At 42.5% G+C, this 60,948-nt stretch overlaps 4 protein-coding genes across 13 annotated transcripts; 2 read left to right on the top strand and 2 right to left on the bottom strand.

Annotated features, from left to right (window-relative positions):
* Positions 1-534: 534 nt before the first annotated feature.
* ankhd1 (ankyrin repeat and KH domain containing 1) lies at positions 535-33,827 on the bottom strand. Of its 8 annotated transcripts, none has more exons than XM_033632669.2 (39): positions 33,387-33,827; positions 30,308-30,461; positions 20,200-20,356; positions 19,833-19,980; positions 19,487-19,634; positions 19,172-19,405; positions 18,632-18,726; positions 17,695-17,850; positions 16,930-17,011; positions 16,467-16,658; positions 16,250-16,359; positions 15,912-15,999; positions 15,172-15,299; positions 14,918-15,061; positions 14,701-14,803; positions 14,293-14,555; positions 13,843-14,130; positions 13,310-13,733; positions 13,063-13,202; positions 12,837-12,948; positions 12,056-12,201; positions 11,815-11,957; positions 11,092-11,305; positions 10,804-10,979; positions 10,267-10,429; positions 10,081-10,176; positions 9,852-9,968; positions 8,912-9,080; positions 8,608-8,804; positions 8,101-8,456; positions 7,038-7,190; positions 6,659-6,808; positions 3,686-5,252; positions 3,357-3,546; positions 2,914-3,030; positions 2,464-2,715; positions 1,578-1,762; positions 1,319-1,486; positions 535-1,173 (listed from the first exon to the last, which is right to left on the bottom strand). In XM_033632669.2, the coding sequence occupies exons 1-39, from the start codon at positions 33,663-33,665 to the stop codon at positions 1,114-1,116; spliced, it is 8,064 nt and encodes a 2,687-aa protein (XP_033488560.1). In that variant the 5' UTR covers positions 33,666-33,827; the 3' UTR covers positions 535-1,113. The 8 variants fall into 8 exon arrangements, with proteins under 8 accessions (XP_033488560.1, XP_033488557.1, XP_078025382.1 ...); XM_033632666.2 differs by having other exon boundaries at positions 19,833-19,995; positions 33,387-33,805; XM_078169256.1 differs by having other exon boundaries at positions 17,695-17,858; positions 18,634-18,726; positions 19,833-19,995; positions 33,387-33,805.
* Positions 33,828-36,326: 2,499 nt separating this feature from the next.
* hnrnph1 (heterogeneous nuclear ribonucleoprotein H1) lies at positions 36,327-42,257 on the top strand. Of its 2 annotated transcripts, none has more exons than XM_033632853.2 (11): positions 36,327-36,449; positions 37,645-37,741; positions 37,831-37,986; positions 38,076-38,219; positions 39,163-39,301; positions 40,046-40,224; positions 40,399-40,511; positions 40,646-40,781; positions 40,864-40,947; positions 41,135-41,227; positions 41,452-42,257. In XM_033632853.2, exons 2-11 carry the CDS (start codon positions 37,660-37,662, stop codon positions 41,547-41,549), a joined length of 1,224 nt encoding a protein of 407 aa, XP_033488744.1. In that variant the 5' UTR covers positions 36,327-36,449; positions 37,645-37,659; the 3' UTR covers positions 41,550-42,257. The 2 variants fall into 2 exon arrangements, with proteins under 2 accessions (XP_033488744.1, XP_033488745.1); XM_033632854.2 differs by having other exon boundaries at positions 41,448-41,582.
* A 3-nt stretch (positions 42,258-42,260) lies between these two features.
* Positions 42,261-50,917, bottom strand: rufy1 (RUN and FYVE domain containing 1). The gene is made up of 17 exons (XM_033632852.2): positions 50,536-50,917; positions 48,977-49,156; positions 48,743-48,860; positions 48,540-48,641; positions 48,303-48,426; positions 48,129-48,190; positions 47,839-47,974; positions 47,554-47,655; positions 46,665-46,781; positions 46,213-46,380; positions 46,029-46,126; positions 45,828-45,947; positions 45,126-45,255; positions 44,570-44,664; positions 44,428-44,476; positions 44,244-44,321; positions 42,261-44,155 (listed from the first exon to the last, which is right to left on the bottom strand). Exons 1-17 carry the CDS (start codon positions 50,864-50,866, stop codon positions 44,012-44,014), a joined length of 2,154 nt encoding a protein of 717 aa, XP_033488743.1. The 5' UTR covers positions 50,867-50,917; the 3' UTR covers positions 42,261-44,011.
* A 3,952-nt stretch (positions 50,918-54,869) lies between these two features.
* On the top strand, positions 54,870-58,368 carry hbegfa (heparin-binding EGF-like growth factor a). Of its 2 annotated transcripts, XM_033632466.2 has the most exons (6): positions 54,870-55,144; positions 55,896-56,138; positions 56,242-56,440; positions 56,538-56,693; positions 56,823-56,909; positions 57,020-58,368. In XM_033632466.2, exons 1-5 carry the CDS (start codon positions 55,102-55,104, stop codon positions 56,893-56,895), a joined length of 714 nt encoding a protein of 237 aa, XP_033488357.2. In that variant the 5' UTR covers positions 54,870-55,101; the 3' UTR covers positions 56,896-56,909; positions 57,020-58,368. The 2 variants fall into 2 exon arrangements, with proteins under 2 accessions (XP_033488357.2, XP_033488358.2); XM_033632467.2 differs by lacking the exon at positions 56,823-56,909 and having other exon boundaries at positions 57,020-57,289.
* The last annotated feature ends 2,580 nt before the right edge of the window (positions 58,369-60,948 follow it).

The raw sequence follows: 60,948 nt of genomic DNA, 5'->3' as shown, positions 1-60,948 counted from the left end.
CATCATGTTTGAGTGTCACTGGTCATGACAGTGAAGTAGTGTCAAAAATATAAATTCTGAATATTTTAAAGTTTTAATACTCATTTTCTGTTGTATTGATACACTCGCTCTCTCTTTCTCTCTCCCTTTCTGCTATTCTGTGCTAATAACCAAGAAAAGAGAAGTCGTCGTGGTATTGAAAATTTCTTAAATATGGATATTTTTCAAGGTATGATATTGGAGTTAGAAATTATTGAAGTGAAGCCCATCTAGATGTCTCTATTCTCAGCTAAAAAAAAATAAAAAAAACTAAACTTACATATCTCAGTGAAATACATAGTTATCAAAGAGAAATCTGACTGATCTTCAAGGCCAATTTGCAACCATAAAGATCAATCTCCAGACTGCACAAAGACTCCAGCTGTGAAGTGGACTGTGAAAAGGATGCCCAAAAAGGAGCCAAAACTGACTATCTCATTAGATGAAACGTGTACCAAGTCTTGATGTTAAGAGTCAAAACATGAAAGAACAGTAGAGATCACAAAACAGCACACATACTTTTCAATCTTTTTATTGAATATTAAGGTAAATATTTCACATTAATACAGGCTACATAAAGTAGAGCCACTATACGACATGAAATTTACTCTCATTTTAACCCTTTTTAGTATGTAAACAATTATACATGTATTTACCACTCTAAAAGGTTCTGATTTCTCTTTCTCTTTAGGTAATCATCATCTAGTTCTGGGCCAAGTTTAAATAGCTACTTCATGTTGAGCCCCCTGCAGCCCAAGAACGGTGTATGTGGGTTTAAGTCAAAATCGCTAAACTACGCAGAGAATGGATCCTGTTGAACAGGTGATCGCGCATGTTTGTTTGCATCATTGGGACACTGATAACAGCTCTCGCCCAATTATCCTCTTTATTTGTTTGAGATAGGCACATCAAAGAATGGCGTCGAGAGAACTTCCAATTCTTTAACCTCTGCTCTGCACTCTCAGGTCTCTACTAAAGTTAACATGTTGTACGTTTTTCTTTTTTTCGTTGTCTTATTCGGTCATATTCGTCAGTTGGTTTTTCATGTTTGCGCTGTGGGTCATGCTGTGTGCGTTTGATTGCTGTGGACGCTGTCTAGTTGACGTGGTTCAGGTGCACATTGCCCACATGAGGTGCCCAGGTACCGGGCCACACCTGCGGGAAGAGGGGACCAATAAAAGGTACGTGTTAGAACAACTGTAGCCAAATGTTATATCTGATTAATGGCAGTAATGCAAGCCTGACTGTTTAACTCCAAGCATGTGATGAGACAGCATGGCTACAATAAAAGAGAACATACCTGCTGCTGTGGGTCAGAGTTATCTGCATTGTTTGGGACCACTTTGATAATGGGGCTCCATGCGGGGTCACCAGCGTGCAATCCATTGTACATCGGTCCCCCCGGCCCCTCTGCCATGGGAGGATGAGGGGGCAGCATGGTTCCTCCATACATTGACATAGGCATCCCCTTAGCAGACAATAACATATGATTAATAAAACATGTGTTCATGAGAGGAACAGGGGTTAAAATCATCTGCAGAGCGATGGCTTTGTGTTACCTTTGGGAAGTCCATGTAACTGTTGGGCAAATGCTGAGGCTGGTGGTAGTTGTTAGCAGGGTTTGCAATGCCTGTGTCATCCTGCTCCATGGGCTGGTGCTGAGAGAAGGCCGACTGCTCCGCCTGCAGCTGAGGGTGCATCATGTGGCTGCTCATCAGGGGCTGGGACCAACCGGACATGGCCTCTGCATCAAGACACAGAAAGGGTTAACATCATTAAAGGATATCAGTTAGTACTGCACAGTAAGGCCTCCATTAGACACTATGTGTTGCAGCCTACAAAACTTTAAAAGCTGCATAAAAATAGACTGGTGGAGGGCACTTGCTCTGGCTGTTCCCAAATCATGCATTGGACACAAGGAAACAAAGACAGAGATCCTCACAAAGCGGATAAATCACAGGGAGTCTTGTGGACCAGCTGGTGGTACTTATTTTAGGATGCGTCTGGGACAGTTTGATAATCTGCTGTCAATCACTGGGCCTAATTACGGTTGGTATAATGTCAGAAAGAAGTTCAGGCTACAATTTGTTCAGACATGTCTTCCAGCTTGCCTGAGGCCATGTTGAAAGTGAGCTATTGTTAGCCTACTACAAACCATGAACTGTATGCTACCACTTGTTGTCATCGCAACCACAGAGGGCCCACCTCTTAATTCATCCAATCAGACAATGGGTAAAAAAACTCCATGCATAGAGCAGAAAAACATGAAGTGCCCTGCAATGTAAAAGCAGCGAGCAAAACACTTTACTCACTTAAATAATTAAAATATGTGGTTGTGTTTAAGTCACACTTCTGAAACTATTTTTCCATTTTCACCTGTAACTTAATTCTAACAAACAAAAAAGGAAGACAAAATACCACAACAAAATTCGCATTCGCTCTTACCCGAAGCACTGCCGACCCCGAATGACCAAATGCCTCCCTGTCCCACAGATGCCGTGTAGCTGGTGGTGAGGAGAGGCGGGTTGACGGAACCCGTCTGCCTGATCCTGGCCAGCCGCTCTGTGCCAATGGGTGGGGGAACCTTCCGGTCCTGCTGCGAGGAGCTGCCCTGCTTAGGCTGGGGAGGAGGGGGCACGGCTGAGGTGGAGAGGGCGGAGGATGACACCGTAGAGGGAGGCGGGACAGGAGATTCACCTGGTGGAGGAGGAGAGACAGTGCAGGAAGAAGTAGTTAGAAGCAGATCACGTTTAAACATCTGAAAGTATTTGAAAGTAGAAGAGAAAGAAGCCAGTAAAAATACTACTCATGAATTTAAAAAGGGTTGCCAAACTACTTTTTTTAGAAGTCCAAATAGATAATAAAGGCTGAAAGGTTTGAGTGTGAGCCTAGTACCTGATGTGGAAGCACTCCAAGGGTGAGGGGAAAAGTGCTGTCTGCTGAATGAGGGTGTGCCGTGACCGTGCAGATACACAGGGCTGCCAGAGATACTGGTGGCATAGCTGGTCAACGCTGTGGGCGCACACAATTAAAGAGAAAGCTCATTATTGAGCACAGGAGACAGCAGAATGTACCTCAAAACTTCACCTCTCTAAAAAGTACGAGGCCTTTTGTTAAGACACGTTAACTATACTAACTTTTCTGATGTGTGTATGATTTTTTTTATTCTATTTGTTAGCACATGTAGTTACTACCCCCCACTTTGATGCAGTTATTTAAATTAGGTTCCTCTTAAAAACTAATTCTTAATCTTAAAGGGATTTAATTACTGAATTTAGCCTGTTTAAATAAACATCAACACAATGATCACGTGCACACTGTGATGATGACAGTCATACCGATGGGGCTGTTGACCATCCTCTGTGAGGCAGAGCGGTAGCCAGGCGCTTTGGAGCTGTCTGGAGGAGGTGGTGGCATCATGTTCTCCATCTGGCCCATGCTCATGTAGGCTGGTGGGGCTGAGTACGACTGCTCTGGAGGTGATCGAGCCGGGAGATGGCATGCACCCCACACCTGATTGTTTCCAACCTGCAACAATTAATAATGTTGTAATTACTGAGTATGGGTGATGATATTTAAGCTAAGTTATTTAGCTATTTGAACACCGTCTTTGTCAGTCAAAATTACTACATGTGAACAGCTGAAATAAAATATTACTCCAGCTCACCTGGCTATTGTTATCAAAGATGCTGCTGAAGTTGAAGAGGCCTGCGGGGCCGAAGTTCGGGGGTATCTGCTGTGGCTTGCCTGTGTTGGCCACATGCTGCATCTGGGAACCGTTCATCATTCCCAGGTTAGCAGAGACCTGAAGGGAGCCTGGAGCCTGGGCTTGAGCTTGGGTCTGGGCTTGTGGAGGCAAATTTGTCGGCTGGGACGTCTGGTTTTGGGACTGTTTCGGAGGTTCTTGCTGAGCGTTGAAGGGCACAAACACAGACTGTTGCTGCTGTTGCGTTTGTTGCTGCTGCTGCTGCTCAGGAAGGGAGTAGTAAGGCCCTGGTGGCTGCATACGATGGGAGACTCGGGGGGCAGGGGCTGAGAAGTGGGGTACAGTGTTGTTGGGGTGTGCAACATTGTGTGAGAGGACAGGAGGAGGCGCTGAGGGGTGGTGGGAGCTGGGCTGTGGGTTAAGAAGGGGTGGTGGAGCCTCTGTGGATGGTACAGAGGAGGGAGGAGGAGGTAACTGCTGTCGAGGCTCTGGCTTCGGAGGTAAAGCCATGGCGGGGGCACTGAAACCCACGGAGTTGATGCTCTCACTGACAGAAACAGCCTGGTTCTCAACAGATAGAGAGGGCTTGTCTTTTCCAGGAGGGGCAACAGCACTAGGCTCTGTTTTCGTTGGCTGGATGGGGGGCTGTGAGATAGGTCCGACTGGCTGCTGAGGGGCGTTAGCGTTCGTTGTAGTGGAACTGTGATGTGCAGGAGAACCTGTGCCTCGTACTGCACTGCTGCCACTAGTAGACGTGGCAGCAACAGACACAGGGGTGACACCAGCAGGCTTGGGGTCTGGGGCGAAGAGCTGTTTTCTGACCGAAGAAGGAGTGGGGATGCTCGGCTGGGGATTGTATGGAGTAGGGTTAGGAGTATGAGGTGAAGCTGCAGCTGTAGATGTGTTAGGAGCACTGGTGGTGGTGGTGTTGGTGGTCGTGACTGAGGCTCCTGAGCTGGCCGTGTTGCTGTGCTCGCTATGAGTGGAGTTGGGTCTGGCCTGGCCTCCGGTGCTGTTGGTTCCTCCATTGTGCTTGGGGGAGCTGTTAGCACTGCCAGGACTGACTGGACGCACAGGGAAGGGTCCCCAGGTGCTGGCGGCGGGAGAGAAGGTGCCACCAAACTGGGCCATGGGTAGACGAGGGTGTCTGATCTGGTGCATGGTCTGAGCAGCCAGTAGAGCCAGCTGAGGGTGGGCGTACGCCAAGGGCAGAGACACAGGGAAGGGCTGTCTGACGTTTGATGACAACCCCTTCCCGATCTTTCCCGCAGCTTGAGAGGAGGGTGAAGACGAGGATGAAGAGGGCTGGAACGAGACGCCTGTGGAGGTGACCAACGAGCTCAGGGCCTTTGGCCCAGTGGTTGAACCGCTGGTGGCCCCTGTGGTACTGGGGAAGGAAGCTGAGGTCGTTTTAGAGCCTGGGGCTCTGATGTGATTCCTGGGGATCAGATCTTCAAGCTCTTTGGCTGGGTCTTGGATTAGAGCGTTGATCAGCTGTACTGCATACCTTGTAGACTCCGTCCCTCCTCTGAAACAACAAAACACACTTCATTCAGACTTTCTGTTCTTGTTTTAGAGAGTAGAACAAATCAAAAAGAATGACATAATTCAGGCTGATAAAATTGTGAGATAGTCCAGCACACAACCAAAAAAAGTTTAATGGCTTAGTCCCAGTATGGTCCCTTTTTAGGTCCTCAGTTTTTGCATAGGTTGCACTGCACAGTTTCAGCCCCGATTCAGTATATTTTGGCATTTTGATGACATTTCAGTCATTTCTGAACAATGTTGATTAGTCACACCATTTCCCATTTAAAGCAGCTGATATACAGTAGGCTATGGCTAACGTACTTATCTGAGATAACTGGAAGTTGACCGGAAATATTGATTTTAAATTAGGGTATTTCTTTAGGTTGTTGCAAAGTTACTAGTTGCCCTTATCAACTGTCAGTTAACTAATTAAGCTACGCGGTTGTTATCAGAAGTGACTGAATTCCAGCCAGCAATAGAGTCATATTTATTGATTTATATTTCCTTTTGGTGAAGGCGGTGGACAAAAATCCTTCACCTCATAACTTATGTTACAAATGGCATCGATCTATGCTAATATCAATGCTGGCTTTGACAGTCTGGTTGCCATGGTAATAGATTATGTCCAACTATAAACCACACCCCCATTCTCTGAAAAACAGGAAGCAACACTTTTTCCAATGGTCTACATCACATGTAGTTATTAAAGCCTCTGCTGGTGTGTAAAGTCCTCGGTCAAATACAGCTGCTGCATCATTGTTCTCGTGCTATCAGCCTTCTTATCTCAACTCTAGTTTCTGAGTACACAGGAAATACTCTGAGCTATGCACTAGCAACAGCAAATGTGCATGTTTACTATTTTCACCATAACAATGGCAGACCAAGATGCGGGCAACACATCCACCAGAGTCTACAAACTTAACACTTATATCTGACATACCAGTGTGAGTGAAATACAGCTGGCCTGATCAACATTTGACTGAAGGATCTGCTCTGCATGTGAAACTGAGTGATCTTCCCCATAACTGCTGTAGTGGCAGACTTTTTTGTTGTAAAATTTGCTCTAGATCTTACAGGCCTGAGAGGGCTGATCATTTTATGTATCAGATCATTTTCTGGTTTTATTTTCATCCTGCAGTACTTGTCCTCAGCAGCAATGATTTTGACATCACATTTAATGCCAAAAAGAATAAAGATGATAAAATATAAAGAAGATGAAACATTAACCTTCTGCAAACCCAGTGTTCTCATATCTTAAACAAAGTGTGGGGTTATTGCACTGTAGGACTGGCCCAGTGGGAATGAATGACATCATCCAGACGAGGATTACGTGCTTGTTGCAACTAACAGACTGTTCTACTCCAGCTGCAGTGCTGTTTACAGTCCACCAGAGGGCATTATTTTTACCTTATGGTGATCATTCTCTCCCCGTTCTTGTCCTTCTGTTTGTCTACGTCAATGTGAGCTCCTGTCACGTCCTGGATGGCTGTGATGTTGCAGCCTCCTCGGCCCATGATCCGAGACACAACAGAGGCGGGCACAGACAGCTTCTTTGATCTTCAAAAGAAGCGGTGAAATTGTATTATTTATGCGTCTATACTGGCAGATGGAAACACTGCTGATGGTAATTTACATTAACTGATACTCTCAAACCAAACTAGTTCCACGCAGAATTTTAAGAACCATCTTTCTCTTATAAACATCTGCACATTCAGTAAAACTTGGCCATGTCAATCAAAAGCACTGTGAAAGGCTGCAATGTAAAATAGATTAACAAACAACTTACCTTCTGACAACCTCCTTCCAACCTTCTTCTCTCTTCTGGCCTCTCTTGGGGCTTGTGAGACTGAGCTTACTGTTGGGTGAGGTGACGGGAAGAGCCATGGTCTTGAATGGAGAGGGCAAGGAGTTGGAGGTGGAGTCGCTCGTGTCCAGAGCTCTGTGACAAGAAGAAACAGACAAAGCTCGGGTTTGATTGGATCATAGTAACGAGGATATAACCTGCATTTTTTATGTTGGCCTACACTTGGGAAATGTTTTGAAATAAGCGACAGGTTCAAGTTAGAATGTAAGTCTAAAGGTTTAAGGGTGAATCTTTCTGTTTCTTGTGTATTCAAAACCGAACATTCATATTCTGGTCAAGATGCTTAAGTTTTAGTGTCCAAGTGTTTTTTTTCCCAAGCCCTAAAAGCGTTTTCTCATGAGACATGACTGAAGTTTCTGCTTGATGGCGCTGCTACATATAAACCCCTGAACATTCCTCTTTGTGACTGAGCCAAGCCTTTTTTGAGAATTGTGTCTTACTCATCGTTGACATTAGCTGCATTCCTCTAACCCCTTAACCAACGTACTGCTACACATTAGTTTGGATCTGAAAGTTTCACTATCACAAACTGACTGACCCACCGTCAAAGGAGTCTGGTGGCTTTGAGGAGAGCACAGATAACTGCTTCAGTTCCCCGTCGGAAAGGGCTGTCTGACGGCAAGGTGAAGCAGTGACTATGGATAAGTACCTCAAACAACCCCGCTTCAAAATATCTGAGCTAAGCCTTTCAAATATTATTATTATTATGATCAGCACTCGCTGTTCTAACCTACGTCACTGCTTTTTGCTAATGGCTGAGTGGGCGTTTCCATTTGAAAAATCACGCACAGAACGCAGCTGGACCTGCTCTTTAACAAAACTTGCTGCATATAATTCACACATAATGGTAGTATTTTAAAACTCTGCATGTTCCTCCAACATGAGCAGCTACACACACACACACACACACACACACACACACACACACACACACACACACACAAGCTGCACTTCAGATGATAAATGTGCTCCATCAGAGACTCACTTTTGCGTTGGTTTTGAGATAGAGACTGTGACCTTGTTGTCCACCTTGCTGTCACTCTGCGGCTGAGGACAGTGTCTCTTCTCCGGACCGCGCAGGAGGCCCTGGGCTGCTCCTGAGGAGGGGACTGAGGAGGAGGAGGAGGAGGAAGAGGAGGAGGAGGAGGAGGAGGCGGAGGAGGTGAGGTCAGGGAGGTAGTTGAGCTCCTGACTCTTGCCCCCGCTGCTGCTGCTCTCGCTGGCACAGTCGGTGCTATCCAAGGGGTCAGAATCGCTGTTGCCACCTGTCACTCCCCCACCCCCGCCCCGTGGCTCACCGTGGATCTTGTTCTTGTCAGCCTTGTGCTGTGCTAATGCAACCTAGTGGGAAGACACACACACACACACACATCATCATATTTTTTTTTTTTTTACAGATAAAGGTACTTTTAGTCGAGAAAAACACATCTACAAAGCACATTATGAATCAGCAAAGACAAACAATGCTATCAATAAAAGCAGCAGTGCTCACCTGCGGATCCTGTAATATGATGGGTTCATTGGGCGAGTCCTTAGTCTTGTTCTTTTTGTTCTTGCGATTGGTGCTTGGGGTAGTGGCCACACTTGCTCGCTTCTTACCAAAAGCTGTAGTGAAAGTGGTGGAGGTGGCAGATATACCAATGGTGGTGGTGGTGGTTGCACTTGGAGGCTCAATAGGAACATCTGCTTCTGAAGGAGGGGAAATGGGAAAAATTCAAACAGGATCAGTACCAACCACTTCACTATAGTACGTAGTAAGTAACTATCAACCTAGAGCGAAAGTCATATAAAGTTACCGTCAGCGGAATCCTCCTTCTGCTCCTGCATCTCAGAGAAGTCCTCCTTGGTTTTCTGCCCCTCCTCTTCCTCCTGCTTCCTCTTCTGCTCCTCCTTCTTCTTCTTGCGTTTCTCCTTGCGCTTCTCACGTTTAGCAGCCAGGGCCTGCTTCTTGCTCTCCTCTCGGGACTGTAACACACGTCGCACACAAAGTTGTATAAAAACCATGTTTGTCCTCGTTCACTGTATGCAGTGTATTCAGGATGCTTTAGGCCTCAATCAGACAGAGCGTGTTTTAGCAGCCTGGGGTGGCTTTTTGGAAGTGTTTTCAGTGAGTGTTTTGTCATGTTTTTTCAGCCCTAAACACCTCAAGATAAAACAAGACTTCAAATCAGAGTGGAAAAGCACCCACTGTCACTGGCCTTTTTTCCCCCAATTGTCCAATCAGAAGAATTCAGAGGCAGGCCTTCCAGGCTGTCAATGACAACAAGTGGTAGCGTACATGGTTTGTGTTAAGCTAAAGTTAGCTCACATTCAACGTTGCCCTGGGCAAGCTGTAAGACATATCTGAACAAATTGTAGCCTTAACTTCTTTATAACATTTCACCAACTTAAAACATGGCTTAAACCGACCATAATTCAGGCAAAGCTCCTGGACTAGCTGCAGATACTATTTTTCTCTTTCTGAGGGCCTTGTATACCCACACGGATCTCCATTTCCCTGTATTCAACACACTATTTGGGAACAGCCTCTCATGCTCAATTAGAGCCCTCTGCCTGTCCATTTTTTTTAAACCAGATTTTAAAGGTACATCTCTGTGAGTTTACTTCACAACAAAGATGTTAAGCTGAGGACAGGTGATTTGGTGGTTGCATGGCAACAACCAGCAAGCTGCAAAAAGCCCTCTGTCTGATCGGGGCCTTAACATCCCAAAGGACAGCCATGTGGTCTGACTGTACCTTCTCCAAGTCTAGCTCCTTGAGGAGAATGCTAGCATTCTTGTTGGCCTCGGCTGCCTGCTGGTCTTTGGCTTTGACGATGGTCTCCATGCACTGGTGGCACTTTTTCAACAGCTCCTGCAACGACAGGAATCAATCAGCTGGAGTTATAGCTCTGCTAACGTCTTCAACAGCTCTCTCAAATCCAATAAACGTAGCAGACTAATGACTGAAAAGGAAATCGACCTACCTTGTCAGCGATGGTGGCAATATATCTCATGCACTCAATATCTGATGGGAACTGGTTGACCTCCTTCACAAGATACTGCACCACCTTCACATGACCCTGAAATGTCAAGTAAAATGGTTAGTAACCAGAGGCTTGCCAAAGTGTTGTGTGACACACTGACATTTAGGGTTCTGGTAAACTCTGCACCTTGCGAAAAGCAGCCATGAGTGGGGTAATTTTGCGGTTGTCGGCTGCATCCACATCAGCGCTGGCATGCACCAAGAGCTGAACCACGTCAAAGTGACCGCCGTTTGCAGCCAGCCAAAGAGGGGTGTTCCCTTTCTTGTTTCGTACATCGATATGGGCACCCCTGCAAAGACAGGAAGAAGTGTTGCCTTTAGGGGTCACATAGCAGCTAAAAGGGCAAGCAGTGCAACAGGCTGAATCACAAGCTTGATTTAAATCACAAAGGGTGTCTTTATATTTCTACCTCACCAGCATTCGAAGTGTAGAACATGATGTGACAAAAGCAATCATCGCTGCATTCAAACCAACAATATGGGGCTTTATTTTACAGACAGCATTTGCCAGAACACCGTCTTACACGGCATCAAAGAACTCGAAAAATGGCAGGAAAGTTATGACCTACTGCCAAGCCTTAACAGCTAATTCACTCAAAAGAAGATTGTCTCCTGAAAGAAAACTAGAACATGGTTTTGTACACAAACTCCCCAGTGTCCTCACCTGTTGATAAGCAGCTCACAAAACTTGTAGTGGCCCTTGTCAGCAGCAATGGTGAGGGCAGTGTCTCGGGATGAGGGAACAGGGGGAGCGTTGACGTCAGCGCCTTTGTCCAGAAGCACTCGGCCTACCTCTGCATAACCTCCTGAGGCAGCCTCCATCAGAGGAGTAAGACCAGTCTGCAGGAAGTGAGAAGTTACTCAGCAAGATGGCCAGCTGCGCCATGAGCTCAGACAGTGCAAAATATATATTAAGTCTGGAAATCTAGCCAATGTGATTTGGACTCCTCACCTTAGCGCGATGCTCTACGTTGGCCTTGCGATCTAGCAGCAGACTGACGACCTCAGCCCGCCCCTGGAAGCAGGCTAGGGTCAGGGCGGTGTTTCTGTTGGTCTCAATCTGAGCGTTGATGTCCGAGCCCATGTCTAACAACAGCTTCACTGCCGGTACGTGGCCGTTCATGGCTGCCAGCATCAGAGGAGAGATTCCCAGCTTACTGCCGGTCCTGGTGAGAGAGAATCAATAAAATGTTTAGACACCTAAAACCAAAATAAAACATTGAACTGTGTATTAATGTGCACTAAAAGCATACCATGTATCACAAAGTATTTGTCTCAGTTTCAGTTCACATTACTGTTTTACTGCGACTTAGCAACATAACATGTGTTTCCACTTCTTGCAGCGCAGCATTTATCAAAGTAGCAGCTGCTACAAAGCCTCTTTTTTTGAAGTAACTGCCTCACTGTTTCCTCATTCCTCATTTATAACACAGTTAATCACCATGCTATGATTTCTGGGTGTGGCTAAAACCCAAAGGCACATTTTACAGTAATGTTGTATTGGTTTGGCACCGTGTCTCCTACGTGCAACCTCAGTCACTTTCAGGAACTAAAACAATGTTGTGACATTCAGATCAGGGAAAAGGATTATATTCTGATAATGACCCTAATATAAGTGGACATGTTTCACTTACACCAAGGGGCCAAAGTGAATAGTGAAGTTCCTGTCACTTACCTGGAGTTTATCTCAGCTCCAGCATTGAGGAGTATCTTGATGATGTTGACGTAACCCCCGGACGCGGCCAGGCTGAGAGGCGTGTAGTCGGAAACATTGCGGTGTTCCTTATTAGCTCCCCTAAGCAGCAGCAACTCGACCACCTGACAACGCAAGGGACAGTTGCCAGTTAAAGCCAGGGAAAAAAAAATTGACAGGAATGTCACCATTGTGAAGGTTAACTGAAAAACAATGTGTTTACCTCCTGGCGTCCCCCGGAGCAGGCCAGGGAGAGGGGCGTGTCTTTGGTTCTCTCTGACTGAGCCTCAATGTCACCCCCTTTGTCCAGGAGCACCTCCACCACTCCTACGTGGCCAGCAGTGGCAGCCAGGATCAGAGGAGTAAAACCTGTGGAGAACAGAGGGAATATGCAGGTTTTTTGGTTACTTAGAGAAGAATTTCACTGCTGGAAAGATGGTCTTTTCATAAAACCAGGCTGTCTATGCAGTAAAAAGATGCTAATACATTTAAAATTGGTGCTACATGACCGACAAAAACAGAGCAAAGGGCTGTGGTATTTACTTTTGCTGAAGAGGTGGAAAACCGTAAAAGAATCTTGGTTTATTTTCATTTTTGTCTAGTTTTAGAGTTTGCCTGGAGTTTGGTCGGAGTTTGAGAGAATGAGAGAGGGGAGACTCTTTCTCGATCCGCTTCTATACTCTTTGTGTCCGTGGTGGCTGGCGTAGAAAAAATGCAGAGGTACAATGTGCACTTCAAGCAATAGCCCGAGAGCCAGTGAAAATTAAGAATCAAGATATGAGAAGGGAGATCAGCAGGGAGATCTGGGCGCTGGTGGGATGGAGAAAAGTTTACTGCATTTAATTTACACATACTCCCCATCTTATTATATTAAAAAGCTAATTAAAATTGGTATCCATTTAATATATAAATTTAATTAAAATCCAATTCACACCCCCCCCCTATTGCTCATAATACCACTACAGACCTTTTCATATGCCTATTTTATTATTGTGCTTTCATACCTTTTTTGTCCCGATGCTCAATGTTGGCTCCCCGTGCGATGAGGACAGACACAAGCTCCTCGTGTCCTCCTGCACATGCGAGCGTCAGCGCTGTGTCATGGTTACTCTCCGTCTGTGGTGGAAAACAAGATCTCTTAACAGGGTTGGGAACTTTGTGCATGCATCTACTTATTTATGTTGTCACTTTGAAGATCTCAGTCTTGTCAAAGCTGGCATTGTGTCTTACATGTGCATCGATGTCAACAGAGGGGTAGAGGGGCAGGACTGAAGGGGGCGAGGCGATGTTTGCGGGCATCTGTGTGGGTGGCTGGGAAAGGGGTGTGGGTGAGGTTGTAGTGTTCAGCATGGGCACACGGCTGCTCACAGCTGCAACGGAAACAAAAGAAAATTATGAGATCATACAGATTAGGGCGCTTACATACAACGAGAGTCAGCAATAATCCAAAGCCTACTGCAAAAAGAAGTGCACCTACCCGCCATGATGTCATCCAGCGTGTCTGTGAGCGTCTGTGCAGGTGTAGCTACCATGAGCCCATCTGGGGCCTGCTGAGGTATCATTCCTGGGCCTAACCCGGCCAATTGTTGACCCTGACCCTGCTGCTGTTGGCCCAGCATCTGCTGCCCCACCAGTACCCTCTGCAGCTCTGGGCTGGTGCTTCCTGGGTAGTCTGCAGGGTTGTAATCTGGCAGGGGCTGGATAGGGACGAAGGCAGCCTGAAGAGGCGGGGGAGGAGGTTGGGGCTGGGCCTGTGGCGAAGGGGGAAGAGGAGGCTGCTGTGGCAGCTGCGGCCCATCCCTGTAGAGGATTGTGCCCACCTGAGGAAGCTTGGGGTAATCGTCCTCTTCTCCATCTGCTTCTTCATCTGAGCCCTCCTCATCGTCGTCGTCTTCCTCTTCCTGAAAATGTATAGAAAACACCTTAAGTCTTGGGTTCAATAAACGGAGGTGTTAGAGGAGTCAGAACAAACATCATAACAACACAGAAATCAAAATCAAAGAGTTTCACCTCTTCCCCCTCCTCCCCTGGCCGCTCCTCTTGCTCCCCATCTTTGTTGGCCTCTTCATCCGTGTCAGAGCTGGTGTGAACTTGGGCACCTGTTGCAGTGGGAAGCGGCCCCGGAGCAGGCGTCGTACTTCCAGGACCCGGGCCTGGGCCCTGGCTCTGTCCGGCCTCCTGCTCCTCCTTCAAACCCTTCGCCTCCATGTACTCTTTGGTGAACTGTTGCTGTGTTTTCAGCTGCAGCTGGCGCTCCACCTTCTGCAACTCCTTCAAGATTTTCTTCTTCTTCTGCACCTAAGTGGGGGGACAGCCACATCCTTGTTTGTCTTACTTCTGATATGTTGCTTTGCATGCAAAATAAGTGTGATCTGATGTAAAGGTGACATCCATCTTACTATAAGTTCTAAAAACAAGATTCAAAGTGGGATCAGATCTTTAATGGGTGATGGATTATACCTGCTCCTCTCTGCTCTTCTTCAGCTCCTCAATCTTGTCTTTGGTGAGCGGCTCCCCCTGAATGAGCTCTAGCGACTGAAGCTGCGCCTTCTCAATGGCGCTGATTCTCTGGCCCAGCTCGTTCAGCTTCCCCTCCGTCTCCTCCACAATGCACTCTAGAGGCTGGCACAAGTGGAAGGGCGGCAGAGGCTCTGCTTCAGGCCCCCGGCCGACTGAGCTGGGGACACCGGGTTGAAGGGCTGCTTGTCTCTGTTTGGAGACGCCTAGATTTGAACAAAAGAGACATGAGAACTTGAGGATTTGGATCGGCCTTAAAATTGGGGAGATAACAGTCAAATGGCTGAGTTAAGTCTGCACCTCTATTTTGTGAGTACATCTCCAGGTAACAGGACTCTAAGCGATGATTACCTTTGCTGGAGACGGGTGGGGGTGTGGTGATGTTTGATGGGGCTCGGTCGGGTTCCTGAGGGGGCACTACCATGGCGAGAGCTTGGAATGGGACACGAGGAACCTGTACCAAACGAGGACATGTTAGTGTCATGCAAAAAAAACCAAAAAAAAAACCCACTAAAAACCAAAAATAGATCTATTTCCCTGTAGAAGTATGATTTATCGCTGCATTTACCTGAGAGGCATCTTGCGAGGGGGGAGTGAGCTGGGAGAGGTCAGGGGCTGGGACAGACAGGATGTTGTTGGGGTAGTCCAACAGGTAGGACACCACATTGGTGTGGCCACCCTTAGCAGCTTCTATCAACATGGTTGAACCATCCTACAAAAGAGAAAACACATACGGTCTCAATAATGTGCGTTTATTACATACATGTGTACAAGCAAAAATATTCTAACTGGTCCAATATGTATCCAGAGTGTGTGCATTACTTTGAGTCTGTGTGTAGGATCCGCCCCATGTGCCAGCAGCAGCTCCACCACAGCCAGATGTCCTCCAGCACAGGCCAGCGACACCACTGTGTGGTCATTATTGGCAGTAGCTCTGTTCACATTAGCACCTGGACAACAAGAGAGGAAGAGTGAACACATTACCTCACTTTGTATGAGATATGAGTCTTATTATTACATTTACAAAATCAAACTCATTCAACCTCTAATCCAAATGAATTAGAGATTAAACAATTATACAAACAAGCATTCCTTCATTAGGATGAGTGAGCTTGTGAAAAATGTTTCTAAGGAAATTTTAGTGTGTAAATTCACTAATACAATTACTGTAACAAATTGTGACTCATCTATTACTGGTGTCATACAAAAGATATGCGCATCAGTGCATAATACACTCCATAAAAACTGAAGAAAAACCTGAAAATATCTGTCAAAGTGAAGCATCTTCTAGTCAAATTGTTTAAATTAATAAAACATTTTTTCGGCTTTTGATTTTATTATATAATGACGTTATATATAGAAAAGTCTTATGGAACATTTAAATACACTGAACTGGATTTAGAAAACTGCTTAAAATGTCCAAAGGCATGTTATTAACAATCTACATCTTGACTTTTCAAAAGAGAGACTCAAAAAGCATTTCATTGGATTTAGACAAAAACCAACCATTTGCAAAAAAGGACATTTATCTTGTTTGTCGGAACAGCGACTCAATAACACACCTTTGCTGATAAGAAACTGCACTGTACAGAGATGTCCCGCCCTCGCTGCCTTCATCAAGGGCGTCCGCCCCCCTTCAGACTCATGTTCCTGGAAGACAAAGGTGAAGACATGTTTGTCAGATTCTAGTTTACTCCAGAAGTTAAACAAAAGAGTCAGGATATGTTTGTCCACAAAAATGTGACTCAACAAGAAGCTGCCTCCGTAGTTCTCCAAGGTACAAGCCTTGCTTTACACAATAGACTGTGTTGATCAATTAACATTTGTATACCAAAGCTAAACCTACGTAACACAAAAGGCCAATCACAAGTGACAAAGAGGATTTAAGAGTATGGCGTACCAAGTTGGCTCCGGCCTGCAGCAGCACATCCGCCACATCAGTGTGTCCGTTTTCACACGCATACGTCAACGCCGTGTCACCTGTTGCCGTGGTAGCATGAACGTTTGCCCCTGAATGACAAAGTCAGAAATTAGGATTGTAAGCACAGCGGTACAACAAAGGCATATTCTTTGTTCTTCCAGATCTGCAGCTCCCCGCCTTGTTTCCTCCAGCTCACCTGCAGCCAGTAGGTATTTGACCAACTCCAGATGGCCCTCCTGTGCAGCCTCCATTAGAGGTGTGGAGCAGCCCAGCTCGATGTCGGCGCCCGCCTTAATGAGGAAGTCGGCTACTTCCAAGAAGCCTCCACAGCATGCTAGAGTCAAGGCTGTCTCCTGCGTCTCCTCCGTTTGGGCATTGATGTTAGCACCTGGACAAAAGAACGAGAAAAGTTAGCGATAAGTGACTGATCTGTTTTCATAAAGTGTAATAAGTTTAGTGTTGTGTTTAAGTGTAAGTTTCTTTAATAAAACAAAAGACAAAAATCATGTCATTGTCTTTTCACAGATAACACTCTCAATAATCTTATTTCTGCTGAAGAAACACTCAAATACCAAGAGATGGCTCATCAGTGTGTACTACTCACTGGAATGGCATCTGACATTAAGTTTCCATTTCCCAGATGTAGGAGCAAAGCTTACCTTGAGCCAGCAGCAGTGCTACCATCTCCTCGTGGCCTTCTCTAGCTGCCTCCATCAGAGGTGTGTAGCCTTCATCATTAACCTGGACACAAACAGATAAGAAAACATAGGGGCAAACATGACTCACTGCAAGATTACTCCGTGGGCTTGTCTTTCGTGTCTGTGTACTCTCACTGAGGATGGGAAACTGCAACTGGCAGGTTGTTTGACACTGGCTCTGTTGTCGACATCTTTACATCAAACGTGTGGTGATAGACGAGAGATCACAAAAACCTGAAGCACTGTCATTCAGCCTGGCATCTTGAGTTTAAGTCTGCCACCTCACTGCCAGCTGACTGTTTTTATTTCTTTATTAAGACTTAAATAACAACAATGAAATATGACCAAATCATTTTTACGTTTACTTACTTGCTCTAGCTTGCATTTTTTTAAGGATTACCCAAGCAGTTGGTTTCATAAATGTCATTTAAATGTCACTGCCATTTCAGAAACAAGTTCTTATCTAAACTCGCATTCCTATCTATATTCTAAGGCCGCAGCTTCTAAAGTATTCAGTACAATGTATCCCAGTAGCAGGACAGCAGTATGACTGTCAAAAAGTTGAAGGTTATTCTCCCTGGAAAAATCTCTACTGCAGTGTGTGTGCAATCAAAAACTGGTATACAGCGACATAATTCATATTTATATGACAACTGCAGCCTCTCCTGTACTTTGTGGTCTTCCAAAAACTTGTGTTGGTATTTAGGTGTCTGTCTCTTTACACACCTCCTCCAAGTTGGCTCCTCTCTCTATGAGCAAGGCTGCCAGCTCCACGTGTCCTCCACATGCTGCGAGGGTGAGGGGCGACTCAAAGGAATCCGCTGGCATGTTGACCTGTGCACCGCTGTCCAACAGCAGCCGTGCCACCTCCACATGGCCGTCCTGGGACAGCGAGACACACAGAGAATGTAGAGATAAGCACCTGAATAAATACGTGGGATCACTTTTCAATGACACCAACATACAGTCATGCTGCATGAGCCCGAGAACCTTCACTTTTAAAACAGCGTGCAATAAGTAAATTACAAAACACTTCCTGATGACTCTTCATGAATCAATAATTAGTTCCATACATCTTCTTACTGTAGTGCTACATTCACAACAGTGTAATCATTTATCAAAGGTACAAAAATGATTAACATAATCCAACTTTCCCAACATCTAGTTATTTAAGTGGCCTAGCCTACATAAAAACACACCATAAAACTCTTAACTAACACTGAGCAAGATGGCTGAAATCATAATCATGGGGCACAGGCGGTGCTTTCCATATTTACTGAAACAAGTCAACTTTTTTTCCCCACTTAGGTGCACAAGTACATGACTGTGTACTGTGCCGCGAGCTCTGTCAAAGTGCTTCCAAGTGCGGACACTAAAGATGTGCAGCTGCCGACATGCTGATTTCGACAATGCATAATCTTATAAACTCTAATTCTGACTTGGTTTTAATGTTATATCTATAATCTGACAGTCATATAAAATGTATTCTATATACGTACAAAGTGACTTTAAAAATAAGATGGTTTTTAGTGATATCAGTTATTAAATTGTAACTCAAACTGAGACTAAAATGAATGCAGTATTTGTCTGAAACAAAAATACGACAGCATTCACTGACTTTGGAGATAAAATATTTAATTAATGGTTTGGGTCAGATGCTCACCATGCACGCCTCCATCAGTGCCGTGTGCATCTCGTCTGTTTTATGCTCCTGGTCTGCTCCAGCCTCCAACAGAAAACGCACCATGTCCAAGTGACCTGCAGATGCAGAGGACAAACAAAAATCAATATTCTAAGCCTTTTATCACCAAGTATTAGCAAAGAGCATGTTAATAGCACAGAACTTAAAGGTCCAGTGTGTAGGATTCAGTGGCATCTAGCGGTAAGGTTGCAGAACTGAAATTTCTCCAATGCGCCGAGCACATAAGAGAACTATTTAGAGCCAGCGTTTGGTTTGTCTATTCTAGGCTACTGTAGAGCAACATGGCAGACTCTGTGAAATAAGCCCTTCACTTTGTGTAGATATAAACGGCTCACTCTAAGGTAACAAAAACACAATTCTTATTTTCAGGTGGTTATAAACATATGACAACATAGTTATGAATGTTATACTCCATTCCTCACAATAGATGCCCTTCAATCCTACACACTGGACATTTGAATGAGGTGACCAACAGGAAAGACACAATAATTGAGTTCTGACCTTTGTAGCAGGCAAGCGTGAGAGCACTCTCCTTGAACTCATTGGAGTGTGTGTTGATGCCAGCGCCATACTCCAAGAGTACTCTGGCCACTTCTACATGGCCCGCACTGGCCGCCTCCATTAGAGGTGTGTGTCCGTTCTCGTTGTGGTCCTCAATGTTAGCACCCTCTTTCAGCAGCACCTTCACCACATCCACGAAGCCACCGGCACATGCGTACGTCAGAGCTGTGTTGCCTGGAAAACATCGAAGAGATTCATCAGAGTGCGAAACACAGAGAGAAAGGGAAATGATAGGAAGTGAAGAGAGGTTTTTACCTGTGGAGGATTGTGCATTAACATCTGCCCCGTGGACCAGAAGCAGTTTGACGATATCGACATAACCTCCACTGGCAGCAGCCATAAGTGGCGTTATGTCCCCTTTGATGCCCCGGTCCTCCACATTGGCGTGCATGGCCAACAAAACCTGAGCACGAAACATGAAACAATGATATTAGGAAACAAGCACGGAAGCTTGTCACCAAAACAATCAACTAGAGGTACCATCATCATTTTATCTTAGCTCTGCAGGGAGGTTATTCAAGTGTACAGGCACTACGTGTTGTAAACATGTCAATCACAGTTATACTCAACCACGTCTCACTCCGACCTTGCCTTTACATACCTGTGCAAGTTCATAGTAGCCAGCCGAGCAGGCCAGGCACAGCAGGCTCTCCCCTTCCTCCGTGTGTTCGTTGACGCTTCGTCCCTCGTCGAGCAGTTTGCGCACAGCGTTGACATCCCCATCTGAGCACGCCTCTGCTAAACTACGGCTGAAAATAACCAGACTGCTACAATTACTGCCACTGTGACAGGTGAGCACACATACGCCTCACATTTACACAAACACTTCCAAAGAGCAAACTCACGATCACATGCACACAGTCTGCATGTGCAACTCAGATTTGACAGAAAAGAGAATGACAGGTGTATAATAACTGTGTACAAGACAAACTGACTAACGCCAGTGTCGGTATGGGCGAGATACATACTTGTCGGCTTGGCCGGCGTTGAGTGTGTTTTCAGCTCTCATGCGTGTCAGGGCTGCTGCAGCTTCGTCCAGGGCACAACTCACGGATGACGTCAGTCGCCGTAGCACCTCGGGGTCTGCAAAAGCTTTACCATCGGCAGTGGACAGTTTACCGATGCCTGCCGAACACCAAAAGGGCAGAGGTGCATAGGGCAAGGCAAACCACAGGGGAGCACAACCACACCAGACCAGATGAAGAAGCAAGTCCAGTCCAGCCAATCCAATCCAGGGTTAGTAGCAGCATACACAAAGAGGAAAAAGAAAAAAGAAAAAAAAAAAAAAATCACACACAGAAAACACACACAAGCATTTGTTAATATGGCTTCATATCTTTTTTTTCACTACTTTCAATACACCATCTATGATTCTTAATAACTCCAATATGTATGCCAATGACTCATAAACAATATTTGCTCGACTACTGTTGTCCAGGTAAGAGCAGATCCATGAGCAGAACTTGAATGGATACAGTGAGGGAGGTAATGTTAGTCCTATAGGCGAGTAGATATAGGTGCAGGCTGTTAATGGTTAAAGAGAAAAAGGTCTTCTCCTGTGTGAATTATAGATGGGTAAGAGGCAGTGAATGTGAGGGAAACAGAAACTGAAGACAGTGGTCCAAAAGAGAGAAAAACACAGCTGGGAGAAAAATAAAATGCCATATGAGTGAAAAATGTGTTTGTGTGTGCACGTTTGTCAGGACAGAGAAGAAAAGCCAAAGAGGGGAATGAAAAGGAAGAGTAAGCAGGAGGAGGAAAAAAACGTGTTTGCTAATGGCCTACATTGAAAGATCTCTTTCAGAAGACAGAACAAGGACCATTTCCCAACTAATGAAACTGTTCAAGTATTTGTATTGTGTGTGGCGGCATATGTTTTAAAGGCATGTGGGAAAAAAAGGAAGCAAGACAAGCCAAGAGAGACGGAAAAAAGTGTTGGCCTTGAACTTTTCGGCCTCAGCCCGAAACCCATCTATTAGCCAGGCAGAAGTGAGCTCCGGTCCTTGTGGTCCTCCTGTGTTTTGACCACTAGGTCTGCGACTCAGGCTAAACTTAGCACGGCTCTCAGACAACAATTTCGCAATAGTCCCAAAGGCAGAAGGAAACAAGAGGTCAAGGAAGTTGATCATTAATGTTTTACTGTAGCATGTTTATCTCGGAGAATGCAAGTAGTTCATTGAACCAAAACAGACTGAGGCTGACACATTTTAAATACCTCAGGCCTATTTGTACATTTCTGAAACTACAAGTTTCCTCAGCTGTGGATCACACCTTAAACAGACATAACTGATCATCTGTTTAGATCAAACTGGACACTGTGCTCTCACTGAGGTCGAGACTGTGACTCTGTGAGTACTAGCGTATATTTTTGTTGTGTTTTGACTGAAACGAGTAACTGGCTAGCCACTGAGCAGCCTACACCCACTGTACCACCAACGCACTGTGCAATCTGGAGAAACATTTTTATCCGAGTTGCTAATTAAAAGTTCAGTTTGTTTGAGAGCAGCCGACACAAAATTGCAAGCAGGTCACCTTAAAACCTCGCTGAATTTCTGAACAAAGCAGTTGTCATCTGTTGTTTTAACATGAATGAATCAGCTTGTCCATCGGTAAATTAACTTCCTGATGTAGGAAATGGCTCACTAGGCAGGAGTAAAGATGACTTGCATCTTTTTTATCCAACAACATACTAGCAACTGGTTCTGATTTAAGCTGTTTTCAGCATTTTAGAATGACCATATAAAACAGGGCATATTCAGACACTGGAATTATGACCTTTTCAAGATCATTTTAAACCAAATTTAAGGCAGATTTCTTGACAAAACATATTTTTCTTATTCAAGCATTGCAGGTAAATATAAAAGGCAAGTAGAATATGTGTAGAAATAAAGTTATCGGAATGAGTTAGGTTCATCAGATATAAAGGAAAGTATTAGCTTCAGTGGTAGATTTGTAACATCAGAAATGTGTTGGTTCACGCAGTTGAGTTTGACCCATTTTGACAAAAGATTAAATTAGATTAAATGTTCACATATTAAAATTTAAGACTATTCAATGACTTTTAGGGACTCTTACTTAAAAAATTGAATTCAAGACATTTTAGACTTTTTACAAACCTGCAGACACCCTGACAAAGTATCCCTAGCTCCTGGCTGAGACCTGCCTTGGCCTTTAACCACGCAGCACAAAATGTGTTTGAATCCGTGGAATCAATTCCAAATCCAGGATGAAAGGGATGTACAGTGTGTTTACCCATAAGCACTTGTTCCTGCACTGCTCCCCCCAAAACTCTAACATGTTTACACAGATAACAAGATCTTCTATCTAGCTGGGCTAACATAAAGTGTCAATGGAGGTGTATATACCAAATGGCAGTCCAAAACATACAGATGGCATTCCCACTAACCTGGAAGCACCGTTGGTAAGACATTTACATGGTATTTACGTTGCAGCACAGCTTCAACAGGTTATTTAAGGTGGTAGTTGTCTTCACGTGGGTCACATTAACTTAGCGTCTGATCGTTTAAAGATACACTAACCAAGATCATTGGTTACTTTTTGTAAACACGTTCGCCAGCAAAAGTGAAGGTGATAGTAGAAGCCAACCCCAGATTCACTGTCATTTGGTGTTTTGGCTCGTGATAGTTGTGCCTTTTTTTTGGCACTGTGTCTCTTCGACACCTGGTCCCTACCTTTTTATATACCCCCAACCTCACCAGGGTGCTGTGAGGGTACATGCACATTATCATCCTGAACTTGAAAAATAAGAAAATACACACAGAAGGAGAGTCTCTGCAGAAAATTACACCGCCACACACTTACTTAGAGATAAGTCAGAGGGATACTCGGGTTAATATTCAGAAAGATGAACAGGAAACACTGTATTAGCTATATAAAAATGAGAGGTCAAATGAGGAATTGCGTAGCCTTTTTTTTGCCATCTTTTTCTTCTGAGGCTAGTTATTGTTTGTACGTAGAAACACCACTTTTCGTCTTTTCCACCTTTCGGAGAAATGAGCAAAACTAAAACAGAAAATGATATCAGAGATGTGTGGTTTCGAAGATGGTTTCGTTTCCCACACCAATAATTTACTTTAAGAAAACAGGTCAAAAGTGAGCTTCTAGTGGTGGCCTGTCTCACGGGTGGCATGGAGAACTTGTTGCACTCTGGGTAAGATGTAGCAATGTTAGCACTGTTGAGTCTTGGCTAATGAGTCACTGCTGTTTCTGGTGTTTATTATAGTCAGCAATGTTGCTTTTAACACAGATGTAAAATGTGTGTACAGGAGTTAGTCTGAAAACCCTATTTACTTTGTGTTGTCAGTGAAGAAAACATATCCCCTTGTTAAAGATGAGAAATTACTACTACGTACTACGTAACTGCAGAAATAAAGTGGTCAAGAGATGAATATTACTAACCAGATAACATATTGGTCACACTTTGTCAGCTGTATCTATATATATATAGGCTCTAAAGACCATCTACAGAGTCACAATATGAGAGCTCTCACATTCTCCCTGCAGTTGATTTACTATTTTTGTCCCTTTGACTTTTACTTCATTAATTAGTTTGTGCCATTTATTACTGGATCGTATCTGCACTGAACCTCTGACCTTTATTTTTGAGTTTGGTTCTTTTGTACTTTGTCTGCTTTGTGTTGTTGTTCTGAAACTTTTATACTGCTGTATTAAGAAGGGCTCCGTTTGCAAAGAGGTTTCACACCTCCTTTGTTAAAACTCACGGTTTAGTTTGCATTGCTTTGACTCGTGCGTCTATCAGCTTTGTTTATTTCCATTATATTTAACTTTAAACTGTCATTTTAAATGCTGCACAATGCATTTGTATCCAACGACATACAGTACTTATAGTGTGCGTTTGTAAGGTCTGAAACAAATAAACCTGCCTTCTCTTTCCTTTTAAACCTGAGAATAAGGGAGTTCCACACTGTTTTTTTGTTATTGTGCAAAATTATTTGACAGAGGAACCTGTGACTGCCAAGATATGACAAAAGGGGGGATTTAATTCTTATTAATCTCATGACAGCACACCCACATGTCTCATTTCCAAGCAGAGAACAACAAAGGTTCCCCAAAAAGAATATATGAGGGTTTGAGCCTTAAAAGCACCCTGAGGAATAATAACTGTAAACTGTTTTGTTTGCACTGAATGATACTCCTTAAAGTGCATTTGTACCCTTAAGGGTATATAAAAATGTCCTATGTATTTCTTAATATTTTTACGCCTGTTGGAATGTGTTTTTTGTGTATAATTGCTAATAGAAAACAGTCTTTTTCTTCTCTTTTTACAGACACAGTGCTACTTTTTGCAACACAAACAACTGTGATATGTTTCACCACCTTTAGCAGTCATCAAAATGTCTATCATTTAACACCCATGCTCAGCGCGTACATGCGTCCTCATCCGAACACTGGTCGAGCACTATATACCAACAATTTTTGTAAATGTGCTAGGGCTGCACAATTAATCGAATATTAATCACGATCACGATTTTAGCTTCACACAATTACATAAATATGATCGGCTGCGATACTGACATCAAAATGTGTGCTCTACTCATAGAAAACTCTGCTGCATATCAAATAAAGTGCTCCCTAAACAAACAGCAAGCCTCAAGTTTGGAAGAGCTGTCCTGTACGTGTGCACGCTGCAGCAGCCTGTGGAAAAACTGTCCTGGATGTTGCAAATGCAGACACGCGAAACATGCATCATCAACCATCATTATCCATTGTTTGGAGACAGGAGTGAACAAATCATATGCAAAGAATGCATTCGAGGTTTGTGTGCCACAAAGCAGCACAACTACCTTGTTAAGCCACCTGAAAAAAAAAAACACCACAACCTGCAGTGCGATGAATGCATGGAGGCCAAGATGGATAAGGTCGCTAACATTACTGTACCGTTGCCATTAATCCTCGTCCTCGCCCAGTGTCAACTCAGTACTGTGACCACTGTAAAAAATATATCTATGGGCCTACATACAGCGTTGAATGCATATCCATAGAAGATGCACTATAGTCAGATGAAGAAGAACCTTATTTTAAAGAAGTATTTTGAAAGGGAAAGCAGTGCTCTGTTGATTTAATATTGGGTAAAAAGTTGTGTCACAATGTTATTTATATTTTGCTTCTAGGAGACGCACTGTGGAAAAGGACCGGTCTTATGTTGATGGAAAGATTAGTACATTCGGAATGTAGTACAACATGGAAGTAAAAGCAGTGCTCTGCTTATTTAAATGTCAAAGTGCAATGATATTATTTTGTCCCTAAAAAGGATGAATAATTATGATAAGTAATTGTGATCTCAATATCTATCAATATAAGCATGATTATTATTTTGTTCATAGTAGCCCTAACATGTGCAAACACTACATTGTGTTCACAAACACAACAGGGTATATTTTAATGTAAATTTATACAATATCTAATAATAGGTCTGCAAAGGAGGGGCAAAAACTTGGTCATCTAGATAGGGAGAGCCTGTCTATCAGCGTACAACTACCTTAGCTGTTGCTAGGGCTGGGCAATTAGTCAAATTTCATTTTCAATAATGGCTTCCAACTAGGGCTGGGCAGTATGACCTAAAATTTATATCACGGTATAAATCGAATCCCTTCACGGTAATGGTATATATCGCGGTATAAATTTAAGTGTAAAAGTTATAATAGAAGTGTTTCTGAATGGGTTTTGTAGTCTCTTAGCAAAGCTAAATTGATATAAAAAAAAAAAAAACAACAACAACAACAAAAGCAAAGATATAATGTATTTTTTAGAGCATTTATTGTGCAGAATGCAGGTCTCAAAACTCAAAATTAAAACCCAGTACTCTATGGTGCAAAATGTCCCCTGAGATCTATATCAAAAGGTAATTTCCTTCTTTTAGCAAAATCCTAAATGACTGAGTTGTGTTTTTTCCACCTGGACCTTTATGCTCTGCCATTTCTCCTCTAATCATCACGCTGTAACCTGTGACAGGCTGCTATGATACCACAACTATCACACATTCACATATGGAGTTTTTTGTGGAGCCCCTAGCGTCACATTACCAAAGGTTTATGACAAACTCTCTTGCCGAAAACCAACTCCTGTGTGCGCACGGCGAGAGAGGAGAGGGAGAGAGGGAGAGAGTGCTGCCAAAGGAAACACTGAATGAGTTCCCTCTGAGCGGTAAGTCGCTAAAAGAGTCTGAGAAGTCCGGGGCTGTTCATAAGACATTAACTCACTCACAAGTTCTCCAGCAACACATGTTGCATGTGCTACGCTAAATCACGGACGTGAACCAGCTCCTCTTGCTCCGCTGTCTCTGTGCTCGCAGCCATTTTCATACTGAGGCAGGTGCGATGACGTCATCGACGATAGGATGGTAGAGCGCAAATCTCTACCGTGGGCCAAATTTATATCATTTCTACCGTCTACCACATATACCGTGCAGCCCTACTTCCAACGGTTAAGAAAACAAGATAATCAAGATAGATCGATTATTGTACCACATGACGTTTCACAGCTGGGCGCTCAGTGTTGCCAACTTGATGACTTTTTTGCAAGATTTAGCTGCTTTTTGGACCCTCTGGTGACTTCACGAGTGTCTCGGGGTGGCTGCTTACATTTCATTTTATGACAGCATCACCTGAAGATGTTGATTAATGGAATGAGACAAAAAAAGACTGGAAGGCAAGACCTTCTCCCCACAGTGTTCAGGCAGCCTTGCACTTCAGATTCAGACAGTGCCAAAGTGAAAGCTAGCTACTGCTATAGAGTGTTGATAATTGTGGGTATCCTACCACAAGCATATTGTCAAAGTGCTTAAACCCTGCTACAACATATACATTTAGGTCAGTCCGTTTTGTCTGTTCTGGTTAAACAAGCACAAGCTGCAGTTCAGGAATGATCAACGGGTTTGAGTCTTATGATGGAGAATTACATTACATTATTTGTGTTGTTTATTTATATTTAGTTTTTCTTACTGACGATATGCCAGTATTAGTGTCTTAACTGTCACAAAATAATTAAGGCCAATGCCAATGTTCCCAAAGTCACTGAGTACAAATGTAAACTAATCATGATCTCAAAAGTGACAAAAATAATCGTGATTACGATTTTTGCCACAAACTAGCAGCCCAAGCTGTGGTTGAGAACTTGCTGATTTCTGTCACATTTTTCTCATCTCTTTTCTGAAAACACACTGCCTGTCATCGCTGGCAATACAGAGGCAAAGGCAGTTCAGCAGGAGCACAAACTGTGACAGGAGCAGGACTGTGATTATTGCAGAGAAAAGAACATGCGGGGGAAAGCCCATTTTCACACCTATGCACACCTGGCCAGCAGAAAGCTACATGACCACTGGGTTGTAACAGGCGATGCAGACCTATGCGTATTCTGCCCTTTGAAAGAATCTTTTCATCACTTTGAAAGAAAAAAATCTGGTCTAGAGTTTTAGTCTAAAAGTCCACGTGAACCAACTAATGGATCGATAGATGACACAGATGTCCCCTGGTTTAAGACTGTAGCAACAACACATTAAAAATGTTTTGTTTTGGCTTGCTACAGTCAAGAAACAAAAATGTAAACATTAAATAATGCTAAAACACTGATATGTTGTTTTATACACTCAGTGACCATTTTATTAGGTACACCTGTACAATTTAATGAAATCCAAAACGGTTTTGCCACAAAGTCTACTTTTATAGCACCTATAAATGTTGAGTGTTTTTGTACACTGTCACAGAAGTGTTTATTTCATCATGTTTTAGTGCTGCGGTCATAGTTAGTGATGGTGTTGTACTGGACTGCATTATATTGAGGTGTTTCTAATATTCTGAGGGCAAACGGGGAGGGGGAAAAAATGATATAGTCAAATGCACCACCACCTTTAACTATGACCTAATAAACATAAACTTTAATTTACATAATTAATGTTAACAAAAACAAAACATCATAAACTTTGCAAAGGTAAACTATATGGCAGAGCTGTACTATTTATTGCAGTAGATGGTAAAGATGTAGCTAATAAAGTGACCACTGTATGTAACTCTGTGAAAGCCGTCTGTAATCTCAAACAATCGTTCTGTCCATTTTCAGAATCTTTTATCAGTTTTTCATCAGTTATTTAAAGTTAATGTTAACTAGGTTTTGTGTTTGTGTTCTGTGCACTTTACGACCATTTTTTTTTACTCATCAGACTACAGCTTTATCAACAAGAGAACTGCAGATATTATGCCAAGTATGGTAGTATCACTAGCTTTCATGAATAATCCATGATGACATTTCTTACATCTTGCGTTTGTTGCAAATTTCTGTTGAGTATGAATAGTTTCTTTACAACACCTACAACAGGCTTGATAAAACAAAACAGAAAATCCCTACACATTTCAGGAGGCATTATTCAAAGGACTAAGGATGTCACCAACAAGGTTTTTAACCAGGTCACAACCTGAGTCCGTGAATATCAACTAACTCTTGACACCAAATTTGATCACTGAACATTTTGCTTAAATCTGCCCTAGTTTAAAGGGCTGCCCAACCAAAAATGACAGCTGTAACTATACCAATGTGAGCCAGCATTCACACTGATGAACGTTAATGTTGTGTTAACAGTGGTGCCAAGCATGCGCTGTGTACTCCTGCTGTGTGAGCAGCTTACGCCATGTAAATAGATTCTGACTGGCTGTCAGTGTTTGCATCATTCATGAAATCGCTCCAAAAATGATCCTGACTTTATCGTTCACCACTGTGGTTGATATGATTGTGGAGCGGACCATCCATTTGAGTTAAATGATTTTTTGAACAATATATTTATAGTTATAATTACTGTTATTGTTACACATTAAGAAAACATAGCAAATGGACTCTTTTCCTTTGATAGTTTCCTGTATTATTTTTGTATAATGGCCTGTTTTGGATTTTAGAGAAGAGTGTCGGCCAACTTTTGTGGCAGGTCTCTCTTCATTCCCCACAAGAACAAAATGCTTAAGTTAAGCAACCGTTGGTGAGCAGCAGGACAGTGTCAAAATGTTTTGTTGGCTCCGCAATCCAGCGCAATGGATTGGAAGGGAAACAATGACCCAACAGCTATGAAGGGTAAAGACCTAAAATTTATTTTTAAATTAAAGTGTTTACATCCATGTCAGATTACCATCATGGATATTGTAGTCCTTTTCATAGATACAGCCCAATGTAAGGGGTCTAAAATGTATTGGAAAAATGAAAATAACCTCAACGACTTATTAAACATAATCGGTTGTAAATCTTTTGCAATAAATAATTGTCTGAAGTCTGCAGGTCATTAACATCACCAGGCTCTTGGCATCTTTTTAGCTACTTTGTTCATACAAAGAATGATGAGAGGATGTCCAAACCTTCGTGCCACAACTATTACAAACAAACATTCCACTTTCTACTGTATTACTGTATTACAGGAATAGTAGACCTCACAAATCAATATAAGAAAAGATTTAAAGTATCATTATTACTATTATCATCATTATTCAAGCTGTAATAGATCTTAAGCAAACGGATAACGTATGTTGTCACCTCTTCTGTTCCGACTAGTCAGGGAGAAAGGGGAATAGAATGAGATTAGCCATTAGCCGTTCAACACAGGCTCTCTGCATGCTGTGGAGGCTCAAGCGTGTTGCAGCGTTAATCTGCCCGGTAATGTTCATAAGCCCAAACGAGGCCAGGACACCCAGGCCTAATGGATTAATCTACACAGACCTTCTTACACCTAGATTACAAATTCTAATCAAACTAATTTACCCAAATCACCTTCAAACTATGTGCTGATATGACACTTGCAGAACCGGCAGGTTCTCTTCATTGCCATTTCAGCCTCGGGGCCTTACACACCAAGACCTCAACTTTTGTTGGGATTTGAAAGGGATAGGGGGAAAGAAGCTGAGGCAGAAAGGTGTGGTTTTACTTACACAAAGTTACTGTATGTTAAAGAACAACTCAATACTGGTGTGAGCAAAACAGGTGTGGCCAATGAGATACTGGTCACCTACAAACAAACATGTGTCAAGTCTTATGCTGAATTAAGTTGAGACGACTCAGTCGTACCTGCAGCTTCCAGTAGAGCTTCAAGTCGAGCCTGTGTCTCTGGATCAACAGTCCTCAAATCTACTCCATCTGTAGCGCTTGACAAAAGCAACTCTGACGCCGTCTTCATGATGGGGTTATCCAAGTCCTCCTGGTCCAAAATGAATGACTCCACCTGGAAGAGTAACAGAGACGAGGATAACAGAATTATTACTGGCCCTTTAACATTAATTCATATAAAGTCTTGACCTCCACTAGTGCTTGTAATATATAATAACTCCTAATAAAGTGTGAAAACATTGTAACATACATTATGTTGCTAAATACATCTCTCTCGCTTTTTTAACACAAGGAGAGACAAAAGGAGCACAGGGATACGAGGGTCAAAGCACAGGAAGTGCTTCGGCCAGGAATTAAAACCTCTACACACAAGAGATACTGAGAGTTACATTTTGTTCATCAAAATACCCGAACTGAATCCACATCAGAAAACTTAACTAGAACAACAACCAGTGTAGCTGCTATGTCAGTTAATGCTTTTGTAAATCAAGTCCCAATTCATATTTTTTACCTCATAAATTACAGCTATACTCACATGTTGTGTCACAAGAAGAAAGGGTGCTTTTTTTAAGTGATCACTAATCACTTACTAAATCAATTATTGATGTTAACAAATACACCAAGCTGACTTGTTTAAATTGAATTAAGTTTATATTTATATTTAGTGATTTTCAGAGAATCTGCTGGTTCAATTCCTGTGTTTTAATTTTAGAGATGAGACTTTAGCACCGCAAGGCGTTGTGGAAATTACTCATGACATATTTTGGTACACAGGTGAGATAAATCCCTAAGCTAGCCTCATCTTACAGCATGAACTAGTATCTCCATAACACTAAGCAATTAAATGAAGCCAATACGCCAACCTTTCAAATAAAATGTAGACTGTACAGAGGCTAAATTAAAACTACAGATTAGAGCTCTTGATTTAAAAAACACTGTCTTAGAATTTAATTTTGATATGGAAAAAGTATACCTAGTTATACTGACCCCTGTTTACAGTGTTAGTGCGGGAAAAAAAGCAATATATTACATACATCAGAAGTCACAACTAACTCAGCCTACCTAAAAGGTGATATTTTAAAATAATTATAAGGTTTTGAATAAATTACAAGCATTCACATCATTCAACAGTTTACAAAACAACCTTTGACAATGAGTGAAGCGGTAACGATCCCTGTCTATGGCCATCCATAAGCTGCAGCCGGCTTTTAGGGCCTGGCCTATAGAGCAAACGTTGGGAGAGTCAGCATTCAGCAATGTGGAGGAATTCAGCTATACGATAGGAACGCCGAGCAAAACAACCCATGGGGGATGTAGTTCCACGGAGGCCTTTATAATCAACAATGGACATCAGTCTCCACTATTAATGAACTACAGTTCCCAGAGTGGTGGTATCCAGAGAGCTGGAAAGGCCTAGAATGGCATCTGCTTAATCCTGGGGCTCAGATTTTAGCTACTGCCCAGAGCAGCGAGCTCTCCACTGGAGTAAAACACCACAACAAACGCTCCCTTTCAGGCTTCTATAGGAGGCTGGGTGAGTGAGGAAATATGACACGGGGGACACACATTTGCAATTTGATTCAATTAAACTGCCAGAGGTGTTATGGTCAAACTTGATATTATCTTCCTCTGCTGCTACACAGCTGATGCTCAGACAGAAATGCCCAGCCTACACTGACATTAGTATCAACTGACATCCTTCCTGTCATGCCTGCAGTATGTGTCAGACCGATACCCCTTTGGTCAGATATTAGTTAAGTGTAATATAGACAGCTCAACAGGTAATATGCATTGCTCTACCGTGCAAATTCCCTCCACACACATACCTCTTTGATGATAGTGTGTCTGACAGTAAATGCTGCATCACCTCTTAGATGATAATGAATTTTACCTTACCATGAAAATGTCATTAAGCTGAGACCTTTGATACGTTTGTGCAAATAATATATGTGCCATCTAGCCGTCTGACAAGTCCCATTCCTGTGTCTGCTGCAGTCATATGATATGGTAAACTCGATTACATGACAATAGTGTGGCTGAGAAGCCCTGATATCTTAAAACTGGCTGCTCACATTGGAGCAGGCACGCAGTAAAAAGGGTTTGGTTATGACAAAGTAACCTTTTGATTATTTCTGAGAAAATTCCCCAAGAGGCGGTTTTGTCACGCTGTCATTTAAGCAGGTGATTTTAGGTGACACATGAAATTTGTGCTATAGCGACAAATATTGTGTATTCTTCTGAGCTGATATAAAGCATGTCTGAAGTATGTTTAGCTGAGGAGGACATGCCATCACACCTGTCCCCGTGTGTGACTGCCAGCACATGGAAAGTTGGACACCTCTCAAACCTGAACTCTAGCTGCTCTCAATTGTGACAACGCAAATCGAATTGACACATTGGTAGTGGCTATCTGACCGAAAGAGCCGAGGGATGGAAAAAACCCAGCTGGTTTATTTGTCAACACCAACTGTCGAAAATTCGAGGAGTTCCGCGAGGAAAAGCATTATCTATACGTATCGAAAAGTTAGCTCAGGGACGATCGGAGTTCATTTACATGATTTGGAAAAGTGACGTAATTGCACCACAACTACGAAATGGCAGATAGTTAGCTGGCCGTGTACGTCCGTGGGTTTACGGGCATCTTCCATTTGCCGTGGCTGGAAAGCTGTTGGAAGAGCTGCAAACTTGTGATGGGTGTTGCGAGACGACAGCACCGAGCGAGGCCGTCGTCGCTTCCACCCGAACTAGGCCGTGGTCACAGCCTGCGCTGCATAAATAAAACATTTCAGCCGCTCAGCGTGAACAACTGCCTGTGTCTCACCAAACATTATCCACATCAAACCCTCCATAAGCATCTGAGCTGGCAAGAGGTGTTATTCGATTAAACTGCTGGGTTATTTTACGTAATTTCAGCGGCCTGGGAGGGGGTGGTTGCCAACTGCGAGCTAATCGCTAGCTAGCAGCCAGCTCGCGCTAGGAGAGGAATGTTGCTTAGCTCTCTGGTTAGGCTTAGCTAACTAGCTTAGCTTAGCGTAGCTACCTCTGAAACCTCGTCTTCGTCGCTGCCGGATCCTGGACCCGAGGAGAGGACGGCCGCGGCCGCTAGTTTGAAATCCAGTCTTTCTGCTGCAGGCCCGCCTGGTTCACCGTACAAGCGTACTTTCTTTCCACCTACACCAATCCCAATGCCCCCTAGTCCGACTCCTCCTGGTGTCGCTCCTACCCCCATCCCTGCCACTGGGGAGCGAGGAGTCACCGAGTCAATCTCGTCCTCGAAGCCGTCCGTCAGCATTGCCGTCCCGGCTACTGCATCCTGCATACTTATGTTCACGATACGTGTGTTCACGAGCTAGTTGTTGACTTAAACGTCCGTCCAGGCTGTTTCTTTTAGGATATTTGCGTGATTTTACTTCAGGGAATCCAAAAACTCTCCCGAAGCGAGGGTTGAGGAGGATCTCTTTCCCCCAGCCATTAACTTTCTAACAACCTAACCCGATACGCACTGTTTCTCAGAAAGACCGCCTCTGTAGGAAATCCTGACAATCCTATTGGCTTAGCAGGAAAAAGCTCTCTTTCCAATTGGACGAGGTTAACGTTTGTCAAACATGAGACCGCAACGTCATGTTAGGTTTACCAATATCACGAGGCTGTAGAACGAACGTCAAGACATGACATGGTAGGCCAACTTAACTGGTAGCTAGCTTTACTAGTTCATGTAAACTCTTATTGGGAAATCACTTATGTGTAAGGGCCACAGTGACAGTAAGCCGGTACCTGTTGTAAATTTTAATGACTCATTTTATGTAATTTTAAACGGCAATGAATAGCAATATATAGCTGAACTTCACAATCTACATATGCTGTAAATTATGTCTTTAATTTGTTAGTGATGATTAATAAGGTTGGAATTAGAAAAAAATAAAGAGGACATTTTAAGGGTCAATAATATGACACAAAACATACATCCACACATAGAAAAACAAGAAAAAAAACAATGTCCACCTTGTATTATAATCACATTTGTTATTTAAAATGAGCCTCTTAAATATGTACATAGATGTTTTGCTGCAAGTGAGTATATTGTATATATGATATACTTTAACTTATTGTGTATACTTACACATACTTACATAATGGAGACAAAAACACACATTGGTTTCACCAGTGACCTCAGCCACAGAAATCAAGAACTTAATTTCCATTTCCCCAGTGAATGTTTGGTTTGAACTTCAGGTGTGGTTTGGCATCTGTCCATCATGAACCATGACAACAGATTGGCCCTGGGTAAAAATTACCTCACTTAACAAAGTGCCTTGAATGCCTTTGCGCCATGTTATTGCTTATATTTATTTTTTAGCTAGGGTAAAAATGTCTATGCTTAAAGAGGTGTAGCTATTTCATTGATGGGACACTTTTTGTTGAAGTCTTGTTTCCTCATCAGAAATGAGTGATGCATTAAAAAAAATACAAAGTAAGTGAATTTTGTGAGACTTAAAACAAAAGTTAACACAAAAAGATGTCCTCTGCTTTTGCAATAAAACTTAGCAATCTGCGACAGTGACACTGTTTGATTATCTTTATAAATGTGTGATCAGCCAAATTTCTAACATTGTGTGTTTCATATTTTTACATGTACCAGTATTGGATGATTTATTTGGAACCTTAACTTATGTAATAAGCAGCAATATTGCACTATAAAAATACCCCATAAGAAAGTTTGCTCACATAAAAGTTAACATGTATTACTGCACACGTATCCAAGAATCAAACATAAATGTACCCTAAAATGTGAAATTAATGATTTATTAATAAGCGTCAAGCAGTCGTTTTAATGTTGTAGATGGCCCAGGCAGTGGTAACTCTAACTACACAGTCTTGTGGAGTTTGATATACATGAATGCCTCATTTTTAATGATATAATGCAATGTAACTAGTAAGAGCAACATTTCCTACTAAAATTATGTATATTAGGCATATATAATACTCAAGTACCAGTACTTCAAAACTGTGCTTAATTACATTGCTTAATATATTCACTTTTAATTTCTTACTTTCTACCTCTGAGATACACAAATTAATACCTGAAGCTCACCATTATTATAGTGTCCTGCCATTGCCCACTGAATAGCTTCTCCAAAGCAGGAGGAGGTAGTGCCTTGCTAAAGGGCTCTTCTGTTTCTAAAGAAAGACAAACCTCTCCTGCCCAAATCCTTACAGTGTTCGCTGATTTCAACAAATGAGCTATATGTGGCTCGCTATTATTACTTTTGGGCTGCCACCACACTAACATTGTGGATTAGCTAGTTGTTAAGAACGTGAGTGCTGCTTGTTCATTTCTCCTCTCCAAATTTTAAACCAATAATCGCTCAGACATAAATGTCACCAAAACCACCTGCCAAGGCTTGTGGTCTACTGTGGTTATAATAATATAGGCTACCTAAATAAGCTTATAGGTTACTCTTTACACATCATCATCATTGTCTGCATCATTATCATCACTGTCACAAAACTCCAAAATCTATGAGATGTCTTATTAAGTGGGTTTTAGTGTCAAATATTGTTTGTCATAATTTTTGAGTTGACTTTGATGAGCATTAGATCCGTTTGGCCTTGTGAAATGTGGCCTATGAAGTAGGCTACACATGTTCTACCTTGACAGGGGCTGAGAATCATTACAATTTACTGACCACACAAACAGGGTAACCTGGATTAGAAGGCCAGGAGATGCACCCGGTCAGCCAAGGCCTTGGGCGACAACGTCATCGTTTTAGGGCGTGGACGCAGCCGGGGTTGCCAGATGTGTATAAAAACCTACACTTTCTGTCCATTTTGTCACAGTACATGAGCTTCAGCAAACTTGGGATAATTAAAAATGGACACGATTCAGAACAAGAAAGATACTCATATTGGTATTTAAGATATTTGATCACGTTGAATAATGTTTTTATGTTGGCAAAGATTTGTTAAGTGTCTATTATAATGTATTAGTAGTTCCTGAAAGAGGGATAGTTGAGGAGTTCTGGCAACCCAGCAGAAGGTTTCAGCTGCATCACGCAGGTCTGGTCATACATACTCCGGCGTGTTGATTCTACGTTTGTTTCAGGTAAATTGATCATTGCTACTATCGTTTAATTTTCTTTATCTAAAACACAATGCCACGTTTCTGTACGCTAATAGCATAACATAGCAACCGGTTTGTTCACCATATTACATTATAATACCGTTAGTTAGCGTATGCTAACGTCAGAGCTAGCTAACAGTTAACGCTAATAACATGGCGCCGGGTGAGAGGGCCGCTTTTGTTCTTGTGTCTGGGTGCGGTAGTGAGCGTGCTGAGGGCCACTCACTCCGTCGAAAATGAATGAGGTCCCTAATTATTAATTCATAATTCGGCTTCCGGTAACTTATAAACTTTTATTCAAACGCTTCAATTAGTAGAAATGTTGGCTAATGTAAGTAACGTAGCTAACGTTGCACATTGTGTCGCTAACGCTAGCTGGGACCGACTGGGTTCGCGCTTTCTATGAAGTGCTCGCCTCAGGGTTTTAGGTATGAAGAGCTGGGAATAAGACGGTTGTGTGAATTCCCTTCGATTAATAATTGTAGACAGAAACATTTTTGTGTAGCAGAGTAAAGACACGACAATGAGTTTTTTGATAAACGTTAGTTTCGTTCCCGGTAGGCACCGTTGAGCGGCCTCAAGATGGCGCTGCAAACTAATTTACATATAACAGTTAATGTACTCAGGCCCACCATGCAACTCGCTTACAAGACTATTGTCTTTAGGGAAATCTTGTACCCTTTTACCTTTTAGAAGTTAAATGGAAATTAAAAACATTTACCAAAACATTTACATTTAGCATTTATTGGAGAAAGAAAACTTTTTGTTTAACCGTTAACAGTGTTGTATGGTACTAAAATATCAGTGAATTGCTCATATGTAGGTGAGTGTTTCCACTTTTGTAACGTTAATAAAAAGTCGTGTTCTTGGGATTTACTGGCGTATGGATGGGAGGCACGGTGTACTTACATGCTTGTGGGGATCTATTTAAAGCAGTGACACAGAGAAAAGTGCTTCTCAAGTGGAACAGTGATGCACCAAAACTGAGGATATGAACATTACATCAGAAAAAGGTGCAGAAGCCTGTTTTATAGCGGGATGAATATCATTACAGAGGATTGTATCCATACTACCCACCTGTACAGGCGCTGGTGATGTCTGATTGGGATGCATTATCTGTATTCTAGCATGTGCTAATCTTTTACATTTGTTATAATATTATATTTTTGTTCTTAAGGGATTGTGACCAGTCATGGCTGATGAGGGATATGTAGTACGCATCAGGGGTCTCCCTTGGTCCTGTTCAGTGGATGAAGTTCAGAGATTTTTCTCAGGTATGTATACATGAATTATACATTTTCAGCAAATACATCAGCAATTAATGTAGTTGGAATTGATTTGATCATTTGAATTTCAAATGCAGATTGCAAAATCATCAACAATGGAGGTGGCATCCACTTCACCTACACAAGAGAGGGGCGTCCCAGCGGAGAGGCGTTTGTGGAGTTGGAGACAGAGGAAGACCTGAAGATTGCGGTGAAGAAGGACAGGGAAACTATGGGACACAGATATGTAGAGGGTGTGTACAATTTCTTACAGATAATGACTCCTTTGTTAATTGTTCGAGGTTTATGCTGTGATGGCTGATTTTGATATGTCCTGTGATAGTTTTTAAATCCAACAATGTCGAGATGGACTGGGTCATGAAGCACACCGGTCCAAACTGTCCAGAAACAGCAGGAGATGGGCTCGTCCGGCTCCGAGGCCTTCCTTTCGGCTGCAGCAAGGAGGAGATAGTACAGTTTTTCTCAGGTAAGAAGGCTCAGTGCGCAATTGTTTAACTTCTTGATATAATGTTAGTGATACGGGTTTTTTTAATTTAATTATTTTTTATTTTTTCATCTTCCTTTTCTTGTTTCCTTTCTCCTGTGGACACTTACCAAGACTTGCATCTGAATTTACGTAGAAGTGGATATTGGAAAATTATTCTAACTTACTGTATATTATTACATAATAGCATAGTAAAATTAGTCATGTTTATGGATTTGTGATAAGTGAGGAAATGACGCCAGAAAAGGAAGCTACATAGAATTTAAATGGAGGAACTATTTGAAGACTTTGTGTAGCTCAACAGCAGGATTCTGTTATGCAGACACCCTTTCCCATCTTTGCCCATCATATTCATCATAAACCCATTTTCATCACTTTTTTTCCTCTTTAATTGGGTCTGGTGATGTAAAACCGTGAATGAAGTGTTTAAGTGATCTGTGTCTACTGGTAATTTACTAATGATGGAATGGGTCCCACTCATCACTGATCAGACAGTCTCTTACCCAAGTATCATTGTTTCTTTTTTCCCCATTTACTCACACCCTTGTCTTTTAAATGCATTTTTCTTATACACACTAGACGGCAAGTGTTGCATCAGTTCCTAATTGGTGAACAGTAATTTTTCCTCATGTCACCCACCAGGATCTTTTTCTCTCTTCATCAACACACCAATACTAGCCCGATGTCCCACACAGTGCCCTTTTCCATATTCTTCCTCTATCCTCTCATTTCTATTTTATCCCCAAAGTGCAGTAACTATAAGTCGTTTAAATGGCCAGTCACTGGTTAAAAACTGAACTGGTATGTGTGATGATGTATAGAGTTTTCCATAAGTTTTCTATCTCTCTTTAGAGAAAGTTCTCTCTGTGATTGGGCATGTGATTTAATATGTCCCCTGCTGGGGTTATCTGTCCTTGGGTTGAAGGGTTGGAAATCGTGCCAAATGGGATAACATTGCCGGTGGACATCCAGGGGAGGAGTACGGGGGAGGCCTTCGTGCAGTTTGCTTCACAGGATATAGCTGAAAAGGCTCTAAAGAAACACAAGGAAAGAATAGGGCACAGGTGGGGATGGTTGGTTGGTTGGCTGGATAAGTTGCTTTTCTTATGGTGTGCACCCTCAACATCTGAACCAAATGCAAAACGGACACCACATTACTCTTGGCTCATTCAAGCATATTTGTAATATTTACCACAAACACATAGACAAATTGTCATGTTAGATCCAAATACGCCACACACTCACACTGTTCAATGGGAAGATTAGTGCTTGGGCACCATTCACCAGTATGACGTGAATCAGAGCACATGCTTAATTTTGAGAACAAATGGTGTCTCAGCACTAAACATCAGTCCACGTTCATAATGGTAAGGAGTCTCCCTGGTGATAAAATCAGAGGGCCACTGTACACATGGATCTGGAGCCCTTTGTCACAGGTAAAGCTTAGAGCGAGACGCAGAAGGGCTGGAGCTCTCTCTGTTCCTCTAAAACCAGGACAATGGCTGTCATGGCAAGGACACAGGACACTCTACTAAATCAGATATATAACTCACTTCAGGTAACCATAAGAAAAGTGTAAAAGTTAATGAGGCCCTTATCAATTTGGACAGATTAATTTTGCAACTCAGTTAACAAGTTGTTCTTTTTATCTACTCTTTTAACAACTAGCATTAAGCACTCAAAGATATTACTACCTATGGACTACACCATGACAGCATCTACATAGCCCAGATTCATCAGTATTGAGCAAATGCAGCCGTGCCTCGTCTATTCCCCATGCCCTCACTGTGGTATCTCTATGCTCTTAGGTACATTGAGATCTTCAAGAGTAGCCGCGCTGAGGTGCGGACCCATTACGAACCCCAGAGGAAGCCCATGGGCATGCAGAGACCTGGCCCCTATGACCGGCCCTCGGGTGGTCGCGGCTACAACATGATGGGCCGAGGGGGATCCTATGACAGAATGCGTCGTGGGGGCTATGGAGGAGGTGGGTGTCAAGTGGACTGAAGATAAACTGAAATCAGATTCAGTGATATGAACCTGTTTAAGGGTAATAACTCTTCCTGTGTCACTTCATACTAACACTGCGCAGTAGAATGACAAAGATTAGCATGTAAAGTCCTCATTAGACCTTGTGTAAATCTTGATTATAAATGGTCAGGTGTATCGGATGGACGGTATGGCGATGGCGGCTCTTCCTTCCAGAGTACAACAGGCCATTGTGTCCACATGAGGGGCCTGCCGTACAGAGCCACAGAGACAGACATCTACAATGTAAGTTGGAGTACCAAATGCAAAATATCTGCAAAACAACTGGATTGCTTAAATTCTCTTCACTCTGTATATTTCAGATGTTAAGGTTCCACTTACATAAACGTGTTTAATTTGTCCTTGTTTGTATGTCTTAGTTCTTCTCACCGTTGAATCCAGTGCGGGTCCATATTGAGATCGGTCCAGACGGCAGGGTAACTGGGGAGGCGGATGTAGAGTTTGCAACACACGAGGATGCTGTGGCAGCCATGTCCAAAGACAAAGCTAACATGCGTGAGTTTAAGTGACATTTACCACTTCCTCCCTGCATATAGATGTTATCATGATGTTCATGGTTTCTCTCTCTGCTCCTCAGAACACCGCTATGTGGAACTGTTCTTGAACTCAACAGCAGGTGGCAGTAACGGAGCATACGGCAGCCAGATGATGGGTGGCATGGGTGAGTTTCAGTAATGGCGGTCGTGAGACTCTTTGAGTCTGTGTGAATGGAAGTGCTCGCACCAAGAGAAAAAAAATCTTCTGGCCTTGATGATGCTTGGCTTCACAAAATCAGCAGGACACATCTAAGGAATAATTGTGAGTCTGTAACGTCCTCTTGAGCCTGATGGGATCTGTCCTCTCTACAGGGAACCAGTCGTCTTACAGCGGAGGGCAGCTGAGCTCAGGGTATTCTGGAGGATACAGCAGCCAGGGCAATATGGGCGGCTACAGTGACTACAGTGAGTGTCAGCTCTGTTATAATAGGTTTCCTCCACATGATCCGCCCTAAACTGCAACCTTTTGCTCTCTCAACACACAAAGTATTACTATGCATCACAGCAAACTCTTAGACTGAAACCTTGGCATAATATTTTTGTTTGCAGGACAAAAGTGTAGTGTTTCTATGTATGACTCCTTGAGGAACTCCTCGGTCCTATAGTGTGTATTCTCTCTCTCTTGTTAGGTAACCAGGGCGGAATGGGAAGCAGTTACTACGGCGGCGGAGGAGGAGGAGGAAGCAGAGGCTCTATGAATGGACTGGGCGGGGGATGGGGAATGTAGATTTTTTTTCCCCCTTAATTCAATGTGTTTTTTTAACTCAGCATTTTGCTGGAAGGACTGGAAACGCAAGTCTCACCTAGTAAACATAGGGTAGGGTCAGGTGAGGTTGTTTTGAAAATACTGAGGGGTAGGGTTTGTAATTTTTTTTTAAGTGGATGCTCTTCAGAGAAAGTGAGATCATCGGGTGTCAGAGAAGCGCTGTTTGTCTCCCCCATTCCTCACAGGTTTGACACATCACAGAAACCATGCTTTAAATTTTCATTTCCAGGAAGTGTGCTGTTTTTTCTTTTTATGTTTGTGTTACCGTTCTCCACAAACCTGGCTGTTCCCCAAAGTTAACTAATCCTGTGCTGGTGGCGTTAACATTACTTTCAATGTCTGAGTGCATGAACAAAGAAGAAAATTCAGAATATGTTTGGTATCTTCTGATGTTTAGACCTTGTTTCACCTTCTACATAGTGTAAAGCCCTTTTATTTCCACTTAAAATGTTGATCTGAATTTGAGACTTTACATGGTCAGAGCATGTTTTTTGTTTTCCTCAGTGTGACTGACAGTTCTGCGTTTTTTGTTTTCTGGATGAGGGCTATGTCAAGGGCAAGTGAATTTCAAATCTGCTGACATGAAGGTTTCTACTGCTTCAAATGCTATTTGTATTTCCTGTGCACAAAGTGAATAAAAACTAGTCTGGAATATCTAAATTGAAACAAGCATTGCAAAAAAGGAGGTTTTATTCATTTAACAAATATCTAGATAAAAAACTTTTGGTCACCATTCCCAAATTAATTAAGAAAATGGCTTTGTTGCAGTTGACACAATCCGCAAAACCCTGTCGTAATAATACATTCTAAAATAGTTAGATTTGTTAACATTCTACAGTCATTTACACAATAATTTTGCATGTGTCCAGCAGTGGCGCTGTAGCTGTGAAAATTATTACAGAGTAGATGTATGACAAGTTGGAATTATATCAAAGTGAAGTACAATGAATAGTTCATACTAAAGATCACACAAGTGACCCTCAGAAACCAACAGGAACCTTGATGGATCTCAACATAATCTACATCCACAGTTTGAATTAGAAAAGTTACACACTTAAAATGGTCAGTTTATGATGCCAAATTGTAAAACTGATGTTATTCCAGCCCAAAGAAACATTGATCACATAAATATCCTAAACTACTTCAACCTCCAGGCTACCTTGAGTATCTTCAAAGAGACAGTTCACCCCAAAATCAAAAATACAAATTCTTTTCCTCTCACCTGTAGTTCTATTTATCAATCTTGTTGCTGAGTGTTTGAGATATCAGCTGTAGAGAGGGCTGCCTTCTCTGGGATTATAATAGAACTAGATGGCACTCAGCTTGTGGTGCTCAAAGCACTAACAAATGTATTTGAAGACTCAATGTCTCTTTCCAGAAATCACGACTTGGTTACTCATGATAATCCACAGACCTTGCTAGCTGTTTCATGTAGGAACTATTTTCTTTCTGCCAAACTACACCCACCACATAAGGAAGTGGGCATCTTAGTTTGACTCAGCGAGCTAACATTACAGCTCAGCCAAGGAGGATGCTTTTCCTCCATGAGTAAATGCAGACATCAAAGAATTAGTGGCAATGAAGGCCAACTGTTGTCACCTGATGTCGCCTGTGTGTCAACCATTACGTTTCACTGCATACAACTACAACGGCTCTCTCCATACCAACAGGTGGCGGTAGTCTATATTCATCATTCAAAAAAGGGAACCCAAAGACTGACATGATGTAGTCAAGATGCTAGTTAGCCCATAAGCACTACAACAAAACAACCCACTGTTAAAATAACAAAGGATATTTACCATGTGCTAGCGAACAATAACAACCCATTATGAACCATTTCTGCTGAAGATCTAATTGGCTAAAAAAATGATCTTACCCAACATAAGTTTAACATCTCACGCCCTCTTGACTCTAGCTGTTAATTTGCCTTCCTCAATTCTGTTTCTGTTCTCATGCATTGAGCTGAGCTGCTGCTATGACACAAATTTAACATGCTGAATCTGCAGCTGACAAGTGCTGACTTGTGCCAACAGTAAAGGAAACACAGGCTGACCATTGGCTTGGTGTGTCAGAGACATATTCAAGACTGCCGATATTTCCAACTCTCTGCAGTTAACACTAAAGCAATCTGAACTGATACACAGCACCACATGTAAGAGAAAAACATATATTTTTGATTTTGGGGTGAACTATCCCTTTGACACACATCACTCATCCCATCAGTGTTAAAAGGTGGCCCCTTGTTTAATACAGATGAACTAATGTTCCTGAATTTCAGGTAACAGTGGAAATGGAACACCAAATCACATTTCCCCCAAGATTTGATGACGTTTTTCAAACACGAGTCGTTAAAAATCATAGTGGATGAGTATGTGCAGTGTTAGAAAGCTCTCGTAGAAACGTTGAAGCTTGTAGGTCTTTTGTCAGGAACCTGTGGACGAGCTTCTCTGCAGCAGGAGGGAGTGGCACCTGTCGCACACCCGCACAGGCCGAGGGTAGGAGGGCAAGGCCAGCTCGTTACTGGAACAACTGTTGCAGTAGATGTCTCCGCAGTTTCTACAGTGGTGCTGCGACACAAACCCAACAGTTTATTGTTATTACTGTGAAGATGAGTATCTAGAAGCACAAATAAAATGCAGTCATAAAGGAGCCAACCTTTCTGCGTGCGATGGAGAACTCCTTCTCGCATTGCTTACAATTAGTGGCCTCATCATCTTTCAGCCAGGCGTGGCCCTGATGGGAGCAGTAAACGTGCAGCATGTTACTTGCCAGGATTTTTTATTCAATTTTATGGCATCAATTGTAGAAGTGCGCTACTCTTTACGTCTTCACATTTTACCTTCAGAGCTTTGTTGACCTCCTTGAAGTCCTCCATCTTAAGTTTAGACCTTTGACAAAGGCGAAGGCAACGCAAAAACCTCATTAAATGGTGCACATAGTTAGCAGAAAGCAAAAGAAGACAATAAATGAGAAGTACTGACTGGCTGAGATGCAGTCCCATCTCCTGTAGAGCCTGCTCCTGCTGCTCACACGTCTGCTGCAGCTGCTGCTTCTCATGCTTCAAATCCTGCAGCTCCTGCACCAACAGTTCACAAAAGAATGGCACCATTACATCACAGTGCTGTGCAGGATTATCAGTATTTGCTCACAATACTTTGGAGAAATTGAAGTAAGGTGAACAATCTTTTCTTGAGGCTGTTGCAAAATCTGAGCTACAGCATTTACAAAACAAATACTGACATATATATATATATATATATATATATATATATATATATATATATATATATATATATGTATGTATATATATTACATATGTAAACATTATAACAGGAAACAAACTACAGCATCAAACCAAACTAATCCTGGAGCAGACTTAGGATGGAATTTAAGGATTAACTCAAACACAACAGCTTTGATAAAGAGGCACTTTTACACCTTTTACAAAGTGATTGTATTGTGTCCGTGTCTGGATGTTATACACATGATCTCAAGGACTTCTGCACACTTCGGTGTGTAAGTGTGTGTGACACTGACCGTGTGCAGGCCCTGGAGTTGTTGCAGCTGTGTGCGGAGCTCTATGCTGTTGTCCTGTTCCCGCTGGAGAGATTTCTGCAGGCTTTGTCTCTGTTCCCTCTCAGTGCGCAGCTCATTCTCCAAACCCAGCCTGAGAATACAGAAGAGACATGGTGATTCTTACAGCCAGCGCCAGCCTGTGTGTGTGCAGGATCACAGGTTTAAAGTATCAATCTATATATGATAACTGTAAAAATCTGAGATGGGGGACCAGATACGTGACTCAAACACATACCATGAATGGCAGATTTTTTTAGACCCCGAATATATCATTAATAATGACTTGATTTGGACTGTGACAATAAAAAAAAAAAAATCAAACCTAATACCTATAAAGATGTTTTAAATGTGTGTCAGATGGATTAAAGTTAAAAGCTAAGCTTGTATCTTATCTGCAGTTAAGATTTAATAGTCTTTAAATAAAGTGTTAGCTGATATACTTCCAAGAAGAGCTACTTAACTGCTCATCAGTATGGCATTAACACGTTAGCCAAAGTAGTTTTAAATCTCATCCTTTATAGACTGTCTTTTCTGTGTTCTGGTAGTTTTGTCTTTTATTCCATGTGCAGAACATATTTATAGTCATGTCATTTTTCGTGCCTCTTTTGTAGGTTTATGGGACTGTGCTGTATCAATTTTATGCTTTCCAAATGTGTGTCTTACCTTAGTGTATCCAGGTCAGACAGCTGTTTCTGCAAAGCATCCACCTTTCCTTCCAGCTCCACCCTCATATCTTTGTCTGACTGGTCGCTTTGTTTGCGCTCTCGCTCCGAGTTCTGAAGTCTGTGATGCACAAACGACAAGAAGGAAAATATTAATTTAAAGGAATGTCATTTTAGAAACAGAAAAATACACAACACGTACCTCTGCTCGAGTTCCATCATGGCTTTCTCCATTTCATCCATCTTCTGCTCAAGCTGCACAGCCTCCGCCTGCTTTTTTTCTGCCTCACGTTCTGAGTCCTACAGAACCACATAGGTTGTGTTAATGTGTGTTCTGTCTGAGTGGCCAAGCAAGAGAAAGAAAAGGTGTATTCACATGTTTCTACCTGAGCTTTGTGGAACATTTGCAGGTTCAGAGTCTTGACTTGGTCGAGCTGGAGCCGCAGGGCTGCCAGCGTGTCCTGTTTCTCGTGTGTGTCCTTCTCTAGCAGCTTCATGGCCACCTCGATCTCCTGCTTCAGGCCCACCTGGAGCTCCAACTCACGCTCCAGCTCCTGACATCATGCATTGCAAACGTACAAAAGGCATGAGTCAAATTCAGTTCTAGAGTCTAATCAGGCCACAAAAATGAGCTTTGAATTTTCTGCTAACAGGAGGCCAAATGACTCATCACACAGAACTCACACTGCTGGCTTCTGTTTAACTTTGTTCTTAACTGCAGTATGGAGACAACCAGACGATGCCTCCCACCCAAAAAGAATCTCCAGCTTCTACCCCCCCCCCCCACCCCCATCATGCCACATGCATGATATAGTGTCACAGTCAACTGATACCTGACCTGGCGAATGCGCTTTTCCTCTTTGTACTGCTTCCAAACCACGTTGTACATCTCATCCAGGCCTTGTCGAGTCTGTTTGTACGTCTCCAGCTCCACCTGGCTGTCCTGAAGGGCTGCCTGGAAAAACACCAACACACCATACAGTTTTTTGTAAATTAGGAGTGGTTTAGTTGCATTTAGGGTTGCAAAATTCTGGGAAATTAGGGGGAAACTTGCTATGGGTATTAAATGGAATATATAGGTAAGTTATTGGAATTAATGAAAAAATAACTGAAATCAAATACATACAAACAATGTGAGATGTGCCATATCATGAGTTAGCTAGCGAGCAAGTAAGTAATTAAAACTCCTCTGTCAGCATGCTACGTGCCACATGGTAACAGCTAGCTAGCAGGCGTCAACAGGTTGTTAACGCTGTACTGTGCTTTAGGCTACTATCTGCTTGTTAATTGAAATATTATTATTTTTAAATATATATTCACTTCAGTGATATAATGGAAACTTGGATTTGAGTATTTGCTCCTTTGACTCAAACAGTGCAGTAGAGTTGTCTGAACATGTGACGGGAGAATGCGCTGTGCACGCAGAGGTTTTTATTTCACTGAATTCCTATGTGACAGTATGCTGGCAAACGTGCATTACGTGCCTGTAATGGAAGAGTGCGCTGCTGAATGTGTACAGTTCAATTAAGTGGGTATACTTTAACAAAAACATGCCGTAAGACCTAGTATTGCTTTTTTTTTAAGTGTATTACCCCACCTCCCAAATAAGTTCACTTTTAAAAGTTTTGATTTTTATATTAAAATGATGCAAAAATCCCCAAGTTCCTGAGCTTAACTTCACTTCACTTCCCAACCCAAACTGCAGATGCTTCTAGTTGCTTTCTGACCTCTTCCTTTTTCTGGCTGGACTGCAAGATCGTCTCATTCTCCTTTCTTAGCTGTTCCTGTTCTTCCCGCAGAGAGTTGATTCTGTCTGTCGCTGCCGTCAGCTGAGGATAAAGAAAATAAACGCTCATCAGTCATGTGAAACACACCTAATATACACCGATGACGTGTTTACATTACAGAGGAAAGCCCTCTTTGTAGACAGATGATTGTGGTGATCCAAAAATGTGTCACACCCAACACTTACGAGCACAGTCACACAACAGTTCACACACGGTGTGTCTGACCTCCTCTACAAGTTTGCTGTTGGTCTTCTCAATAGATTCCATCTTAGCCTGAAGGTCAGTGACGGTGCCGCTTAGATGACGATTTAACTCCTCAATGTAGTGCTTCTGATCCAAAATGGCTGTCATCTTGGCATCGCTGAGAGAGAAAGAATAACAATGTTGGCTGAGTAAGCATCAGGTCTGTTTGGGATCGAATTATTATCATGCCAGGCGCTACAGTTCAAACTAAAATAATATAACAAAAGGCAGTGTAGGCAGGATGCTCAATCCATCTGAATGCAAGCACTCACTCTTTTGAAGTCTCACTGTTGGCAGCGTCTTTCAGATAAAGAGAAAAGTCGATGACTGCCACCTAAATGGGAAAAAGAAACTCATGACTGTGTATCCACTTTCACTCTTCTCATATTGAAACTGAGATGCAGCAGCTGGGATGTATAGGCTTACAAAACCTGTCAGCCACTCACCTGAGAATCAAGATCCTCCCCTTTAATGCAGAGGTTAGCGTCAATAACGTTGAGGCCCACCAGCAGTCCCCCTATCACTGCCCCCTCCTCCTCCATCATCAATGCTCCGGAGTCATAAAACTCACTAGGAGGAGACAGACATGGAGGGGATTGAATAAGAATAAGTTTTAAAAATGAACTAGTATCTGACACATGAACATGAACATATTCTTGTACAAAATAATTATGGTTACTAACCTCAGGAGATCTTTGCGGTCCAGCAAAGCCTTCATGTAATCAGCTACTGTCTTCTGCATGAGCGCTAAATGCAGCCAAGCCCTTGCCCTCCCCAGGCCGGTCCTCAAAGGAGAATAAAAATACAATTACACAAACACTTATCAAATAGGTTTGAGCATATCTTACATTGCAGGTATGCTGGGAAATGGTTTGCAATAGCATACTTTATGCCGGGCAGGTCTCTGGCACTTGTGGCAATGTTAACAGACTCTGGACACAACTTCTCAACCAGTTCCAGAGGTCCCCATATGGACTTGTTCTGACCAATGAAGGATTTCTTGACTGAAAAGAAAAAAACAAAACAAATGTAAGAGCACTGACATTTATTTGGATCACTTTTAATAGAAACTAATTCAGTTAAAAAAAAAAAAAAAGGGTGAGCCTCTTGACTGTCTCACCTTTCAGCCCATGTTTGAGGCAGTGCTCCAGGACGACAAAGAACTGCTGCAGAGGAGGGTAATCTGAATCAAGTGTCCTGCCCAGACTTAAGGAGGACTGAATTAATACTTTGATGCTCAGCTTCATCATGCTGAGGAGGTTGGACCTTTCTATTGCCATGGGGTCTTTGGGGGGCAGAACTGTAAAGAATGCAAGGCACAGGTGAAGTTAATGACAGAGAACACATCAGTTGATAGCCAACCTGCATAACTGTAGAGCAGGGGTGTCAAACATAAGGGTCCAATCCAGCCCTCTGGATGACCTTGCACACCTATAGTGATGCGCTTGTGAGGGCTAAGAGGTGCCAGGTGTCAGGAGCAAGTTTAACACTGAGTTGCTTTCCTCATGTGAAATGCTGCTTCAGAGGCTTTTCCACCCTGACCAGAATACAGTTATTTTCTTTCACTTTAGTTTGGTGTGGTGATGTCAGAATGACTACACAGGAGTGGAAATGTATAAAAAAAATGCACATGTAATGAGAGAATGACTGGCTGCAACTGAAGTTGAAATTGCATTTATTCTTCTGGAGACATCACAGGCTGTTCGTCATCTGTTTTGTAAATGGATTAGCAATTTTAAAATGTACTTCTTAAAGCAATAAAGGGAAAAAAAGTTGTTTGTTATTTATAGGATATTACACAATGATTTTACTGGTCCAGCCCACCTGCGATCAAATCAGACTGTATGTGGCCCGTGAACTAAAATTACTTTGACATCCCTGCTGTAGAGAATCATATTTGCATGTCTGGAATCAGTTTTTGACTGTTAGAAAATGTGTTAACATGTCATAGAAGCCAGAAATTATAGTGTACTGTTGAGAAACGTATTTGCTTTGTGCATGTATGTGTCATGTTTAGTTAGTGAAATTAATATTTCTTATTTCTTAATATGCAGGTGAAGGGATTGGGCCTTTGTGTTTTCCTTTGGGTGTGCCACAGGGACTTCTTTTTGTTTTCAGGTTTGATCTGTAGATAAGGTTTGGATGCATCCTGGTACTGTGCACTGCAGGACGGGTGTCAGCCTGCCCAAGTATATAAACAAATGCACATTAATGGCTGCTACAAGGAGAGGTGCTGTGCATATATGTTATAAACACTGCAGAGATTATGCTGTGCTTTTGCTTAGTATGTGCTCTTTTAGTTTATGTATTTATTTTTTTTGTCATTTGTACTTATTTGTGTTGAAGTTCTTAAAAAACATTCAATAATAGACTGAATTTACAAAAAAAAAGGAAAAGAATGAAAGGCAAAGAGAAAGCATTGCAATAAGATCAGTCATACAGACGCAGGCTTGGAGGAGATGTCATACATGCTTGAGTTCTTGAAATGCAGCATAAACACTACATGAAGTGGTGTGATCCTATGCACGCTCACCAAGCCTTGAAGTCATGCGTCATGACAGCTGACAATTAACTAACCTAAAGTTCAAGAGGAAGTAGTGACATGGACTGTATGGCTGCAATACTTTATAACATAACGAGGTCAGATAAGGAGTGTTACTCTGAGCAGTCACCGCCTACCTGGAAGTTTCTTTGAAGTGTTGTTGAGCTCATTTTCGGGCTCTTTCTCCAGCGGAGAGCTCGGAGCGGAACACTGTGAGGGGTGTCTCTGGGCAGCAGCGTAGCTCACCCCGCTGCTAATCGTCTCCGTGGCCTTCCGAGCCAGAGACAGGATAGGAGCCGACCAGCTGTTCTCCGTCGCGGCCGGAGCTGGCTTCTCCGTCCGCTCCTGCCCGTCGCTGCCGCCGGACTCGGCCTCGGGCGCGGCTTCCGAAACTTCGGGCTCATCTAGCTGTTGTTCTGCTTCGCTATCCTCTACAGCTGTGTTTACCTCCCCTGCCTCGTCGGCCATGTTTGTCCCCCCTCCCCTCTCCCCCGGTGTTCACGCGACCAGGCCAGTGCAATCACGCGCGCTGTCAGGACGTTTTTCTTCTTCATTGGATTTATTGGCTGTTAGGGAGTCAGTTTACAGGTGTTTTACCGCCACCTACTGGACTGGATGGTCGGTGCAGTACAGTATAAACGGAAAATAGGGTCTGCACTTATCAGAGAAGTGAGATTTTTAAGAATACATGCCTTTCAAACACACTCACAGGTTTTTGAGGGGTTCTGAGGGTTTTTAAAATAAATACAAATAAGACAATTTAAAGTTGAATGTCCCCCCCCCCCCCAAGTGCTTATTTTGCATCACCCTCTCTCCTCTCACAAATGACATACACTTCCTTAAAAAACTTTCCATCCTCTATTAACTAATTCCTTAAATGATTACGTCATTTCCCCGATACAGCACCAATAACATTTCCTATTGTAATGGTGTGTTTTGCTTCCTTTCTTCCTCTTTGTAGATATGACATTCCAGTTTCTCGTGGTAAAAGTATTACAAGTAGCACTACAGTAGCTGATCATACTGTGTTTGTACAAGTTGTTTGGTGTTTATTTCATTAAGTCCTTCATTGAACCATATGTGTCCTAACTTCAGACCAGCAGTGAGGGTGTTGCCCTTTCTTTTGTTGCCACAATTTCTTCTGTCACCAATGATTTTATATTTTGTAGACTACAGATGGAAGTAAACCATTACTATGTAGATTTCAAATAGGATGTTTTTTTCCCAGGAAATGGTATTTGACAATCAAGCCTAAATTACCAACCATGCAATGTGAGCAGCTGCCCCATGGCCTCAGACCCACAGGGTCACCAAAGGCTCTATAGGTTCACTATGTGGCAGCAAGTCTGCAGATATCAGTCCTATCTATGTGACATTTTGAGGCCTTGACCCAGAGCAAAGCTCAGGTTCTTCTGCAGGCCTCAGTGTAAAGAGCAGACTGATTAAATATTAAACTGGACTCACTGTGCAGCACTGACCAAAATCTGAACTAGAAAAAATATTGAAAAAACAAGTATTTTCTAAGAGGAATTGAATTAAGTTTCATAATAAAGTTACATAAAAAAGTCTCTGAAGAATAATTATTCAGAAATAATTAATCTTACAACTGCCTCACTAAATAATTAGATGTACAGTGCCCTCCAAAAGTATTGGAACAGTGAGGCCAATTCCTTTATTTTTGTTGTAGACTGAAAATATTTGGGTTTGACATCAAAAGATGAATATGGGACAAGAGATCAACGTTTCAGCTTTTATTTCCAGGTATTTACATCTGGATCTGATACACAACTTAGAAGATAGCACCTTTTGTTTGAACCCACCCATTTTTCATGACAGCAAAAGTATTGGAACATGTGACTGACGGGTGTGTTTTGTTGCCCAGGTGTCTCCCAATTACATTGATTATTCAAACAATAAATAGCACTGAATGTCTGAGCTCAGTTTCAGATTGGGTACGATAGGTTTTGCCTGTGCAGACTGCATTTAGAGGTGGAACCAACATGAAAACCAGAGAGCTGTCTATGGGTGAAAAAGAAGCAATTGTGAATCTGAGAGAAGATGGACAATCAATCAGAGCCATTGCACAAACATTGGCCATAGCCAGTACAACCATTTGGAATGTCCTGAAGAAGAAAGAAACCACTGGTGTACTAAGCAACAGACGTCGAACAGGTACACCAAGGAAAACATCAGCAGTTGATGACAGAAACATTGTGAGAGCTGTAAAGAAAGACCCTAAAACAACTGTTAGTGACATCAGCAACAACCTCCAGAGGGCAGGAGTGAAGGTATCACAATCTACTGTTCGCAGAAAACTTCATGAACAAAAGTACAGAGGCTACACCAGAAGATGCAAACCACTCATTAGCAAGAAGAATAGGAAGGCCAGGCTGGAATTTGCCAAAAGGTACAGAGATGAGCCTCAAAAATTCTGGGAAAAAGTTTTATGGACTGATGAGACAAAGATTAACTTTTTCCAAAGTGATGGTAAGGCGAAAGTTTGGAGAAAGAAAGGATCTGCTCATGATCCCAAACATACAAGCTCATCTGTGAAACACGGTGGAGGTAATGTCATGGCTTGGACTTGCATGGCTTCTTCTGGGACGGACTCTTTCATCTTCATTGATGATGTAACACATGATGGCAGCAGCAAAATGAACTCAGAAGTCTACAGAAACATTTTGTCTGCTAATTTAAAGAAAGATCCAACCAAACTGATTGGGAGATCCTTCATCATGCAGCAAGATAACGACCCAAAACACACTGCCAAAACAACAAAGGAGTTCATCAGGGGCAAGAAGTGGAAGGTTTTAGACTGGCCAAGTCAGTCTCCAGACTTAAACCCAATAGAGCATGCATTTTACCTGCTGAAGAGGAGACTGAAGGGAGTAACCCCCCAAAACAAACAACAACTGAAAGAGGCTGTGGTGAAAGCCTGGAACAGCATCACAAAAGAAGAATGCAAAAGTTTGGTGATGTCAGTGGGTCACAGGCTTGATGCAGTTATTGAAAGCAAAGGATTTGCAACTAAATATTAAGTCTCATTCACTTTAATCTATTTTAAGTTTATATGTTCCAATACTTTTGCTCACCTAAAAATTTTGTGTTCCATTACAAATAATGCTATCTTCTAAGTTGTGTATCAGATCCAGATGTAAATACCTGGAAATAAAAGCTGAAATGTTGATCTCTTGTCTCATATTCATCTTTTGATGTCAAACCCAAATGTTTTCAGTCGACAACAAAAGTAAACGAATTGGACTGACTGTTTCAATACTTTTGGAGGGCACTGTAGTTCGTAAAACTAATTAGTGGTCAAATATTCTCTAAAGACGTCATCCAGATCCTCTCCAAGTACTGAGAGCATGCATGCTGTACTTCCTAGTTTCACCACATGGTGGCGCAGACAAGCTGTGCGTTACTTTCCTGTGGAACCTCTTACAAGGTGTTTTTTATTATTCATAGGCCTAAAGAAACCCAAAAGTCCAGCTTGGATCGAGCAGTTATCAGTATTTTTTCTGTATTATCAGGTGTGTTAACCCACCATTTTTCAACATCACTAATTATCTTACTTTTATGATATGTGAGGGATACTTTGCACTCCGATATGTAAGTGTGGGCTGAGGACACTGGACTCATCTGAATTAAACAACACTGAATCCCTAGAGTTACAGTGTAGACTGCAAGTGTGAGTGAATGGGTGACCCAAAAAAAAGTAAATCTTAAAAGGTCGGTAAAATAGTAAAATTTAAACACAAATAAAAAGACACATATTTTATACTTTAGGTTTTAATTTTTTTTTAAAGAAAGGAAAAAAATATTTTATGTTGTTTTTGTTTATTATTTGGTGTTTTTTTCTTTCTATCTATCTATCTATCTATCTATCTAATAACAAGGGAGCTTAAAGTACATGGACCATCTGTGCCATAACAGTAAAATCATAGTAAGACCATGTTTTCCTTGACATTAAATACTTGTAAAACTCTTAAAAAAGGGGCAACATGTGGCTTATGGAAATGACAGTCAGTGTTTTGAAAGACAAGACCACTTAAGGTAGATGAAAGCTTTAAGATGAAGATGAAGATGCAGATTCTTATATCATCAAACAACTTCCACAGAAACTGACACAGGGTGTTGCCTACATTTAAGAGTAGGAAAAATCACATGTACTAAAATATTAATACCTTAGTAATGCCTACCAGTGTGACCATCAGTGTTTCTCATTTGAATTTTAAGTGGAGCTGTATACTGCAGCTGCACACCACAGTCATTACTATAATGATCCATTAATTAGTGTAGTAATTAATGACTAAAATGTGCCACTATCTTTATGACAGAAGTCCACACTTTGTTCAGCATATGACTGTATCCTCTCACACATTTCCTCCCAGCAGTCTGTGAGCAGCAGCAGCAGTCTGTAGGCGTGGTGAAGTGCGCAGGGGCATAAATACCGCGGTGCCTCTGTCGGGACGCTCCTTCACTCCGCTCCTCTCACACTGGAACATCCGGGACGCAGCGGTCCTCTCAAGTAACGACAAGAGGTCGCAAACAGGCGGAATTAATTCACAAAAAACACACCGACAAAAAAAAAAAAAAAAGAAGCGAAAAAAGGGAAGGAATTTATAGAAGCGGAACAAGTGGACGGAATACATCTTATAAATCATCACATTTGTTTCCTAAAAATCACTGGAAGTTTGGACATCATGAGGATTTTCAGTGTTGTGCTCTTACTGGTTCACGCCTTGGGTGAGTTTCATGTGTTCATTTCTCTCTCTGTGTATCTTTGCTGAGTGACTTCATTCTGTTTGTCATATCCTGTGTGTGTCCTACCTGTGAGACACCGTCTCATCTTGGTTATCACTGTAAACCCCTCCAGCATGGCCGGGCTGTCACTTGTAAACTTTATAACCTTTAAGGCAACGGTTTTCATGATGCCAGGCTATTCGGGAGCTAATGGGGTCATCTCTCTATTTTGGAGCATGCTTTATGTAACTGGATACATTTATTTTTAACTCATATTCTTGCCTCACATTAGCTAACTGTCTGTCCATGCGTTTCGTGTGGGAGACACAGGGAGTAGATGCCAACTTCTATTTGCCTCCCTGGTGCATTTCCCGTCCAAAGCCCACAAATCTAAGCTGTCTCTCTCAGAGGGAGGGCCTGGCTTTCTAGTTCAAGCCGGTGTCCGCTTTGCCAAGGTGCTCCTGAGCAAGGCATTGCATACCTACCATCCCCTAAGGATCTGAGCTTGTGTGTTTCCCAATAGGGATCAGCATGATTGCACTGAAAGCCAAAAATCCCGCCTGGAGCTTCCTGGTGCACAACATGTTTCAACTTGCCCTCAGAGGTCCTCCCACTTTGGCACACTAACCTGTGAGCATGGCTCGTCCCCTAGAGGAAGTGATTCTGGGGTGGTTTTGGGGGATCTGCTCTGTTACAGACTATCAAAGCAAACTTATGTGCAATTTTAACGTTTTAAACTTTTTCTCTTCTCCAGTGGTGTCCAGACCCGCCAGCGGTGCTGCAGTGGACAGGTATGAGAGCGACAGGCAGCGGCACACAGCCATTATAAACCTGGACACAACCAGGAACAGGAGGGTGGAGGAGGAGAGCAGAAGCGTGGAAGCGACAACAGTGGAGTACGGCCAGGAAGGCGAGGATGAGGAGGAGTACGGTGATTATTATTATGAAGATGAGGATGAAGATGGCTTGTCTGGAGACTATGAGGAGTTGCCACGAGGTAAGGAAGTTTGTCATTGTCTCAGATTCCTCACCACTGTTACTCGCCTCCTCAACAAAGGTCATAAAATGATTTTTTTTTTTCTGTTCTGGTTTTGGTCTAGTTGCCATGGTAAGCAAACCCAAAGACCCGTCTGCCATCCAGGAGGCTGAAAGCACCGAAGGAAACAGGAGGAGAGGAAAGGGAAGAAAGAGGGGGAAAGGCAAGGGGAAGAAGAGGAATCCTTGCCTGAGGAAGTACAAAGATTTCTGCATTCACGGCACCTGCCAGTACCTGAGGGAAATCCGTGCCGCGTCTTGTGTGTAAGTATCAGCATCTATCTGCTCATCATTTCCCCCTCTCCAGATTATCACCAAATTATCAGCCTCTAAACCGATTCCCTCTTTGTCCTGTGTGCAGGTGCCACCCCAGCTACTCCGGGGAAAGGTGCGAGTTCTTCACGTTACCCCTGGAGAAACCCCAGGAGGGCTACAACCGGACCACAGCGCTGGCAGTGGTGGCTGTGGTGCTGTCGTCCGTGTGCCTCACCATCATAGGCCTTTTATTGTTGCTCAGGTAAGAGAAGGCTCACTAACAACCATTCACACACACACACACACACACAGATAGATTTTTTAGGATACTTGTCATAGCTAGACACAGAAAATAGTCTGACTGAGCTCCTTTTTCTTTTGTGTACTACAGGTTTCACAAGCGGGGAGCGTATGATGTAGAGAGTGAAGAGAAGGTCAAACTAGGTTTAGCGTCCAACCACTGAAGAGACAAAGAGAGGTGAGTCGTGAGGAACATGCACATCAGCAAACACCATCTTTCTTTCGTCTTTGTTGCCTCAGTGAAACAAAGTTGTGCTCATTGCCTCTCTTTGTTTTTTTCCACGTTAGGCACAGATGTGGAAATTCTACCTCAAAATAGAAAAAGAGAAGTGAACTGCAAAAGGAGGTCCTGGAGGGAAAAAGGATCGTACATGAAGAAGGGAACAGAGGTTGTTGTCTGCCTCTAACCCTGTGCTAGACGTTCAGATGTAAAAAGGGCAGGTGAACATATTCCTGAAGGCCTCAGAAGAAGTCGGCCCACCTGAAACTGGAATACTAACGGCCCCGAGGATGGACTGGAGATGTGAAGAGCAGTTAGGTGACGAGCACGGAGGAATGAGAAGAAGAAGAAGAAGAAGAAGAAGAAGGAACGCGTCTAGACCCTGCGCTGCTTCTTGACTGTGTGAAAAAAGAGGTCGTGTCAGACTGAACTGAACAAGATTTTTAACAATTTTTTTCTCAACAGACAGCATTTTGTATTTTCCTGCACAAGTCCATCTTTTTTTGTGTACAGTAAACAGTATATTTATAATTTTAATTTATTTATTTAAGCTAACTGTATTTATAGAGATTTTAACCACCTTCAACCGTTTTTAAAATAATGATGTTACAGTTGTTTTTATATTTCTTATTGGACACTATTTATTTATGAAACAGAAAAGCAAACAATGCAGAAGCTCCTTGAGATATTAAGTATTTCCTGCAAAAAAAAGGGGGATGATGCATAAAACTATCTGATTACTGGCTTTAATTTTGGCACTCGGTAGATGATCAATAGCACTGTGATTAAAGAATTGATCGTTGAATAGACATGATCGTATTTTTTGAAATTATTGATTGAGAGCAGTGCTTTTCAGGAACGCCCTGCTCACACTCACACAGTTACACACATGGAAGCTGCCCACTACAACCAGTTGGATGTGTCAGCCACCAAGCAGCTCTGCTGTAGAAGTCGGGGGGCCTTGCTCAAAGGCACGTCAGTGGTGCACTGCTCTTTCACTTCACCCCCACCCTAATGTATCCCGCAGGTTTGGGGATCTTCAGGCCACATTAGTGTTCTGCCTCATTGTTGTAAGATCAGATCGACGCCTGCCGTCATGATACACTGCACTGGTTATGTATTGATTAAAGGCGACATACAGACTGTGCACTCAGCGCTTGTATTGTCAAGAAACTATATTAAAAAGGGAGTCAAATATCAAATGCACTGTAGCAAGAATTTGGTATGAATATGATGTCATGTTGTCTTACCTTCATTCGAGGAGAAACTCCCTCAGATCCATGTTAAGCTGTCAAGCGCAAAAAAAAAATGTGAATTAAAGTGTTCCACCCTTTCAAATCCTGTCCTGTAGTTTTGAAGTGATTTTTATTTATGTGATTTTTTTTTTCAGAGCAAAATAAAAAAAAGTCTATCCAAATGTTTGACTCATGTAGTTTTTGTTTCATTACATCAACCCCCCTGTGCTCTCAGCATTAATAGGAGTCTCAGATGTTGTACTGGAGGATCAGTTAAGTAAGGTCAAGTTTATTTTTGCTCTTTGGTTCGCTTCCTGAGTCAGGCCCAAACGTTAATGTGATATTTTAGAGTGGCCCGTGTGGACAATGATAACACCGGTGTGTTCTTTTGGCCCATTCAGGAGCTGTAATTATAGTAAACACAATATTTTATTTCCCTTGTCTCTGACGTGTGAGCACCCACTTTTAAAAAGCACCTGTATCCTGGCCATTAGTGCTATTATGTTCTGTGCTCAAAAGGCAAATATTTATAGTCAGTGCTGTGTGGATATAGAGTCAGAAAGCCTTCCCAGTTTATTATGTTTAGATGTGGTTATCTTGGTAGGCCATGCAGTGTGTAATCGCTAGTCCTTTCCAAATGTGCTGTAAAACAAATGATTGTTTGTACTTAAATTAATGTTTCCCAGAGGCCTTTCTCTTTGGAGCAAATATAAAAGAAGACTTCATCAGACTCACTGACAGATCAATCATAGTGAGTGCGGTCAGGACTCACTTACCGCTGTGTGTACGTATACTGAGCCACGGGGAGCAGATGTGCGGCACACAGGCCGGGAACACCTGATGTTCAGCCACAACACATCGTGCCACAACACCACACGCCATTACTCACACAGCCAACAGATGTCATGTTCAAAGACACATCACCAAGTGAAACATCTGAGACCTCAACCAGCCCTGAATGCCGCAGAGTTCAGAGAGACCGCGTACGGCAACTACTAGCAGGATGCAACAATACTGTCATGTATGCCGCACACAGGTTTAATGGGGGTAAGGAAAGTCAAAAGACCCAGCTGGACTCAAAGGCAGGCTGAGACCCAGCCAAATGTTAGTCACCCCTTGAAGTCACCTCCTACACGGATGTTGTTACACCGACGCTGCGTATGTGTGTGTGGGAATGTGTTGGAGTAATGCCTCTGTGCCGGGGCTGTGTGGGTTAGAGGGGTTAACCGAACCATTACAAGCAAAAATCCACAGCAAAACACAAGTGTTTACATGTTTGCTATGGGATCGTTTTCAACACTGTTTGCGGGTTTGATTCCCATACTTTCTATATATACTGAATAAACAAGACACTGTAGGACTGTATGTTCACGCGGGGGGATGGTAGTTAAAGACAGATGTTCAGCTGAAACATAAGGGTGTGGTACCTGATTCAGGACACAGTACTCCTCAAACCATTTGTTGAGCAACTAAAAAACAGCACATCAGCATTTAACTTTCTCACGGAAAAAAAAAAAATCCATGCACATATGCTCGGTTTGCATTTTTAGCAGATGAACTCACTGCAGGGCAGATATATTCAATTAAATTCAAAATACTTGATACGTCTAGCATCAAACAAACATAAAAACACACATAATTCATGCACATACATAAAAACAATCTAAAGATACAGAATATAGTCGTGTTGGCCGATATTTAAAGCATACCCAATCTGTCCAATGAGAACTACTATGTATCTCCACATTTGGTTATTTTAAAATTTTACAGATAAACTGATGGACTAAGTGTCACTTTATGGGTTGATTCAGCGCCCTAGGTTAGCCCCCGTCCCACCACCAACTGACCCTTTGCTAAGTCCCGCCCCTGGATGCAGACTGGCCAATCATGATGTAGCATTGGGCCAGCTCAGACCAGTGACTGACTGTAATGCAGTTGTTTCAGATTTCCTTCATTTTCAGGCTGTGGATTTGGAGCTAAATGTTGTGCCTGGGGCACGTCGTGTATTAATGATACTGTTACCTGGAGAGGTTTGAAAAAGATATACGTTTCTTCCCTGTTCCAAAACCAAAATCAAACCCTGAAAAGTGTAGGGTTAGCAAGCTAGCTACTGAAGATATAGCCTACTGAATGTATACACATGCTGCTTTTGCTTTTAATGATTATAACAGTGAATAAAGACCGACCCTGCTGTACAGGAACCAGTGAAGGGAAGCAGGGAAACTTTGCTGATATTCAACCAGCTCTGTGTCATCGCATTGTGCGCAGATGAACGTTGTTTGACTTCCCCTGGAGATCCCTGCCCGTCTGGCGGCGGAGGTCTGGGTGTTGGCAGTGGCACGGGGGCAGAGCCAAACACCGTTCATCTGCACACACTGCGATGCCACACAGCTGGTTTAATATCAGGGAGGTTTCCCTTTATATTCATTGTGTTCTGTGGCAATCAGCAGTGATGTGGTGGTTCCCTTTTACACTGTGATCTGTAGCCTATAGTTCGGCTTTAGCTTTTAACTATCTTTGTCTTTTTAACCTGTTGTTGCTGCTGAGTCAGTTTGACATCCTGGATATATCTTTCACACACAGACTGTAGACCCCTCTGTCTGCTTCTCTCAGGTCACAGCAAATAGCGAATATGCTGACAACCCTGATTCTCAGTTACAAATAAACGTAGCTAACTTTCCATTCTGTATTTGTCACAGGACTTCATACGCAGTGTGTATAAACATGCATGTGTGTATTTGCAAAAGCCCACACATGTGTAT

This window comes from Epinephelus lanceolatus, chromosome 7, assembly GCF_041903045.1.
Source record: "Epinephelus lanceolatus isolate andai-2023 chromosome 7, ASM4190304v1, whole genome shotgun sequence".
NCBI classification, from domain to species: Eukaryota; Metazoa; Chordata; class Actinopteri; order Perciformes; family Serranidae; genus Epinephelus; species Epinephelus lanceolatus.
Note: the sequence above shows the minus strand (reverse complement) of the source record. Positions and strands in the feature narration are given on the sequence as shown.

Bases quoted from the DNA above. Each gene is read 5' to 3' on its own strand.
- ankhd1 (XM_078169256.1), bottom strand. From the start codon at position 33,665: ATGCAGGATGCAGTAGCCGGGACGGCAATGCTGACGGACGGCTTCGAG. The intron at 19,996-20,199 runs GTATGTATCTCG...TAATTGTAGCAG, and splicing joins AACGCCGGCCAAGCCGACAA to TCTGGTTATTTTCAGCCGTA. The intron at 8,805-8,911 runs GTAACTTTATAT...CCCCTCCTTCAG, and splicing joins GAAGGAGGATTCCGCTGACG to AAGCAGATGTTCCTATTGAG.
- hnrnph1 (XM_033632853.2), top strand. From the start codon at position 37,660: ATGGCTGATGAGGGATATGTAGTACGCATCAGGGGTCTCCCTTGGTCC. The intron at 40,512-40,645 runs GTAAGTTGGAGT...TGTATGTCTTAG, and splicing joins CAGAGACAGACATCTACAAT to TTCTTCTCACCGTTGAATCC. The intron at 40,782-40,863 runs GTGAGTTTAAGT...TCTGCTCCTCAG, and splicing joins CAAAGACAAAGCTAACATGC to AACACCGCTATGTGGAACTG.
- rufy1 (XM_033632852.2), bottom strand. From the start codon at position 50,866: ATGGCCGACGAGGCAGGGGAGGTAAACACAGCTGTAGAGGATAGCGAA. The intron at 49,157-50,535 runs GTAGGCGGTGAC...CATTCTTTACAG, and splicing joins CACTTCAAAGAAACTTCCAG to TTCTGCCCCCCAAAGACCCC. The intron at 45,948-46,028 runs GTACGTGTTGTG...TGTGCATCACAG, and splicing joins ATGATGGAACTCGAGCAGAG to ACTTCAGAACTCGGAGCGAG.
- hbegfa (XM_033632466.2), top strand. From the start codon at position 55,102: ATGAGGATTTTCAGTGTTGTGCTCTTACTGGTTCACGCCTTGG. The intron at 55,145-55,895 runs GTGAGTTTCATG...TCTCTTCTCCAG, and splicing joins CTTACTGGTTCACGCCTTGG to TGGTGTCCAGACCCGCCAGC. The intron at 56,694-56,822 runs GTAAGAGAAGGC...TGTGTACTACAG, and splicing joins GGCCTTTTATTGTTGCTCAG to GTTTCACAAGCGGGGAGCGT.